This window comes from Lonchura striata, chromosome 5 (genome assembly GCF_046129695.1).
Source record: "Lonchura striata isolate bLonStr1 chromosome 5, bLonStr1.mat, whole genome shotgun sequence".
In the NCBI taxonomy this organism is placed as follows: Eukaryota; Metazoa; Chordata; class Aves; order Passeriformes; family Estrildidae; genus Lonchura; species Lonchura striata.
The window spans coordinates 52,089,630-52,161,415 of NC_134607.1; the positions used below are offsets into that span (position 1 = coordinate 52,089,630).

Genomic DNA, 71,786 nt, shown 5'->3' on the forward strand with positions numbered 1-71,786 from the left:
TACAGTTGGAACAGCACCTCTACAAGCTTGAATTTGTGATCTGTTCTCTCACAAGGGATCCCTGAGTAAAGCAGAAAAGAAATAGAACATCAAAGCTAGAGTCAAATTCAAAGAAGAGAATAGGAAGCTTAAAACAAGAGAGATTTTTAAATATATCTGAAGTAAAAAAATTCAGAGAGAAAGTCAAGCCAAAGAAAAGACCATGTAGATCAATGAAAAGAAATATGAGAACTTCATAGACAGCCAGAATATTATCAGGCAGTGCAGTCCTCCTGGCAGATTCTGAGATTGAGATAGCTTGTCCTTTTCTTAATTAAATTTCCATTAAGGCACTGTCAGGCTCCAGAATTTTATTAAGCATTTCTAAATTTAAGAGAGCAAACTAAGAAATAAACAAAGAAATAACAGCCTCATAACCCCTAGAAATCTAGTGCTTGAGTCCTGAGTCTGGGAGCAGACAGTGTGCTCCTGTTCTAAAGGATGTTTGTGCTACTTGCTTACACCAGATTTCTGTTGCATTTAAAGCCACATTTCAGGGATCTTCCGGTAACTTGGAAGAGAGAGAAGAAATTGCAGTCTTGCACATATTTTGTAACCATGTTGGCAGGTGAAGGAGAAGACAACATTCCTCTGAGCATTCTAGGTTTGCAATAGCTGCAGACAGGATTTGGAAAGGAGTGATGAATCACGTTCATTACAGCATTAAGTTCCTGTTCTACTTATAAGACTATCTACCATGTTCAGGATCTGACCTGTAAACCTATCTGGAACCAGAACGCCATTTTTCCAGGTCAGGCAGGAACCTTGCTTTTCTTTGTAGCATGTCTGCCTTATAAATTATCTAATGGAAGGTTGGGTGGTTGCATCCAGAGGTAGTGGTCAGTGTTTCACAGTCCTGATGGATATCAGTGACAAGTGGTCCTTCAGGGGTCTGTCCTGGGACCAGTGTTATTCAGTATCTTCATTAAGGACATAGACTAAGGGATAGGGTGCACCTTCAGCAAGTCTGTGATGACACCAAGCCAAGTGGTGCCTTTGACACACCTGAGGTATGGGATGCCATCCAGATGAACCTAGACAAGCTCAAGAAGTGGATCCATGGGAATCTCATGAGGCCTAACAAAACCAAGTGGAAGATTCTGCACCTGAGTCAGGGAAACCCCCGGTATCAATCCCGGCTGGGGAATGAGCAGATGGAGAGCAACCCTTCTGAGGACTTGGGGCTGCAGGTGGGTGAGAGGCTGGACCTGACCCACCCATGGCACTCACAGCCCAGAAAGCCAAACGTGTCCTGGGCTGCATCCAAAGCAGTGTGGCCAGCAGGGAGGGAATTCTGCCCCTCTGCTCTGCTCCTGTGAGACCCCACATGAAACCCTGCATCCAGCTCTGGGGTCCCTGAGAGAGAGTCCTGAGGTGGGACACTGAGTTGATCAGAGGGATGGAAAACCTCTCTTACGAGGAAAGGCTGAGAGAATTAGGCTGAACATTAGAATGTTCAACCTGAAAAAGAGAAGGCTTCAGATTGACCTAAGACCCCTTCAGTGCCTTAAGGGAGCCTAGAATAAAGATGGAGAGGGACTATTTACAAGGGTATGTAGTGACAGGGCAAGGGGGAATGACTTCAAACTGAAAGAGAGTAATTTTAGATTAACTGTTAGAAATAAATTCTTTAGTGTGAGGGTGGTGAGGCACTGGAACAGCTCGTCCAGAGAAGTTGTGAATGTCCAGTCCTTGGAAGTGCTCAAGATCAGGCTGAATGGAGGTCTGAGCAGCATAGTCTAGGCAAAAGGTGTCCCTGTCTGTGGCAGCGTAGTTGGAATTATGTTATCTTTAAGGTCCCTTGCTACCCAAATCATTCTATAATTCTCTGATTCCTAAAATGTTATTTAACCCTATCAACCAGACAAAGTGATCTGAGAGGAAACATATTTCCTGGTCATGCATATTGCTCTAAATACCTGAAACTTGTGCATCTACATTTGAGGCACCAACCACTTTTTCTTGTCTCTACTCCTTTCCATTGCTCTTTTAACACTGGCTTGGATTTTAAATAATGTGGCAAAACAGTGGAAAATTCAACTTTGTGGCAGCTCTTTTTCCCAAATTTGGCTGCATTTTAAAACTGACCAAATCCATTTGAGATATTGCCAGAAGATTTACCTAGTAGTTTAGAAAAAAAAAGTAGCAATATTATGAACAAACTCCAGGTTTGCATACCCAAGCTATGTGTAATCCATCCCCCATAAAGTTAATAAAACAAAAAATATCATTTCTGTAGTCACTGCTCCCAAGAAGGAAGGAGAAGCTGAGAGTAAACAGATGCTGCTCCCATTGACCTCATTTTTGGCACAGCAGAAGCACACATCAGGAAGCCTCCTCAACAGGGAGTAAAAGAAACGTGAGCTTTTAACTTTAGTGTTCCTGTCTTACCAAATATTCACAGAAGCTGCTGGTAAAATCTATGCTTCCTCCTGTTTCAATGATGGTCCACAGAGAATGAAGCAATCTTCTTCAAGAGCTCATGTTGTGCACCTTTGTACAGCACAGGACCATTTAGGATTTACTTGCCACAATCATCCAGAGCAACAAAGCCTTCCAGTGTATGAGGCACGAGGGAAAATAGGAAGGAGATAAGAAGAGACAAGCCATGAAGTCCCTTCCACTTCTGCATTCTCCAAAGGAAAAAAACTGACAGCACCTAGATAAAATTGCCAGTTTAATTTCTGCATGTTTTCTTGGCATAGGCTCAGTGAAGAAAGGCAGAACCTTAAATTTGCCCTCCTTTCACAAACATAGGGTTCCAGTTTTATCTCCAACAAGATTGTAATGCATTTTGGATTGGGTTGACATTGCTCACCAAGGAACTTGTCACCACCAAACAACACAGCTAATTGGATTAAACTGAAATTAAAATGTGAAGCATACCAGATTCTTTCAAGTACCACCACTACTTAATAATCCCAAGAATTAAGGACATTTTTTCAGTTTGCATTAAGTCAACGAGATTGTCACTTATTTTTAGGTCACTTTATAACTGGTTTTATATAATGTTGCTGTAAAACACACCCTGCTAGGACACTTCAGAATTAAAAGCACAAGGTTCTGTGTCCATAACTCAAGGAAAATTTGACTACAGGCCAGTAACAAAGGCTATTTTTACTCATACCTATTCTGACTGGCTGCCAAATCCAATTACGTGGCAGCGGCTTATATTTTCAGGTTATGCACACACTATTAAAATGTATGAATGACTCCTTAAAAGCAGGGCACAGCATTTCTTATTCCTAATTTATTTTCATTACTGTCTGAAATGTCACTATTTTTTATAACATAACTGTATATTTTGGTTGTAGGAAAGTCCACCAGAGATATCATTCCTGGAGAACACATTACTGCTGCAAGTAGTCATATTTATAGGATTTCTCAATGGTCTACATTTCAGAGCATGGATTTTGGTATTGAATGGCCTCTGTAAGCACCCAACACTGACTCTTAACCTTCTTAACCTTCACCACCAGTTCAGCTTAATTTGTCTTGTAGATGGGACATCCTCAGCATAGATGGGCTGTGTAGTTCATGTCAGACACAGACCCCTGAGGTAGTGGTGGTAAAGCCAATTAGTGCACATGATGCAGCATAGCACAGAGCAGGTTGATGTAGCCACTTTCTTAAGGTGAAACAGCCTGTGGATCCAAACTGCCTTCATTGGACAGGTAAACTCTGTCATCCTCCATGTTCTCCCTCTGGCGTTCAAAATCAATTCAGGATCTGTTATTAGATACTATCATAGGGATGGGTACATTACACATAATATAACAGTGATGGCAACAAATCCACATCTCTTTTTAAAAAAAAAAAAGTTTAATCTGTTCAAAAAGCAAAGCAAACCATTTAGCCCACATAAGCAGATGATTAACCAGCAGTATTTGTTGTTCAATACTACAAAAACCTTCACATCTTCCAATCTATTTTCCCAGAATCTCCAACTGAAATTGCTTCTTATCCCCTATTTCACTAACACACTGCTGGCCAGGGGTAGATGTGATAAAGTACAGATTTCAGTGTCTTCTGCAAAGACCAATGTCTTCATACCCTGTCCTTTACTGCCACGTGTAATATTCAAGATGAACAAATCTTTCTTGTGGAAAACAGCATGTCTTCCATGTGGCAAGCCAAGTGGTGTTACTTTTTTCAAGTATAAAAGGACTTTAAACAAAGTCCTTTTTAAAGAAAATGTTCCCTGCATGGATGTTTGTCCCACAATGAACACTTCTCCATACCTTCTCCAAAGAGCATTGTCATCCAATTTGTTATGTCTTACACTTCCCTGACTGCTCTTTGGGAGAAGCCAGAGGCACAGCTGTGCGACAGCCTGGAGATGGACCACTGCTGAAGTGAGACTGATCAGAAAGGAAAAGATTAAGGTAAATAAAACCAACCATGATGTTTTGTAGGAAATAAGATTTCCTAATGCCGATTGGACTGTGATGTAACTTCAGCTTAATTAACAGCTATGTCTCCCTGAGAAGAGCATTTATGGTCTCTGTGTTGTGTAGATAGTCACGGGTTAATATTGAAGGGAGGGGGTTAATTTTTTAAGTGAGTGATTCAGACTTACCCCTGTGCTTACAGAACAACTGACTATGCAGTTAGGTTAGAGTCTGTTCAGTTTGTCATCCTTTGTTACTGTTTTTGTTGTTCCGGGGAAAGCATCACGGACGTGGGCGAGCTTTGCTGTGCAGTGGGATGAGAACTCTCTTCAAAGAGAGGAACTTGGTAGGAGACAAATTTGAGGTGGTGTGGAGAAATTAGTCACTCTGTTGTCTGGAACACTTCTGTTAACTGAGATTTTACAGATCCTGCTGTAGACAGCATGGAAAATTTCTTGGTCTTTCTCAAGAGGTGATATAGCAGGAGACCAGTGTTGTTTGAGATAGTTTTCATGCAAACACCAAGAACTGGCCCTTTCCTCTTACTTGTTTGCACATTGCCCAACTTTTCTCCATTCTATTAATTCCACCACAAATCCGAAATTACTGCCTCTACTAAAAAGTCTTACCTGTGATGATCTATTCTTATCTTTATGTTTCCAATTCTGCTTCTGTATTTCTCTTTCCAGTCCCTCTAAATTTTGACTTCCAGCAAGGATGCTGGATGGGTAGGCTGTCAGACTACTCACAACCCACAGAGCTGAAACACTGGATAGGGCAAAGTACAAGGAGTATCTGGACCAAGTCTGAAACATTAAAGGAAGAAGAAAGGGATCCCCCAAGCCATCAAGTCCCCACCCACACACCTCAAGAAGATCTGCAGTTATGCGCAGGAGGCAGTGCTAAAGGTATTTTTTCTGGTCAGTTCAGAAAAACAAGGCTTTTAATTATCCAGTTCCACAGATACATATTGAAAAACAAAGCCCTGATATCCATTTCTTACATTACTCAGGAGATTCTTACCACTCATTTGGCATCTTACTCCCTCTTTTGCCTTGAACATGCAGTTGCATTATTCAGGCTAGTACAGTACTACATGTTTTTATGTGCTATGTGGGACTCAGCTAGTAAAAAATCTGGAAGCACACAACTGTGTAGCATGAGTCTCTACTAAGAGAAGATCACGGAACATCCCACAGACACAGCATTACTGCCAAATTCCTCAGTTACCCTCATGCTGGCTTGCTTTTGCCTAATGTTTATGCCATTCTTAAGCAGACATTTATTGTGAAATACATCACTACCACATCTGAGCACTATCTCTCTTCTGGTAAAAGAGGAGATAACTGGAGGTTTTTTAAGTCAACCATTCTTGTCTGTTATAATAATACCCTTTAGATCAGTTCTATGACCTGAGAAAGCTCAGAAATACTGTCAAAAAGTCATCTGTGTCTCTTTCACTTCAGGTACTTTAACCTGATGCTGCATCCTGATTTTATTTGATTTCAATTATTGTTCTCGCTACCTGTCACCAGTGTTTACATATGTAGTCCCTTTTCTGCTTCTACTGTTGACTGACAAGCTTACAAAGCTTACAAGAAAAGAAATTAATATCAGTCACTGAAGTCCAGTCCCCCACATTTTTCCTTTTGGCTTTTTCTTTTACTTTTTACTTTTGGGTTTGGTTTGGTGTTTTGGTTGGTTGGTTGGTTTTGTGTTTGTTGCTTTGGGTTTTTTGGTTTTGTTTGTTTGTTTTGTTTTGGGGTTTTTTTGTGGGATTTTTGGTATTATATTTTTGTTTTGTTTTGTTCTGTTTTGTTTTTTGTTGCTGTCTTTAATTTTTTTTCATTCAATGCTTAGGTTAGAAATGTGAAGAAAAAGTGCTTTAAAGAGTAGCAATAGATTAATTACTTTCTGTGTTCCTATTTGTTTTTTATCTTGCATTATCTGTGAGGATTGCTTTTTTTCTCTTTGGTCAGCTTTGATCCCTATGTCCTTAATATGTCCTTAACATGACTTGGATAAAACCTGTTCATGTAAGTATCATCCAATTACAGAAGAACTGGTTATAATACAGACCTTATGTTCAGCTTCTGAAAGTTCCTTAAGGGTCTTTTTCTTCTAGTCTGTTTTTTTAGATCATCACCCCATGTATTAGCCATACTGCTACTTTGTAAATTTTTGTTGTAGTTACTTGTGTTTGATTTTAGTTAAATCAAATCCATTTTTCATTCAGGAGTTAATAGCTTCAGTAGCTCACCTTAAACAACACTTCTAATTTCTCAAGGTACTTGTTATGACTTCAGTATAAATCAGCTGTTTATTACAGTAAAGTGAGATGATTCAATTTCCTTGTGATATACTGAATTCTTGTTATAGCAGGAAACAAACATTTTCTTGGTAAGCTAAATTCATTTTTTACAGTGATTAATGACTCACTGAGCAATCGTTCTTGAAAATGGCTGCAGCCATTTTTTAATATTATTTTCTAAGAGAGGAAGACAGTGTTGTTTTGGTTTATGGTACAGGTGAACTTATCTATGAGTATTATTAACATTTATATCCTCTAGAAGAGAACTATGACATCCATACTAATATCACAGGATCTTATTTTATTTCTCATAACGACTAGCAGGACATTGTGATCCCTTACTAGGCAGAGAAAGCATATTTGTTCCAAAGTGAATTTACCAGTTCACAAAAGAAAGAGTAATACCCCTTAATTAAGTCTTAATTACCTTGTACATACAACAGGTCCTTTCCCTCTAATGGGATGTAAGCAAATCCTTTTTGCTAGCAATTGTAGAGTGAATGACAAGAACTGTCTTGGACTGAAACTTCTCTACAGTGTCTTCAGTATCAATATTTTTCCTCAGAGGCCAAACATTTGGAGAAGTGCTTATATTTACATTTTTTATGGAGCAGATTTACATTCTGACATTTTCTGTGCTAAGACTTTGCTCTCAGAGGAGTCATCCATGCCCTTAAAATGTAAAGCTAATAGCAAAGATGCTGACAGATCCTGATTTGTCCCACTACTCTTTCTTATGCATGTGCCAACATATGCTAAGCCTGAACAGAGGGGGATAAAGATTCTGCAGCCTAAAAAGATATACTTGAAAGGTTCTCTTCATGCAAACACATGCATCACTATATGATCTACACCATGAGTGTTTCCACACCTATTTGTAGGATCGGAGCTATAGAATCTGGCCATGATGTTTCAGGAGAACATGTTAATTTGAAATTACTCAGTTTTAGATTGTTCCTCTCCAGATCTCTTGCATAGGGCTGAGAGGTGCACAGTCAGACATGACTTCAAGCAGCTGGGCTGAAATAACCCAGAGGTGAAGCTTCAAAACTCTCCAGTTGGCACTGTGTATCTAACACAAATATGACTTAGGTGGAACGTGCCATGTCTCCAAATTTGAAGAATGATGAGCACTTTCTATTTTAATAGACAGTTTTCAAAACACCAAATATGATTCACTGAAAGAAGTGGCACGAGGATAGTGGCCATGACATCAGGACAGGAGAAAGGGGAATTTGGACTGTTTGAACCCAGGACAGAATAACAAGAGTGAAGTCTGAGACTGAATGAGGAGGAAGTTAAAAAAGGAACCTAGAAGTAAGAAGATTGAGTTATATGCAGCATGGAGAGAGAAAGAGCAGAAAAGGGCAGCAGAAGCAGGATTTAGGCTAGAAATCAGAGGACAAGAAGGATTTTGTCAACAGGCTTGTCCTCTGCTCCAAAGCCTAAAAGGGCATATTTCCCCTCTTGTCACAGAAACCTAGTTCTTAAGCAAAAGTTTTATCCCTATCAAAGCTAATTTTCAGAGAAAACTACATGCTTCATACACTGACAGCCTAGTACCATTTATTCAATTAATTCTAGAGGCTCCAGTTCCACATCTATTTGCATCAAGTTCCATGGGATAATGGTATCTGCAGGGACACTGAGCAGCTTTGCAATGGGCATTATAGATGCTATCTCTCATCATGGCCCAGTAGACTTTCGCATCATTGACTTGTGCAGTAAACACTTCTGTGTATATGTGACTTGCTTGTGCAATTACAGTACATGTGGAAGTGTCTTTATAATTTTACCAGTTTATTCAAACCTTCTTCTCTGTATCCTGCTCAAGCCTGTCACCTCTGAAACAGTTTCCAAATCTGAGAATGGGCAAATTCCTATTGTTGAGCTAAAGGAATGACACAAGCACACTGCAAGAGAAAGCCAACATGCAACTGTTGTAGCAATATCAGACATCTCAAAAATAGCCAACAACTCCATTCTAAAAACAGTATGCAAGTCTTTGCCTTATTCAGAGTTTTATCTTGTGTGATTTTATGTCAAAACTGGCAAGGATAATCTTTGTGTGGGAGTCTTGTGGGGGTTTTGAGTTAAATCATATGAATTCCTTTTTTTTTTCACATTATTTTTATTTTCCAGAAGAGTAAGTGGAAAGACAGTCAGGCTGGATGGAAAAGGTGTTACTGACTCATAAGGATGAGAAACAGCCAGCCTTAAGAAGGCATTTTGGATTTATGCTTGCTGATTCATAACTTCCTACATACATGTGGGGAAAAAAGTGTGGATTTTGCCCTGAGCTATATTCTGCAGGAAACCCGCCTTCCCTTCACTTCACTAAGTGAGAAAGTAGTTTCCAAACTGTAGGACTTAACTTAAACTCCAAGAAGATGTTCCCTTGAAAAATGTTTAGAAAAAAGAACTGAAAACATTATCTCCAATCACCAGGTCCTAATTTCTCTGCCTTCACAGAGAACTTCAAAATTAGTTAAAGCTCAAATCTCCCAGTAAAATTATCAGGTAAACCAAGTGTACTAATCAAACAAACAACAGAAGAGAGTTGCATAAGGAATGAATTAAAAGGTTTGTGGAGAAATGCTTTTCCTTTTCCATGCAAATGATACTAGGTCAATGTGTCCCAGGCAATTAAATAATATAAGAATAAAAACAAAATCAAGAACAATAAGAAGCAATAAAATAGCAATTAAATAAGTTGTTGCAAATATTGTTTCATTTCAAATGGACTTAAAACTACTTATATCCAAACAGTTTATTGATTATCTGTGTTTTGTAAAAGGACCCAATTCACAGAGAGTCCAGGTTAAAGTTTTGATTGTAACAACTTTTTATGTCATTGTTCTACGAAGGAGCCCAAAAGAATCTGCCTGTCTCCATAGAATTGGGTGACAGAATTAATTGGCACAGTGAAGAGGGTCCTTGGCTTAGAATGTTGACTGATTCCCCTGCTAAATGGTATCTATTGCAAAAGGGTTTCATAGAAAATGGTTGGCAAGATCTTAAGTGAGATAAGGAGTGACTAAGGGCAATAAGCCACAATCTGAAAGCCTTAGTGAATGAATTCAGTAATTGGAATGATATGTGTAAAATAAAAACAGAAGAGAGGAAGGGATGTGCTGCCTGTTAGCTGCAATATGGAAAATTGAAAACTAAGGGGCTGAAAGGTTAAAAGAAGAAATTCAAAAAGGAAAAAGTAAATTTTCAACAAAGGATTGAGAACTAAAGGTAAATGAAAGGCTAGCAGCAATTCTGGGAAAAGGGTATATTTAAAAAAGAAAACTCCACCAAATAAAATTAATGCTGCAGGATATAAAGAAAGCAAGAAAACACCAAGAAACTGAATTACTGAAGATAGCAATCTAGACCTCATAAAAATCTGCACAGATATGTATGATACCAACTGAGATGGAGATATTTGGCTAGATGGGGCTAATGAGGAAGCCAGTAAAGTCAATGACTCTGTACCAAACCTGATTAAACAAGAAATCATTACTGATGACACACTTGGAAATGAACCAAAGAGATGGAATATCACTACAGTTCATTATTTTAATACAGATGCTCTGTGAAAAATACAAATAACCTGGGAATCAATCAATGGTTGTACCAACTGTGATGTGATAGGGCAGAAAGAGCATCTATTTGTGACAGAGGCAGAAGATTTAGACCTAGGTCTTGCAAATTTCCTCAGTCTCCAAAAAGATGCTTTTCAAACGTTATCAACTCTGCTCATTAGATGGGCAAGAAAGGTCCAAGAGCAAGACTGGGGTGAGGAATCCATGTTACCTAGGCAGGGTCCAGACAAATTGCAGGGAGAATATTACAAGTCTCTGTCCTAACACTGCACTGAGCCAAAGGTGAACGTAGTGAGCCTAGTCCTTGGGACATTTCTGCTACCTCCCCCAAACTTGGAAAAGACAACATGAGGGTAGGAAAATTAGTTTTCATACATCTATATCATGCAATACCTGTGTAAATCCCCTTTCTGCAAGTGCTTCCACAAACTATTTTGCAAATGCAAGAACTAAGCCCTGACACTTAATATTCTGAGCAGTGCCAGGTCTTAATAATTTTGGCCTAACCCAGAAGTAGTGTTCCATGAGACCAATGAAGTAATATAATCAAACAAAACAAAACTGTTAGAGTTACCAACCTAACTGAGAAAAAGCACTTGTCTAGATGAGAGATGCCCTAACAATTTACTTCATGTTTATAAATGGCGGGACAATAGAAAAAGGCCTCAAGGTGCCTCAAGAATCCTTCAGATTTGATATTAAGAAAAATTTCTTCACTGAAAGCATTGTTAAGAACTGGAACAGGCTGCTCAAAGAAGTAACTATCTCTGGAGGTCTCTAAAAAACGGGTAGTCATGGTGCTTATGGATATGGTTTTGTGGTAGACATGTCAGCTTGTCAGTGTTAGGTTAGTGGTTGGACCTCATAATCCAAATGGTTGGACTTCATGATTTTCCAGCCTATATGATTATATGAATACAAGTACAGAAGAGTTTTTTGTCAAATTCTGGTTTTAATTGCATCTGTGTAAATCTGTTATTCACAATCTCTGCCTGCAAGCTAACTGAATCAGGTCATGATCGGCCTGTGGGAATTTATTATTTATTGCTGTGAAGCCTGCTACAAGTTCTGCTGGTGCCTTTGAAGTCCCCAGGGGACTGCATTTTTTTTCATGGAGTCTGATAGAGGCTTGGCTCCTATCACCATTTTAATGAGTAATCTTTTCCCATAGGTGGTTACTCTTGGAGCAGCTAGAACAGAAACTATGTTAACTGCATTGGATGGGGCTTTTGAATGAAGACAGTGAAAAGGATCTGTGATACAATTTCTGCCCCACAGTTTTTCAGAACAGCATTGTCCTTTATAAAGGAAGAAGGTCGGAGGCAAAAGGCAAGTTACAGATCAGGTTTGCAAGTTGTCACAATATCTAGGATTGTTCAAAGACAAGGTTTTCTTTCTGGCACATTTTAGCTAAGGAATTATCTTGTTTACTTTCAATACTCCAGATGTCACCAAAGTAATTTTGATGTTTAGTGGCTAACTTGAAAGATGTACAGTGTGCCAACAAAATATTTGAAGTGAACAAAGTCTGCTTCAAAAATAGACATGGATCAATAGCACCAGATTTCATTAAGAAAACAATTTCTTTATTATGTTACGAAAAGCATGGTAGTTTCATTAGTAATAAAAGAAAGAGTCCCTTAGAGTTTAAAGCTTAATGTATTAGTGTTTATATTACTCCTAAGGAATTGATATTTAGGTCTTTTCTTTGACTTTATCATAGTTGCTAGGTAACAGATATGCCTGTGACATGATAATCTTTAGGGATGAAGATGGAAGAAAATTTTATCCAACAAAGTATGTGCGAATTATTGCCTTTTTCTCAGCCCCACTCTAGGAAAAAGAGGAGCTGGAAAAACACACTTTTAACAGTTCTTGGAAGAATGCTGTCAAGGTTATGAAGAATTCTTCCTGGTCCCCTCTACTAAAGTTTTAACATCAATTGAAGTCATTGGAAGAATCAAATTCTTTTCTCATATTCCTTGGAAGTGACTGAAGGCAGCACAAAGGCAAATAACCACCCCATTTGTCCATCTGCACTAAGCTCACAGCTATGCTCACAGTCCCCTGTTGTTCTTTCAGCTGTCTTTCCAACCTCAAGGGCCTTGTCCCACTTGCCTGCAGCAATTTTTGAAGTTCCTCCTCTCCTTTGACCATGGAGAAGAGAGCACCAAGGTCAGAGGTCAGGTGGCATGGTTGCATTTTTGCTCCCTGGTATCCAGCTGACAGTTTAGCTTTCAGATTTACAGGTGAGGCAGGCAGTGGGGGGGGTGTTCTTTTTCCACTGTGCTCTGGTGACCTGTCAGTCACCCATCTAAGCTGATGAAACAGTGCTAGAAGCAGGTTCTGATATTGTCAAGCACAAGCCATTAGCCTTAACTAGACAAAAGGAACAGCCTTCAGGGACCCATTGTTATCTCTAAAGGAGAAAGAGGAAATTAAAATGTAACATGTCTCTGTGGGGCCTGTAGAGATCTGAGTTCATTTCTTTTAGTGCCTTAGGAAAGGAAAACAAAGATGGATTTCAGCTTTTAGTGCTTTGCTACTAAGACTAATGGCTTCTAGCGCTTATAACAACTATATTATTCTTGTAACAAAAAGAATTATTATCTAATAGTTTTTGCATTGTTCTCCCCTTGTGCTTGAAGCTCTGGTGTATCTGTCACATGCTTGGTTGGAACAAAGATAATGTATGGTTTACTTGACAAATTTCAAATTTCAGCCGGCAAAGAGCAAATGCCTTTCTCAGGTAAAGGGGTAAACACAGCATTTGGAGGGCTATCTCTACTTGTGTTGATTTTTTAATTATGTTGTTTCTGCCTCTTGTTCCCATAGTTTTCAAAGGTTTTCACAAAGTAAGGCAAACTGATTTCAGCAGATATTTCATCACTTAATTTGCAAAGAGACATCAGCAAAATTATCAGACTGAGGCCATCTCTGAACAGTTTCTTGAAAATACTGAAATGTGGATTCCATCATGTCCTTATAACAGATTACAAAAGTCTTGTTCCACAGAAATAGCAGTGTAACTCCTAGAATTACACTACAGTAACAAAGTTATCCTAATTCAGGTAAAAATTTTATCATTATTCTTTTATAACATCCTGTATGTGAGGATTCACACCCATTTACGAGAGAAACAAAAGAAATGGGGCAGTGGGGACTGAAGCTAAATCTTTTTATATTTATACAAATTTTGCAAAGAACCTTGGCTAAATATAGAGGGTCCAGTTCATAAAGTGCCAAGGCACATTAAGTCAGCTATTGCAATGCTTGTGCTGGATTTCATATGTCTTGTTCCCAGAGGGAAATCCCAAAACCAGGATTAGTTATTTACCTCTCCTAAGCAATTGACATCCATTAAGATGAATCCCAGCTCTTATTAGGGAGTGTCATAAATCCAACCAATTAGAAACTGCACAGAAAACTATCTCAACTCCTGTTTTCAGAAGCTGAGATACTACTTCAGACCTAACAGCAAACAGTTAGAATCTGGAGCCCCCATTTTTCGCCTACAGATCTCTTTTCAAAAACTGTCCTGGTTCTGGCCAGGAGAGAGTTAATTTTTGCAATAGCCAGGAAGGGGAATGGAGAGGACCTGGATGTTATTCTATACCACCTTACATCTTTTCTGGGGATGATGAAAGGGCTCTTTTCCAGGTCTGGTATTGTCTACCATTAGGGAGGTTCCATGTGATCGCCTCTTTGTCATACCCTCTCTATCATTAGTAGTGTGGCTCTTACTGTTCATTTTCTTATCTCATTGCTGTTTCCAGTAAATTGGTCTTATCTCAACCCATGATCTTTACCTTTTCAGCCTCCAATTCTCCTCTCCATCCAGGGCAGGGGCGGGAGAGAGTGATTTGAAGAGTCTCAGTGGGAGAACCAAATTGGGGAATTCCTAAACCAAACCAAGAGCTGGGGAAAAAATAACTCTTTTTGTCAATGTCTCTGCAGGAATGTGCAATGCAGATCACTTATGCTGCAGGCTCTAACCTAGGAAGTAGGGAGTTGGGATACCATTCTCTTGTACTCTGCCACAGCTGAAACCTCACTACTCTTCTCACCTCCTTATTCTCCTCTAAACCCCCAAATGTTTTGCTGAAAACACAAAAACAGCTCTGCACATGTGGTTTACAGGAAGTCCAGTCAAGGCACTGCTGGATGGTCCAAGTGCCTAGGAAATTAAGTGGATGTAGGGTTGTCTCTGCCAAGGTTGCTGGAGGCAGAACTGTGGTTTCCAAAATACCTTGAGAGTTCAAAATCCATGAGCTTTGCCCTGTAATTTTAAATGCTAATCCAAGTCACTTGGCCTTCTGACAGCAGGATGGCAATTTGGGGTTTAATAAACTTTTGTCTACATTCTAACTAGCCACAGGGTAACCACTGAATCTGGATCTTTGCTTTGCAGCTAATAAGTACTACTGGGGTCTTGGGAAGATTTGAATAAATTTAAGTAGGTTCTCAAAAAATTTGAAGTCAAACAACTAGGAATATATCTTTATTGTTTCCAAATAAGACTAAAAACACACAAAATTATTCCAGATTATAAAATATTATTCCAATGTTTTCATTTCTTTCTAGATTAACATAAAAGGAGACTCAGTTTAAAACTTCCTATATTTTACCATTAGAAAAGATGGAGCTGATTTATAGTATATTTGATTTATATAGTATATTTGATTTATATAGTATATTTTTATGCATGTATGACCCAAACAGATAGATTAATAAACATACAGAGTGAATCACATGTGCACAAGCCACTACTTTTTTCCAGTCATAAATGTATACTCCCTTTGGGACTACTATTTACTGTCCCCCAACAAAATTTGTTTTGCATTTGAAAATGCAAATTTTCTATATGTAATCAGAATGACAAGGAGTGAAATCCTGAATGATTTAATGAACTGCGTAGAACCATTCAATCTTATCCTCCAGTGTACAACACAAATGTTATCAAATGAAGGTGACTGAAATCATAACTTGAGTTCATTATGCTTGGCTTGTGGAGAATGATCGTTCAAAGTGGAAAGTCAAAGGCATTTGGTTTTTGGCAGAATCATGAGCATGGAAAGGATTTTGCTTGTTATGCTCATTATAATATTGGGAAACATACACTATCTCCACGACTGCATCTGGTGATTCAACAAGAGCTGAAATGAACAATAAGGATGTCATTTTGCATTATCTAGGTCTGCAAGAAATTTCACATTTAAGGGTAGAGGTGTTTTTTAAGTATGGAGTAGGAGAAGGTTTTTTACAGGTATGTATTTGACATCAGTTTTAACCAGCAAGTTCAGAACTTGGAATAGTCAAAAGTTTCTGCTTTTGGAGTGGTGGCTTTTGGAGTTTGACTTGCTCAATTTCTAAAACTTGCATATTAAGTCTGTTTAATACATTGTTCTAGTTACCATGACTGCATCTAATAAATGTTTGTATACCTCAGCAGTGTCTACATCCAGTTAAAACTCCTTTGCTGACATTTGCTTCCTGCTGCATTTGGCACAATAAACTGAAGTCAGGAACAATTATGATTTTAAAGGAAACAGATATTCCATGTTCACACTTTTCAGCCGGCTTTTTCAAAATCCCAGGTGGTTAGAGCAGCACATACACAGTTAGAGCATCCACAATTATTTCAGTCATTTATGGAGCAGCTGGTAGGAGGGCTGGTACCTGATTTGTGCCCACAAATGCATGCTTGGGTGAGATTCAGTATCCAGCTTGGTAGTGATAATTGTGTTAAAGTACAGATTCCTATCGACCTGGAGCACAAAATGTTTTATAAATTCTACTTCACATCTAATTTTTTTTCCTGGAAATATCACAGGTAATGGATACAAATTGAGACTGCCTCTAAAGAAAATCTTTGCAAGAAGGACAGTGAAAAACTAGAGAAAGGCTGCCCACAGGAATGTGGGCTCTTCATCCCTGTGGTTTTCATGAATTAGCTAAATAGTCATGGCTTACCTGATCTGGTGGTGTAAACACACAACCACAATGGGAAGGAATACACATGCACCATCAAATCCTCTTCTAAGAAACATTTCAATTACTTCTTTTTTGGTTTTAAACTTAAGACACTCTATTGTATGCATTGGATACTGTAAGTTTAATATTCCAGTACATTCACATATGCCTGTATCTGTGCACATACATATGTGTACACATATTAAAATAGCCTGTAGAAATACAACCTGTACTTTTAAGAACACTAGCTATGCATGCATTTTCATTCAAACCTCTGCAGACAAGTAGGTCCCAAAACAGGACTTCTAAATATCCGCCTGACGTATGTGGGTGTATTAATTTTGCTCAGCTTGTGTCTGTGGCCTCCTCTGGGGTTTGCAAGATGACTCAGGGAAGGGAGGATTGCAAAACACAGAGCGCAGCTGTCAGCAGCAGTTCGGGTCCTCCAGGGTGGAGGCATGAGCATAACCAGCTGCTGCACACATTTTATCTGGGTCTTCCTCTCCTGCCTAGAAGGAACTAAACATCTGCTAGCTCAGGTGATGGCACAAAATTAAGATAAAAGTGTGTCACATTTTCTAGGGTTTTGAGAGGTACTAATGCTATCTGTCTCTTGAAATGCAAAACCTTTAAGTTTTAATGTTAGATGCATTGGATATATTTTTTAGCACTGGATTCCAAGCCTCCCTCCATGAGGGTAGGATAATTTTGACAACAAGACTAGATTGTGAGTAAGGAATGCCCAAAAAGGAGCAGCTCATTTGAGCAACATCAATAAATCTCTGGGTATCTGGAATGGCATGAGAAGGGGAGTAAGCCTCTGTGGAACATGACAAATCTTCCATTAAGTGTATTTTGCTGAGCTGAGTTGATGCCAATTAGTAGTGCACATTTTGATAGGAAGAAATCAACATTTTAAATGAAGAGTTGGTTTTGCTCAAAGTTTTCAGGTACTGCAATGCCACTTGCAGATAAATTAACCTTTGGACCATTACTTTTTGTTCTTTAGTCTAAACCAAATACTTCTGAAAGTTTGATAAAGTCTACTTTAGGAAGCACAAAGAACACGTAGAGTTCTGCTTGCAGAATTTCTACTTTCAGAAATATTTACTAGTCTAAAATGATACTTTTGGTAAAATTTGCAATAAAAGAAACAATAACATTTAGCACACTCACTAGCCACCATATTTGTGGCCAGTGTGTCTGTTTTAGGATAAGTTTTGAAATTCCCTTATGTACAACTCTCCTGCATAAGGGAATTCTGTATAAAAATGGCAATTCAAAAGTGGCAATTCAGCATAAAAATTTTTCAAACAATGCCTAGCATTTATTCTTGTAACTGAACTGTAGCACTGGACAGAAATATATTGTAAATATATTTGTAAAATTCAAATTTTACTTTGAGTCATTGTTGTTCTAAATACTATTTGTTCCCATCTCTAATTCCTTCCTCACAAATCCTTCTGTTTCCTGTGCTCTACTCTGAGCCAAGACACCCCTTGCAAACATGAAGCTTGGCCTCTCTGATGCACACCAAATCACACACCTTTTCATTCACCTCTCCCTGATCCCTGTTATGTCTGGCTCACTGCCCAGAGCCTGCTCTTTCCCAGAGCTCGGTTTCCCAATACATCTCACCTACCTCAGCTGGATTTTGGCAGAAGGGGGACAGTGGGAACAGACAGCTGGCAAATAGCAGCTCCCAGCAGATGCACGGCACAGGGAAGGAAGGAAATTCTGTAGCAAATGGTGCAGATGGAGCCTGACCTTATTGTGTTCACATGGCCCTGCCATTCAATGAAAAAATCCTTTCCTTAGTCATAAGCAGCCTTTTCTGTGGCTGCTGCAGACCCAAGGCTAGTCAACATCTAACTGCGCTACTGAACACTAAAATTTGCTTTCTTAAATGTAAAACTTGCCACAGGTTTAGTCTGTCATGAGAAAAAATAACTTCTGCATGTGTGAAGAAGTCACCCTTAGAAACAGTAAAATAATGTGAAATTGCTAAGATTTACTTTAACAAGTTAGGCAGGAAAGCATTTCAGATGAAAATGCCTGAACATCTCTTTTTTTGTTTGTTTTTTCGATTAACACTAATTGTTAATTTTTTAATTAGCACTAATTTTTTAATTGAACTTATTTTTTAATTAACCTTATTGCCACAGATATAAGACAAGATACAAGCAAGACACAGAAGAGTATATGCAACAAACTATGCTAGCAAGCAAAAAAACATCCAAAATCTATCTTTAAAAAACATGTTGCATCTTCACAAAATTCCCTAGGACAATTTTTTAAATTATATTTTCTATCCAGTCTCAGCCTATAACTTCCTGTTTACTTAGAATTGTAGTTTGTGATTTAGTTCCAGTCTTGGGTTTGTTTTATTTTCTTTTCTATTTCTTTTTTTCGAAATGATTTCAATGACTTGTAAAAGCTGATAGAGAAGTTCATTCCAAGATTGAAGTTAATGAAAGCAGCAGATCTTGATTCCTCACAAATTTAGAAAGCTGTGTCCATGGAAACAAAAGATAAGTAAAATCTGAGATTCTGTTTTTCTTCTCTGCTGTATGATATGATGAGAAATAATCAGTTTAGTGATATCTGAGGACAAATATTTTGTTGTAGCAATTCCAAGACATGAGGTGCCAGGAAACTAACATCAGAGAAGCTCCAAATAATGACACACTCTGAAAAGTAACACCTGCCATTTCCCCAACTTATATGTCTTGGAGTGCAGCCTTCCAGCAAATAACCCTAAGCCTTCTATCTGTATGTTTGTAGCTATTGCTTCAGCATAAAACCCAAAATTGGTTTTGGTACTGGCTCATGGAAATATGTCATGATAGCTCTTTATGCCTCAAGTGAATGCATTTCTACAACTTTCTAATGTTGCTGTTGTCCCAAGCTTGGTTTGGGACTTTATCTCCCTCACACAGCTACTTACATGTTATTTATTATTGAAATCTAGAAGGTGGCAGCACATTTTGTGATGATATGTCAACAAGCCTGATCTGGGGTGGCTTTTTTCACCAACTGCATTTTTATGTTCACAGATTCTTTCATTTTCTGTTGAGAACTATGGGCACATACTAGTTTCCTCTCTCCAGAGAACATTATATTTATAGTACCTATTTAAAAAAAAAATTTTAAAGAAACATCATCTTAACAAGATAACTCATCTCGCTCACTTCCCTCCAACATGAGCCTCAAAGCCTTGTATTGTCTTTCTTACTCTTTATTTGGAAACATGGGCCTCCCATCCTTTTACTTTTCTTTAGAGAACACAGACCTGCTTTCCCTACTCTTTTTTAATAGGTTGGTTTTTCTGTATTGCTTTTGGAGCAGTTTACTGAATCTTCTCTGTTGCCACAGATAGAAGCCAGCCTCTTCATCTTTAAAGCCATGAAGGTTTCTATCTATTTGGTAAAGTTGGAGGAACAATCTAACAGATGAAGTCACAGCTATAAAAGATGAGTCACATGGAGCCCCCACCACCCCCACATATAGCATGCATACTGGTCACGAACAGAGCAGTTACTAAAAATTGAGCCTCATCACCTACTCCAGGTACAGCTTTGCTTTCCAAACTTTCAGTTCTTCTGAGCTGAGACGGCAGAAACAAATAACCCAAATATGATTTTGATCAGTAACTCAGACGCCACAAGACAACTACACAGCTGCTGGTTGTCTCTCTATTTTTTCAGCTAGTCCACCTAGTCCCACCATTCCTTCCCTCCTTCCTTCTGTCAAATGTCTCGGCGCCTCCTACAAAAGCAACTCTGCCTGTTTCAAATACAGAGCCCATTTATCCAGCTCTACTCTATGAATGTCACTCCAGCAATTTTCTGAAGCCTTACTGACTCTACCTTACAATAATCTGAACAACTTGATGATGAAGTAGAAGTCCAGCAAATGGCCAGCACAAGAACAGCAATAAGGTCTTCTCTGGTTTAAAAATCAATTTTTTATCTCAAGCTAACTTAGCTGGAGAAATGCCTGTACTTCATCCTGGTCTAAAAAAGTCCCTAAAGATGAATCTAGAACTGGCAAGACAACAGAAATGTCTAAGAACACAAAAAAATTCTGGCCATGCCATGTCAGTGATTAATTTCCTTTGCATAGACTTCAAGATAAATCTTCCCCCGCAAAAAAAGAGACAAATACTTGTCTTGCAGTAAGAACATATTCTGCTAAAAATGGCCCATAACCATACCTTTTCCACTCTTAAAGAGTTCACCTTTTAGATATTTTTGGGATATCTTCTTCATGAAGTCCTTTAATAGAAATTACTCAAACACTTCTTCACACTATTTGAATATATTTCATTTCTATCCTTAGAGGGTCATTACCTTAATTGCAGTGTCAGAGATGTTTGGAGGGGGCTAACAGCACACCTCCCAAACTGGAAGAAGCACTGTATGTTAGGGTACTGCAAGGCTCCCCTTGGGCTAATTAACCCTGATTCAGGAGCACAACAGTGTGCTAATAGCTGTGCTGCTGCTGGAGTCCCCAGGTAAGTCATACAGAACTAGGTTATGTACCTGTGCTCTCTAGACAAACCTGTAACATAATTTTTCACTCACACGCCAAAGAAAACTTTTTAGAAGTCTAGGATTATGAAGTCCTCGGCTTTCCCTTAAAATTCTTTTTGACAATTCCTACAGTTAGGCATGTATCTTCATATTTAATAGCTACAATTAATTCATAATTTTTCCTGTGCTTTAACTGTGATCTATAGGATCAGTTTAGCTTTTCCTGGATAGTATTGTTACTCCTGTCAATACTTTTCTCATTATTCCATAAAAGCAACTCACATGGTAAAAGAAAAATTAACTTCTGGAGACTGTTGAAACATCTCTCTTTTGAAAGTGTGGTTAAAGTATTTAAACTTGTTCCTTTGCCTGGGGACAAGAAGTCTTTCTGGTACAAGAGCTTTATCTCTGCTACTTTGTGGGGTTTTTTTCAGCTTGCTTCTGGTAACATCACAATTGTTTTCTTGTCTTTTCTTCTTCCTATGGATAGAAAAAAAAAAATCCTATATCTACCCCTTTATTTTCCCTTATATAGTGAAAATCACTGTAATGTTTTAGCAGTGTCTTTACAAACAAAGACATTGCCACCTTTTGGAACCTTGATAGTCTCTTTCAGATGTTTCCTGTTTTCCTATAATAAAAATGACTTGACGTGTTTTTTATTCCTGTGCAGTCTTGTTTTCTGTTAGCACCACCTGGTTTACAGCTACACCACCATGTCACTCCTGAAGTGACAGTCTGCTTGGGTTGCCTGGTGGTCCTGAAGTACAAGCAGACCACACACACAGAGCACCAAAGTCTAAATACACTACAAACTTAACTGTGACTACTTGGGAAGGTCCACTCAAAGTACATCCACTACCTTAATCCATAGATCATGCTTTCATTGTTTTTTAATTTTTCTATCTTTAAGGTCATTCCAGAAAAGTTTCAGTGCCTTCCTTTATACTGTAATATTTGGTTCCTGAGTTGTGATTACAACAATCTGAAAATTAACTTTCAAATTTAGCATTGTTAATAATTTTCAGCAAAGGTACTAAGAACATAGAATGTGGAGTAAAAACAGGGAAGACAAGTATTCTTTTGCTTATTTTTTGCCTTATTTCTTCTTTAAAATCTTGTTAGCTTTTTTAAATTCATCGCAGATTATTAATCCTTTTCTCCCCCAGTTGCTTGAAATGGGTATTCTCTAACGTCTTTTCTTGTCCTGGCCAATTTTCACTGCTTTTAGAATTTTCTTTCATCTATATTTCCCCAGCCTTGAACAAAATGGTTAACAGTATTAAGTTAGAGATTTGCTTAGCCATGATTATCTGCTACAGTCTTGGTTTATTGGGATACTCTTGATCAAAGTCCGTATTTTAGCTTTCCTGATGACTTCACTAATATCCCATTATCTATCTAACTGTTTAGCAACAAGTCATGATATTAGCAGCTTGAATGACAGTTATTTCCTAGTTTCATAAGTTTTTATGGTGGGACTCCCTGTCTTTCAGCTTTCAGTCTGCTGTTTTTTCTACATTTTCTTTGCCACTTATAAAAACATTGTCTGGATGAAACTGTTTCTTTGCAGACAAAGAACAGAACATTACAGTATAAGAAGTGATGTGCTTTGGTTGTTCAAAAGTCAACCAAGCCAAATTTACCAATCATCATAATGCATAGCAAAAGTTGTTTAAGAATAGCAGAAGCATATGCAATTTATTCAATGATCTTTACCAATCATCATAATGCATAGCAAAAGTTGTTTAAGAATAGCAGAAGCATATGCAATTTATTCAATGATCTTTCCTAAGGTATTCAGCCTGCTTCTGACAGTCAGCTTATGGATTTCCTGAGCCAGAGGTTCCATCTAATAGACAAGTGTCTTCCTGCAAGGATTTGTATGATTCTTTTTAGAATGCTTGCAAGCATTTGGCTTTCAGAATATCCTGTGGCAATGAGTTCCACTATGCATGCATGTGTTGTCTAGAAACAACATGTTGTGGGAAAAATTCCTTTTTGTGTGTGTTTTAACTTAACTTTGTGTGTTGTCACTTTACTGGGTATGCTGTCATTTCCAAATTGCTACACATATTGAATTAAAGTTCCAAGTCTTTTCTTCCCTTTGCCATATATATTTGAACTTTGTCCCTAAGCACCAGCTCCTTTTTAAACTCAAGCCCTCATCCATCTTCCTTTACCTGGGAGGAGGTGAAAAACCATTTCTAAAAAGCATCTAGGAACACTTCAAGTGACCCTACAGAGTATTTGATTTGGGAACCAATGCTCAAGTTCCAAATACTACCTCTCAACACTACCTCTCAGCTGTAAGACATGTAGTGATACCCTGCATCACTCTCCAGCCACCTGTGTGGCTCACTTTTAGATTTCTATAAAGCTCAAAAGAGTGGGGCTGCTTTTCCGCTTACCCTGTCAAAGGAGACTTGCAGCTTTAAGCTGTGAATCAGAACCTTTAGCAAAATTTTACACAGCACAACAAGGCAAGGTCCTTCAGATACGGGACACTGGAGCATAACTGAGCTTTTGGGACACACGAGTAAGCAGCCAAACAAGCACTTACATAGTACTCAGCCATCTCTCTACTGCCATATTGCTAAAGAAAAACGTGCAATTACTCCAGCAAGCAGTTTTACATGATATGTAGGCAGACTGTCTGTGCTAAGCTTTAACAGCCACTAGCTATAAATAACATTATTAGGAAAGCACATTGCCTTAGAAGGAGAGAATAATCACCTTTCTGTCTGTCTAGAAACATATTTAGATTTCATGTTTAAAGATTAAAAATAGACTCAACAAATGTATTCAGTTTTTGATACTGGGTTAAGCTTCTTACCCAAATGATACAATTGACACAATAATGCCAAGAGTATATTACAAGTTTTAAAACATATTTAATACTAGTCAAAAATCTGAAGCCTGAAAGGGCTTTTAAATTAAAAGGTGAAAATTAGGGCCATGACATATTTGTCCCAAGATATAAAACACAGGTGGCTGACACGGCTACTCCCCTGCTGTGTGCACATACCACCCTCTCAATGGACACCACAGCCCTGAGCCTCAGACAGCCAAACTGCCACAGATTTCAGCCTGGACTTCCATCTGATATTGAGAATGGTTTATGTAAAATGTCTGCCTGCAAATTCTGTCTTATTTTAAGGGGGACATTCTGCACAAGTCCCTGCCACATCAGGGATATTATTGGCTGAAGTAATTTCCCTGCTGTGTCCAAGTATCAGATGGTGGGGATACTTGGTATGTACTACACTGTCTTCATTCTGAAACAAAATAGAAAAGTAGTGGCTGCAGCCTAACTCTCACATCTTTCTTGCTCTCACACCTTCAATTCTTCCTTCTTAACTCGGTAGAAAGAAAAACCCTGAGCACTGTGGCTTTGCTTTTGCTTTTGTGCCATTGTGTCCCTTCACCCCGTTCAAGCACCATTGGCCCATGGACATGCTGGCCTGCTGGAAAGGCCAAGTGTCTCCCCTGGCAGAGCCTAACCTGGAAAGCCTGACAGCCATTTCGTCATCAAGCATTTCCCCAGGAAGCCATGTAACCACAGAGCATTCAGCTGCCTATGCATAGCCACTGTAGCATACATTCTGACCCAAGAAACTGGATATAGCTTTGTGGTAAGATAAATGAGCAAGTGTTCCTGATTAACCCAACCACTCTCCCCTCTTGCAGTGTGTGGATGTTGATGCCACAGGCTTTATCAGTATTGTTAGGATGCACAGAAAGTTTCTGGCACATGCCATTGAGGCCATTACAGCCCTTTATGCCATTTCCTTTTGTTTGGTCCATCAAAGCTCCACCTAGTCTCAGAAACAGCAGCATTGCTTCAAAGCCTGCCAGCCGAAACCAGTGGAATTTGCTGATATGCATACCTCTTTGGAAAAACTTAATTGGCCAGAGTTATTGAACTAGTGAGCTACCTATAAAACTAGGTCAACTAGGTTGGACTTCCACTTTCTGTTTGTAGAAATAAAAAATAAACAAATGCACACACTGAACACTATCACCTTAGGAAATTACAAGCCAAGGACATAACTAACCTCCAGCCCACACAGGGTATTCATTCACACAGGATACCTGTATTGAATACTCCTTGCTATAAGTTTTGGTTTGGTCATTTTCTTGACAGAAGGTTAATCCCACACCCAGGCACTCCCAATATGTTCTCAGCAAAGTTGTAAAACAAGCTCTCTGAGTCAGGAGTTACACACTGAGGGTAAATACACCAAAGCAATATGTCCAACAAGGATATCTGATGTGGGACCTCATTGGAATTCATGCTTTTGTGTAAGTGCTAAATCCAGGTGAAATCTCCAATGTGGGATAAATAACTTTCATAATTTATAAGGAGTATAAACAAGATAAAACAAACTTTATTTTTGTCTTCATAATTTGATTCCTCTGAAATCAAATATTTACACTTTCTATTGATTATCACATACTTGCCTTTGCCAGTTCACCTATTCAGAACAACTGATTATTGCTCTTCGTGCTTTTCCAAACTCTATAGTAGCTGACTTATTATGGTATTTTTTCTCAATTATTTCATGGAGAGAATGGCCCCAAATAGAGATGTGTCTAAAGAGAAACACTGAAGACATAAAGCATCACCTTTATGTTAATGACTATGTCACGTATCTACAATACTGAGTAGCTGAAACTACAAGTAACATCCAAGTTAAAACAAACAGCTTCATTACAAGTTGGGCAGTAAACAGACAGCTGGCTTTTAAAGGATATTCTACTTCCTGCTCCTTTCCACATACGTAATGTTTATTTTAAATTTCTGTGGGCTTATGCAAACTGGACAGCTCTACAAACTTCTGATTAGATTGTTTAACTTTCTGGTGAGTGAGTAGTACAAATCTCTCTTTGTGACAAAACCCAGAAGTTAAACATATTGCAGACTCCTGCCATAGAGATTTGGCAACTTAATTTGTACTGTAGGGTCCTGGTGTGATGGTGAAGAAAGAATCATCATCCTTACTTAGACACAACATTCAGCCAATAGATAATCTGCTTTGTTGAATTTTTGCTCATTTGATTCTCAATTACTAAATTGCAATTACTAAACAAGGAAACTAGAAGCTTCATAGTCGTTTCTTTAGTTAAACCAATTTCTCTCCAGATTATGAGATAATTTTGACAAAACACAGTACCACTAAAGTGAGGTGGGACACACAGTGGTTTTTAGCATGAGCATTTCTAATAGTATTTTAAAATTAGTTTTAGTTGTTATTCAATTCTATGAATATTTCTGATCTAATCTCCTTTCTTACTTGGGGCATGATCCAACACTCACCAAAATAGATGGGGACCTTTATATACACTTCAGTGGATACTAAAGTAGTGCCTAAAGATCAATTAGAAGATCTTTATTTAGTTATGTGTGAAGTTCTTCTGGGATGGGATCTATTTTGTTGAAGCCATCCAGAAACTGGAGATTTGTTTCCTGTAATTCATAACCCCATTGGGCAATGCAATGGAATGCATTATGAGTGCTAATGTGAGCACCAATATCTAGAAAAATATCTTTTTTATACAATTCCATCAGGGCTCATGAAAATAACACCCCTTAAATTCTTAATGATAAGTACCTAAAATAAGTGTCACTGAGACACACTGGATCAGAGCAGAAAGCAAACATGGTATCGTATTCTGAGATCTTTAGAACAGTGTTTAATTATTATACTTGAAGACAGTACTTCCCTTTAAAGGTGACATTTACATAGATCATGAAATAAAGTCACCCAAATAGAGTAGATGTGTGGAAGCCAGTGCAGGGAAAGATTGTCTCATTTTTTTGTACTGCTGCCCTGCACAGGGAGATAAACGGATTCCAACATCTGGAAAATCCACCTTTGTTTAGAACCAAATACCAACACTTCTCCTGTTTTTCATTGAATCAGCAATAGTAAGTAAGGCACAGCATGTTTACCATGCCAATCTACTCAGATATCTTGATAACTGTCTTTCAGGACGAATAAAAGGTGAGTAAATTATTAGAGGTGGGTCACGGGGGAACCATTAATTCAACAAGTAGATAATGGGTAGTGCTGAAAAGGGAACTTCTGGCTAGAGGACAGCTAACAAAGGAGTTTCTAAAAGATCAGTCAAGCCCTTCTAAAGGGCCTATCTTCTTCAATACTGTCATCAGACAATTTGTCACAGAAATAGAAATGAGCTATTGAAAGCTAGTGTCAATACTTATTTGAATGTATTTGTCATTACAGTGAGGGAACAGGCTATTGTAGAGGATGAGCTGGACAAATTTGAGGGCAAGAGTATTCGAAATGGCATAAAATGCAATATTATTATTGCAAAGCATTTCAATTACTAGTGAGAGTTTTTTTCTTAAACAAACTACTTGAAAATAAATGAGACAGAGAAATAACTCTGAGCATCAGTTGCTCACAGGCTGATTATGATCCATAAATGTGATCGAACTATGAAGAAGGCAATCCCCATAAATCTTTTCTTCCAAGAGCGATAAGAAACCATTGATGTCTTTGTACTTGTGGAACCTCCTCTGTATATAGTTCTGACTGCTTGTGTTCAAGAAAGTTGAATGCAAACTAAAAGAAATAGTGAACAAAGTAATGACAAGCAATTGAAAACACTTAACTTTTCTAACAAAACAAGAACTGAGGTTTGCTGAACCTCAGGTGTTAAACAGAGGAAGGAGAGGAAAGTATTAGAGCTAGACAATGTTGGGATAATTAAGATCAAGTATAAACCAGCCATGGGTGAACATTGCCTAGAAATTAGGAAAATTTTGTAACCATGAGAATGCTAGGACCTGGAACAGCTTCCTTCCTATAAGTATGGAGTCATACTTTTGCAGCGGATCTTCAAGAGTCTACAAAGAAGAGAATATAATGTAGCCACTTGAGGAAACAGAGTTTGCACTTCCTTGCTAAAGTTTCACATACATTGATTTTGCTCTTCCTGTCACTTAATATTTGGAGTGATTTTGATGAGTAGTTAGGTGAATCTGAGTCATTCATGGGCCCAGCTGTAGTCTTGCCACCAGCCTTTGAGGCTGATGACTGGTTATAGAAGTTCAAGAACAGATTAGCAATCAGACTATGAGCCAGAGGTGGGATAGATGAATGTTTGCTGCAATCTTTTCATTTGCTGCAGCACCATACAGAATGAACTGTGTTGAACAGATGGAACAAATTCTTTTTTCATATTTACCTTCATAAACATAGTGCATTACATGGACTAATGCACAAGTATTTTCAAAGGAGAGAAACTGGATAATACATACTCTCAATTTATTCCTGCTAACAGATAAACCTACAATTATTTTCTGTGAATATTAAAAAAGATTTACAAATGTAGAAACTGTAGTGATAATGGTGTTTTTTCAATAAACTCTTCTTGGTATCACCAATATTTCAAATCTATAGTTTTGCTGGCATTCTGTGTGGTTCACCTGTAAAAGCAAAAGATCTCACAGGTTGTTGGAAGGATTCAGATACCAGCAGTGATTTTTGTACAGTTTACATTCATTAGCAGTCTTCTCTTATGCTGACTTTTATGTCATGTGCCATTCATGGTGTCGTGTGAAGTACTGTTACCTTTGTTTTACTCAGAGATGATATGGGTTACTTCAAAAAAAAAAAAAAAGTACAGAAATACTGTGAAGAGATCACAAGCAAGATCTCCCAAGTCCTGGAATATCATTTCAGCCATTGAATAAACCTTCATTTTCATCCTAGAAAATGTCAGCTGAGGCTACCAGGGGTTCCTGTATGTAAATGCCATGAGATTCATGCCTGGAATAGAAAGTACACCATGAAGCCACATATATCTCTCGCCTGTGCAGCTGAAATGACAAACAAAAAGCCATCAATACTTCCTACAACATAGAAAAGATGTAGAGAAGGACTCTTGGCACTGAAGCCTGTTAATTTTGGCTTTCTGAATAAAGGCTTGTTCTGTTGTACATAATAAGGTGTTCTGTTTCTGTTGTAACAGGGGCCATATAACAAAGGACCCAGGAAAATACACAAAAGAGTTTAAAGAAGGAAACCTCTGAGGCACTATGTGTTTCAGATCTTTATCAACAATTTAACTTGTCTGTGGCAGGGAGCTGTTGTTTATAGACGTCATGTTCCTCTCTGATTGATTTGGGCTGCATTGATTTATAGAGTGAATGGTCTGAATATATTTTTGAGTTACCTGCTTTGCTTACTTGCCCTGTAGAAATCACCAATAAGTATTTCCACTGAGATACTCTCTGTCACCTCTCAAGCTTTGGCTTAAGTCCTCGGGCTTAAGCACCCATTAGAAATACAGGATAAAGTTACTCTCAAGCTCTTTTTAGGGACATGAGTCTGTAAGATGTCTGAATGTCCAGGACCAGCTGCTAGAGTTACACACCTCTAACAGGGAATCTAAACAACCCACTTACTGAGCCAGACATTTAAAGTTAATTATTAGGAAACAATAAAATTATTGTTGTATTTGCAATCACTTCTTCATTGAGCTGTGATTGTGAAATATCTGCAGGGAAAATTCTTGCAATATCCTTGAGATCCAGATTCTTGCCTGTGGACAGGGTGAATATGTACTTGATCCAGATTCTCGCCTGTGGACAGGGTGAATATGTACTTCTTCCTTACATGAAGAAGGAAACTATCTTTTTATTTACTGTCTAGGGGATCTAGTGTCTTTTGTATTTTTCTTTTTATTTACCTGAAGAGGATTAGAGCCATATCTCTCCTGCAAAGTGGTATTTCATGGGTAAGCAAGTTACCTATTAAGCTAGACCTGAGAAGACTCTTCTCCATCTCTACTAACTATGAATCAAGAAGTAAAGACTGGTGAGAAAGGGAAGGAATGGCTCTATGGCCCTAGTAGTCAGCCTGTCCCTTATAGGAGAGCTTTGCAAAGTGGCCATCATGAAGTCATTGCAGTCCTGGTCCCTTGCCGAACAGTGGCATCATTGACAGAACTGAAGGATCTTCTTGTGAGTGGGATTTAAAATCTCTAATTTTAAAGGCTCCAGATCTTCTAGAGAGGAAATGTAAACCATTACATAAAAGCTGGATTCCTATATCTCTAGACTTTTAGAAGAAAGCAGCCAACACTGTTTCCTGAGAGCCTTTATGCTACCAGAGTAATTTTATGAATATGAGAATCTCACAGGGAATTTCGATTGTAGAACAGCTACTGCTGGTCTTAGATGAGGCTTCTGAGGCCATTTTCTCAAATGAGATATCTATGAATCATCAGTTAACTCAGTTAACATCAGTTAACTAAGTATTGAAGGTATAAGTGGAGCTAAAGTAGTAAATAACTTTTGGCTACACAAAAAGCTTCTTGGCTTAACTGTTTGAACTGGAGCCATTGGTACTGGGGATGTCACAGTATTGGTTTCTCCTGCACACTGTGGTGACATTCATTGTGAATACACAAACCTCATAAGAAGGCATAAAGAAATCACACTTAGAGGAATTTCCACTTCACCCTGGTCACACTACACTTTTGAGAAAAACTGATAGAGACCATCTTTGCCATTCTTGACACTTGTGTTATCTGCCAGCTGCCAGTAGAGATCCAAGGCAATTTCACCATCATCTTCTTTATAGCCTAATTTCCTGAGGAACCTGAGCTTCTCTGTCATCTTGTCTTTCCATTTATATTTCAGTTTGCTTGTTATTTGCCTCCTACACTAGTAGCTTTTAAATCTGACAACTGCTTACAATCACATTGGGCAAAAAGGGAGAATTTCCAATGAAATATGAGTTCCTACAAGTCTCGTGAAAGACAACAGGTGGGTAGAGGAAAGCAACTAATACAAATTGGAGAAAGGAGATCCAGAGAAAAGTTTCAATATGAGAGCCCCAAGACCTCCTGGCTGGACAATCACCTTGCATGTATCTGCTTTCTGATCAGCATGCAGGTGGGTCACAGCCCCTGCAGCACTGTGCTACCTCAGCCCATAGTTAAGGGACAGGGGCCTGAAATGTGGTGAAGAAAAAATAGGGAGATGGAGGAAATTGATTAATGTGAGGATGTGTAGCAGACATGAGGGAATTGGGGAAGTCTTACAGACTTTTGACAGAAACTGTGATTATCATGAGAAGGTCAGATGAAACTCCATAGGAAGTTGGGTTTCCTTGTTCTGCTTTCCATGAAACAGGATGTGGGACATATTCAGAACTGAACCAGCTCAAAGTACAGCAGCAAAAATGCAGACTTTCAAAGCACAGCCTAGGTATACTTTCATTACTATCTTCATTCCAGATTAGGCCAAATTTGACAACAGATGTAGGTGCACCTGTGGAGTAACCATACTCAAAATGAAAAGGACGTGCAGCTAAGCTTCCAATAAAGGCCCTCGCTGAGTAGCTCCACTGCTGAAAACTGAGTATCTGAGTTCAGATAAGGAAATGCTGGCTGCATCAAGCACTGAATGTGGGTTACTTTCAAGCATAAATTATACCCTTGCCATAGTTGAAACAGACTCCTGTCAAAGATCAACAGATGTCCCAAGAGTCACATACTTCAGCTCCCTATTTGCTGCCAGCATTTAATCCACTAATCATTCGTGCTGCATATATGCCTACTCCCAGGCTCCCTTCTGAAGCAAAATGACTAGTTTCTTGGAGAGGAAGTCTGGACCGAGTTAACAGAATAGCTTGCTCCAGGCTCCACTCCAGACAGACAAAATGGACTTGCCCTGCAGCAAGTTTAACTCCCTCAGTCCATGACAGTTGTCTGATCTTACTCCAATAGACCTTGTGTCCTCAAATTCCCTACATACTGTCCTGGGAAGGACAGGCAGTCAATACATGCTTTGAATTAGTAAATCACAACTGTTTAATAATTAGCTTGCATAGTAATATGGAGCCAGCAAAGACCTGGGCCAAATACTACCCCAAATCTGGCCATTCAGACCTAAAGAGAGCAGTTTCTTCTGAGCCATGTGGACAGGAGCTGTCTTGCACCACCTGGTCTGGGTCAGAGATCAGCCTTGGGGCAGCTGCTCTGGTAGCACAGTCACGGGGCCCTTGAGAAACCTGGAGCTCTCAACAGAAGGACTTTGCTTCCAGGCTTACAGCTGGAATTTGAACTATTCACACTGATAGGTGCCACCCCTCACCATCAGCTCTCACCCAGGAGACTAGTGTGGCCCCTCCAGCCTTTTTCCTCAGAGGCCAGTTAAAATATTCTCTCAAAATAGATAATGAGGTAACAATTTTATTTTCCTAGTTGCTTAAGGAGAGTGTCAGAAGAGTTAATCCAGGGATCAAAGATCTTTGTTAGCAGAGAGGCTTTTGAATCCCATATGTGCCAGTCACAGAAATAACAGTGAAAGTGTACAGACCTGGAAATGACAGCCAGGACAAAAACCAAATCTGCCACAACCATCTAATGTCATTTAATGTCTTTTAAGTGTTTGGTTCAAGTATGATTTTGCTGGTTTATGTAGTCTGTTGTGAGATTTAGCCAGCTGTTGTATCTTTACATGCAAGTAAAACTTTCCAAAAGGGCCTTAAACTACAGTGACGGAATACAGTTATTTGTATGTCAACTGCAACTTCTATTTATAGGATGATGAAAATATCCCCCAATCAGTAACTCTCTAAGAGATAGGCATTTCATAAAAATAGATTATAGAATACAAACAAAGATGAAGGCATGTTTTAGGTTAATCAAAACACTCATATTCCAAACTCTCCTCATAACCCATATATTTAAGACACTGGTAAATTCAGATAGTAAACCCGTTCAGACACAAACACACCTTTACATAGGATGAGGAATTTGGCTATTCAGGGAAAAGGAATATTAATATATCCTACCATGAATAAGCACAATAATAAATTGAGGGTTTTAATGACTCAAAATTGTGTTAACTGTTTTCTGTGATACCCAGTAGAGCTTGCATGAAGGCACTTACCAGAAGTGAATTTTAAAGGGTGTTAATTTAAGACCCGAATTGTTTGAAGATTGACTTGAAAGAATTTCAAAGGATGTAGTTTAATTAAAAATATTCCAAACTTTGCATTCCTGGCAAAACCTTTTGACCTCACACGATATTTAATGCTCGAATGTGAGGAGTTGACTGACTGCTACTCACTTCACTAAAGGCACTCAGGCTCCTTGCCCCCTGCCATGCCACAGCCATCATTAATTGTTGATAGGTGCTCATTACATTGACCTAAAGCCAGTACCCAGAGAAGCAGCAGAGCAGGAAGTGGCAGGCACCCAGCTGCAGCACCGGGGGTACTTTCTTCTGCTTATGCATCAAACACAGCTCATCTTTTCAAAAAGACCCAAAAATAGAGTGTACACTGAAGGTCTTCTCCCTGCAGCCATCGCAGAGCCTGGCATTCCCAGCAGCAGAAGGATCAAATGGAGCTATCCACAGAGGCCGGGGAGGAAGCCCTGGAGAGGCTCCTTGGCCGCCCACTGCCTCCCGTGACGAATGGCTGCTGTCACCCGCTCTGAGGGGCCTCTGCCATGCAGGCTGCTTGCATTCAGTCAACACTCTGCTTTTATAGGCCTGTGGAGCCAAAGATTGCTAGACTTTTGAACCCCAGGCTAACTTCTGTCTGGCTACAGCCTCATTTTCTGGAGCCAAAATCTTTTTTAACAACTACACAATAACAAGTAATTAGGGTAAAGTCTGCTAATCTTCTCCTTTGGGCCTGGAGGTTGTGTATTCAAAACCCGCTGAAGGTAGAATTACTGCCATCAAAGCCTGAGGTTACTTTGTGAAAGGGGTTGAACTCTAGGTCAAGGAAATGTTAACTGGACAAAGAGAGATCAGGCAGATAGTGTTAAAATTAAAACTGTCCTACTGAGATAATGCAGAATTGACTGCTTTTGCTCTGAAAACTAGCTGAATGAACAACATGAAGGGAAGGCTAGAGCAGTTCTTTCAAAAGGTGAAAACATAGCAAATAAAGGATTTATTGACTTTCATTTTGGAATTTATTTCTAGTCTCTTTATTCAGTAAGACAAAGTAAAATACCTTTTTTTATTTTATGTCACATTGCATTTGGCCCACCCTGTTTCCTGAATCTGTTTGATTTACTAAATTGAATAAGTTTCTTATTATTAAACTGAATATTTCTTATACACCTTCTCTCTCTCCCCTAAAAGCCCCCATGCAAAAAATCATTAGAAATTGGAAGGCTTCTGCTCTTGACTTAAGAGCCCTGGGTACAAATGGAACTTGCTGGGCAATAGGACAGATAAACAAGCACAAACTCACATATATGAGGAGGAAACATGCTCCAGAAGAGGTTGGTGTCCATGAAGTGCCCTGGATGTGGCACAAGGGTGGATTTTGTGTCTCTGATAATTGCATATAACATAGGTCAGGGAGAGACTCCAGTTTTTCAAGGGATTAGAACCCAACAACTTAAAATCTTCAGACGTTCAAAATAAAATCATAGATTTTGTCTGGAAATTCATCACAGAGCACGACAGCCCTCATTCCACGGCATGGAGTTATTCCAAAATTAAATCCACTCCCTGCTGTCAAGGGTAACAAATACACTGCTGGTCCCCTCACCAGTATCAAAGCTGATAGCTCCAACAGGATGGGCAGCACTTTGTTCTCCCCTGGGGCTGTGAGGAGGCTTTTCCCTGCTGCTGCCAGTGGATTTTAAGTCCGTATATGGGAGGGGAAGAGCAGAAATGTTGAAGCCAGCTATTTCTCATGCCAGGTTCTACTGGGCTCTGTGACAGCACCACTGCTATCTGCCTAACTTTTGAGAAATGGATGGAAATACTTCAGCTGACACAGGCAAGGGGCATCTTTGAAAATGTGATGGCAATTACCACAGCAGTGGAATTGCCTCATAGGTCAATTCTCAGGACAAGATGTATTTAATGGTGTTGCAATTGCCAGCTGGATTAAGCCAAGCATAGTAAAGGGAACACAGCTTTTTCCTTCTAAGCAGAGCTATCAGAAGAATTCTCTTGTGGGACTGCTTCAAACCTGAAGGCTACCAGAGTAGCTGGTACAGCTGCTGTCATGGGGAAAAAATTGTTTTGCAGAAGACCAGTGGTAGCAGAAATAATCCTCAGCTCTGAGGTGGGACACTTCAATGCATGGGGAAAGATAGCTCCAGCCCCACATTTTCTTCCAAAGGAAGTAGCATCCTAGAACTCTCCCCTGGGCTGTGGGCAGAAGGAGAGTTTCCAGCTTCTCCAGGAAAAAGGCAATAGCCAGTGTTATTTAATGCCCATTTTATTGACATTTCCCAGGGGTCTTAGAAACACCAGGTTGCCATTACCTTCATGAAAATATAAACTTTTTCTATACATGAGCTATAAGACACAGGCTCATCAATATTAGCTTTCTTTCATGATGTGTAGGTTTTGCATGTATTTTCCTTTAATTAGATCAGAACAAAATAAATTCGTGGTACCGACTAGTCGTGGCACAAAGTTTTGGTTTTTTTTTTATTTTTTGAAGCATTCTTGTACTTTCTGAAAAGTGAAAACAAGTGCATTTTTATGTTAATTATGGCCATGTGAATTACCCCAGATAGATGGCACAACATCAATGCTAAAATGCACCAAAGTGAAGCCTGACTTTTTTTAAAAACTTAACACAGGAACAGTGTCCTTGGTACAAGAGGCATTGGAATATATTTCTTCAAGTTTCAGATTAGAAATAACTATTCTCTGCTGCACAAGCAGAGCACCAAAACTAGTTAAATGTTTAAATGCTTCACAGATTAAACTAACCAGGGTAGCTGTACCATGAAGCTGTACCTGTACCTCTATTTGTACAAATATAAAACATTGGTCTTTAGTCAGACTAAATTTCTCAGACTAAAATGCAAATCTGTCCCATAATTCACATACCTCCATCCACACTCTTTTCTGTTTCAACTCCGCAAAATGAAATTTTGTGACCACTATTGAAAGCTGCCCATCAAAATACCACATAATAGTGCTTCAATTAGGACAGCTTTTGGTTTTAGGATAAGATATATAGGAACATTGTGATCCTTTCACAAAATTCTGTTCAAAATGGGAAGAAAAAGTAGACGGAAAATTATGCTGCAGAAAAAAAACCTGGCCATCTTCTGTGAGGAAGATTGGCACATGGATGTTACCCTTTTGGACAGCTGGCAAGCTGATTTGGGGAACTTGCTGGCTTGTTTCCTTTAGGAAAAAAAATCAAATGTGTGAGTCAGGTGTGCACTCTGGTACTATTCTTTTTTAATTCTTAAAGATTTTTTCCACAGACCCAGCAGAAGCAGACACCAGGAAGCCCTTTCCTAGCCCAGACACTCCCCAGATACTCTCCAGTCTGTCTTTCCAATTCTATGCTCAGACACTGGGGCCACAGTTGGATTTTATAGCTAAGCCAATCACAGCTCAAGCTAATGCCAAAAGATTCAGTTCTGTCCATTATTGCCATTAACTGCATCCTCCCCTTCCCAATATTGCACTGTGCCTGATGCTTTTCTGACCTCGTGGTTTGCTGCATCAGGGCTAGATCACCAGAAGAAATACTGATGCAATTCACAGAGCTTTGCAGCAAGAAAGTGCTTATAGCAAAGAAGTGCTTATAGCAAAGGAAGAAACAAGAATATACATATGAAAACAAAAGAGGAGAAAGGGAATAGACTATCTTTTCAGAGGCAGCTGGTCATCTGATTGTCTGGCCTAGCCTCACACTGTGAACTTCACCCTGACTGTCTGCTCCATCTCAGTGTGATGACCATGACTCTTTCCCTTCTAGGCTGGTGAGCTTTTTTTCTTTTCTGTACAAACAACAGCTTGCCCATCATACTCTTGTTTTTGCATGCATAGACCAAGTATTTTAGTACTGGTCAAGCTTTGTCATGCACTCCTTGCCTTGGGCCATAACCCACATCTGCTTCCTACCATTGCTGTATGAAAGTGCATTTATTAAATTCTCTGGTACTGAGCCTGAAAGAAACAAACCCATTGTCTTTATCCAGATCTGCAATTATCAACAGTTTAAAGATTTGCCTGACAAAAACTGAGACTTCTAGGTGGACACACAAGACACCAAACAAACTAGAAGCTTCTTCAGAGAATGAATCAATCTTCATCCTCACTGTAGGTAGACAGCGCAAGGAACAGAATTACCTGACATTCACTTTAGAATAAAATACAGGTTCATTTCTATGTTTCTTGATTAACAGTAACTCACATTTACAGGAATACATTAGAAAGTCTATTTTACTTTTTTCCCCTAAAGTAATGGCACTCACATGCACAGCTCCTGGGCCTGATTCATCACTGCATTATTCCAGCTTTATTTCAGGAACTCCATTTATAGAGCAGTAACTACATGAACCATGAGTCCTGTCTGTGATGCTCTCAAAAGCAAAAGTGTAGGGTGGTCTTTTAAGTAGCTCCGATATAGGACTCAATTGCCCCAGTTCCCGGTTTGATTCTCCTCTGTGGAACCAGTTTACTACATTGTGAGGGCTGTGCATCTCCCAAAAAACCTGCTTCTTTTTCCCTTATACTGAGCAGCCAGAACAAAAGAGCATTTAGCTCCTCAAGTTAATTCAGAAATCTCTAGTAATGTGAGAAATTGCCCTGTACAAGAATCCCCAGCTTCTTCAATCATTAGTGGATATTATCAATTATTATGCAGCCAGTGGTGTGCAATGTGTTTTCACAGCTAAAAGAATGACCCAGCATCTAATTTGGCCAATGGTTAAACATTTGAGTAACTTTGTTAACTAGAATTAGCTCACTGAACTCTGCTGTAAGATTCAGCAATCCAAGGATGTAGACCAGTAATTATGGAATACAGCAACATGCACTTTGTTTAAGTCAACTTGCACACTGTACCTGGCTGTGCAGGACTCAGGGAAAAAGGAAATTTTCTTTTGACCTCAGATAATAATTATGTTTATTATTAACATCACAATAATATCCCATAGCTGTAACCAGATCACATTAGCCAAGGCACTGTATAAAGATACAGATTGATTAAATCCCTGCCAAAGGAAGCTAACATACACTTTGAAACAGACACACACAAACACACACACACACACAAAAAAAAAAAAGAAAACAAACCAAAAAAACTGTTAATTTTATTTCACCATAATTAGCAGAGTCTTTTAAACCTTAATACTGTAATAACAAACACTGCTTCACTGCTTGAGTGTGATCTCTGCTACTCTTGTGTAATGGCATAAGAATGTAATTCATTTAAAACTCAACAGAGAAGATGAAATATTATTGCTGGCATAAAACAAAAACACTATTAAAAGAATATTATTAAGGTCGCAATGTCAAGCACTTTGAATCTTACAGAAGAATTTATAGACCTAGCTGCCACTTGAGACACCTCAACACATACAAAATTTAATTGACAAATGAACCCCAGCAACTACATTTTCTCATCTCTTGCCTTTCCAGCAACATCACCAAGGTTCTCTGCTTTCTGCTGGCTGATGTGTTTTCTTCTCTGCCTAACACCAAAATTGTTCTTAGTGGCTGGCCCCATTAATATTTTGTCCAGGGAAAACAGGGATGTAAAGAGTATTTATACTGCAAAGTACAGGGGTGCTTGAGGCAATGTGATTGCTACTGCAGTACGGTCATCAGGTACAGAAGTACAGTATAGGTCTCCAATCAATCCTACCACTTTTGGGGCAGACTTACTGCACAATCCTCCACCTCACAGACACAGCATCACAAATCCTGTCCCTCCTCAGAGTGTGCTATGCTGTCCCTGCTTGACAGGCCTGGTAACTCAACACCCAGGGCAGGCCCAGCTAAATTTTATCACCATTAACTTATAAAGAAAGTTGCTCATGAAGATGCAGTTTCTTGGCATGTTCAAACCACTATCTTCCAACAGCTCAAACCTTGGGCAAGAGGAGCTATTCAGGGGAGCAACACCAGGCACAGCTCAACACACCCTGCCAGATTTTGAGTTCCTTCCTTCAGGCATAGAAAGCGGAGGATGTTTAAGGAAACAGTAACAGATTTTGTTACATAGACAAAAAACAAGGGATTTTCTTCAGAAAAAAAGGGCCAAGTCTTTTAGGATGACATACTCAGAGGGATATTAATTTCTTTTCATCTTTTTAGACTAGCCTGAGGCATTTATATTCAAGTCCAAACAAAGTCTACAAAGCTGTAAACCTCTGAGAAGTTTCTTTCAAGAAGAATTGGTCCACATTAATAATGGGTATTTTCTACTCTCTCGTCTGAGAGTAATTTGCAAATATAAAAACCATTTTCTTCACATACAGTAGCCTACAAAATTTCACTGACTCAAAAAAACTTGAGTGAAGGATTGTAAAGGTATGTGAAAGCCTAATTTGTTGTTTCTGATTTGTATTCAAGAAATCAGACACATTTAGTCTTTATTTATAACAAAAACATCCTGTACAGAATCCAAGTGTTACTCAATTCCTAATGCTTAAATAAAATATCAGCTCAGTGCTAGGCTGAATTTCAGACTAGATGAGAGGTGCTGCACTACGTTTCTTCACAAAGAGCCAGGCTGGCCTAGAAACCTCTCAAACTAATTCATTTGGTAGAAATATTGACACAGAAAATGCAATTTAGACCATTGATAACACAGGAAATCCTAATCAATCAAGCAATAGTTGAAGTCTCAGTGGTCATTTTTTAATGTGAGTAGGTCCCCAGGACACTAAAATTCTCTTCTTTTATAAATAAGAAAAAAAGCTCTCTCACACCACGTTGAGACGTCCTGACTTTCTAGCTCTCTATCTAGCTCAGAATACTATAACATTACTGTATGCAGGGGAAAAAGGAATCTAAAACCCCACTTACAACCTTGATGGTCTCCAAACAGAGACAGATAATGTCTTCAAGGGGCTCAAGACTGTTACGAACACCAGTCTGTGGCAAAGCCTAACTGGTAGTCTCTACTGTTAAACTGACTCCTGTCATTTGAGTGTCCAATGTACCTACTGAACAACTAATATGTTTTCACAAATACTGAATACTAGTGCTTTCAGTCTGATTTTGGTAAGATGTCATTTCTCAGCAAAGGCAAAACACCTTCAAACTATAAAAGAATTTTTGCCTTGCTTAAACCGCTAGCCAGCAATGTTTTTCAGAAGGCTTAACTTGCAGATGGGAATATATCTCCTACAGGGTTGAGGTCAGCAAGAAAAAAAAAAAAAAAAGAAAAAACAGACATCTATAATACCCAGAAAAGTTCATTAAAATAAAAGTCTGGAAGTTAAGCAAGGACATTGTCCTTTTGGGAAGATGGAAGGTCTTGAGAGAACTTTGCAGAACTCTTGTGTCTCTGGCAAAATGAGCAAAGTGGTTCACAATGGTCTCTACATTATGGTAAACAGACCTCCCATGTATCATCATTTTGTGTTCTGGTATCTACAGTAATAAAATAGCTTAGGGATGGGAGAGTGCCAGCATTTTCGTACGCTTCCTGCGTCCTGGGGATCACAGCTGTGAAAGAGAGCACTTTCTGTTGTATCTCTCAAATATAGTCCTGAATGCAACATCTGTCATTAAGAAATATTTCTTAAGCAGACTCCATACCCCCCTTTTCCATCTGATAATCATCTCCTTGTGTTTGTGGTAAGTCAACATCCTTCATCTTTGCCTTATGAGGAAAAGCTATGGCTGTGAGCACTTCAAAATTCCCTCAGCGCTTGCAGATCCCTACGATAACAGACAACAGAAAGCATCTAGCACTGTTTTTTCCTTTCCTTACAGAGACAAGCACATCGCTCAAAAGAGGGCAGCTCCCATACCAGCCTTCTGTCTGTACTATCTGCTAAGTTACAGCACATGCTTATCTCTCAAATTTGGCAATGAAGAAAGGAGACGTACGATGCTGCACTCTCCATCTCTGGCTGTTGCAGGGGCAGGAAAGGGCAGAGTTTGTATAACCCAAGTCATCACACACCATGAGAAAACACCAATGGGTAGTCCTTATTTCCTTTTGGCTACAAGGTGTTTGGAGCAAACTCAGAGACCTTTCTTGAATGCAGCATCTCACTGAAGTCCCAGAGTACCCCATATGTGCTTCCAGGGGGACAATGGAGGGGGGTGGCCCCATACTTGTGTTCTTGGGGTAACTGAGCAATGCTGAGCATGCATACCCAGGTCTAGGGGGGCATGGAATTGAGCTTAACAATTTGTTCCACCAGTTTCACTCAGGCAAAGCTTTCAGTGATTTATAGCAGTGTGGAGAGAGGGCTTAAGCTGTAGTTTTGTTTAAACGTTCACATACAATTGTTTTTCCTGGAGCTCTGAATAAAGTGTCATCATGCTTCTCAACAGGGAAAAATTTTTGGATAAGCTTTTCAGAGAAGCTGAAGAAATGTTATCCAGACACGATTGTTAAACCTGGCTTCAGTTTTGACAGCAGAGCTGCCTTTGTTGGACACATTTTCCATCTCGCCACTTTCCTCACCACTCCCCTCCCTTCAAATAGGGAATCAGTGCCCTCTGACATTGGATAGGCCCAAAGGAAACACTGCTTCCTCATGCCTGCCTTCTCTGTTAGCAGCAACTACAGAGAGAACCCAGGGAAGCCATGTGGGGCCAAGTCTACACAGAGAGGGTGCAGAGCCATGGCATCTGCTAGGAAGTGGCAAGAGGACAGCAGTAGTGTTTTCTTACTTTTTCCTCTAAAATATACCATTCCTGTAGCTCACTATAAATGACTGAGCCCATAAGACTCATTCTGTTTTTTCACTGTGAAAACAAAGAGGAGCAGGCAGGTTTAAAGCTGGCAGAAAGACGAGTTTGTTTAGGAAATACGAGGAAAACAGCAAGAGAATAACAGAGAAAAGAGAGAGGGTAAGAATACAAAGGAAAAGTTGGAACTCTGGAGCTTAGAAAAAGACCTGTGGAAAATTAGATGGCATGGGAGGAAAAGCAGCATTCAAAAAAAAAAAAAAAAAAAAAAACAAGAAAGAATATGGGGGAAATTATGGCTATTACATCAAAAAACTGAGAGAGTTAAGACATTTTGAAAGGAGGTATGGAGCAGTTTGGAAAGGGTGTGAATGGAAAAGAGGAAATCAAGAAGCAGAACCAACACAATGAGTTGCATATTGCTATTGCACAGAAAATGAAAAGTAAAATGTGCACACAAACATAAATGGAAACCTTGACCTTACCAGAGCAAACGGGACAGGATGCCACAGGACACAATTTCATCCTTTGTATTTAAAGGTAGATGGGTCATGTGAGAGAGCTCTGATCACTCCTAAGAGTGCATTTTTCCTTCCTAGAATCTCCACAACTTTGGAAGCACTTCCTTACCTCGCATTACTACGCTATAATATGAAGAGGCAGGTTGTGATTTTGTTAGCTGCAAAGGGCAGACATTTCTCCTCCTTCCTTCTATAGACACCAGGCCTGTCCCTACATGCACAAAGGATTTATTCTCCCCTTCACAAATTACTTTACCAGCTGAGGAACTGTAATAGCTGCCAAATCCCTCAGAAGTCTGAGACCTCTGCCCCATCCCAGCATGGACTGAAATGAAGCAGGGGACAGAGGAAGTGAATTATTTTGAAACGAGTGCTGGAGAGGGGACAGATGGAGTAACCAGGACACACACTTCAGAAGTAAGCAGAACCCAGGCTGAGAAAAGCTGGCAAGTGCTGATGTAGGATGAGCCATTCCCTGCACCATGCTCGGACAGTTATTTGGGAATGTCTGTGGGGAGGGTGAACATTGTGGGTTAGAGCTCGCATCACTTTTCCTCCAAACCTCTTATAATTCGGAGCTAGCCTATGACTGAACACTCCCAGCAAAATCAGACCTTGAACCAGGTTTGGGGTTGGCTCTACTTGTAATTTGGGGCTGTCTGTGACCAAAGTTGCTTCATGCAGTCTGGTTCAAGTTCAGCCAAGGGTCTGAAACAGCCCTGCTTCAGGCGTTGCTCAAGGAAAAATCTGGAACAAGTTTTCAGCCTGACTCTGCTGTGTGTGTGTCTGTCTGTGAGCAAAGCTCTTCTGTGCTTGCTTGTCACAAAAAATGATGAATTGCAGAAGTACCCATTTGGTGTTAGTCATTTGGTGCAGCAGGAAGGAAGCAGGAAGCCCTTGTGAGCATTAACTTTTCAAAGCAGTTTGCAAAAAAAGCCAAAGCTCTTCTCCCCTGGGCTACACAGCCACATAGTGATCTTTACCTCCTCACCTTAAGGGGCACCTAGTCACAACTAACATTCACAGCTCCTTCAGCCGGAAGTATTCACCCGGTGCAAACAGCTGAGGCATTTGGTGTCAGCCCTTTCCCTGTGCAAGGCTGTAACAAGGGGGAGGGAAGAGGAGCCTTACACTTGCCAAACGGGAGAGGTCTGATTGCACTCAACAGGTTCAGTTCACGCTGTGACCCTGCCCGGCTTCCTGCTATTCAGATGTGTTACTTCCCCTTTGTGGTAATGGCCTGTGGCAGCCGGCCAGAAAACACTATTAATTTCAGAAGTGGCCTGACAACAAACCCATAGCGAAACGAGAGGAAGTGGCGGGGAGGCCATCTGTTAACTTCAGCAGAACAGTAGGGACACAACTATGTAGGTTCTACAAGGGAAGCAGATTAATAATCCACAGAGGAAACTGGCTAAAATTATCCACAGACCATATTAAAAAAAAAAAAAAAACAACAAAAAAAAAAAACCAAAAAAACCAAACAAGGGAGTCACTTGAGCTGCAGCTGGACAGGAAATTGCTAGAGCTGCTTGCAAATCTCCACTTTGAACAGAACAGCACAGGGAATGCCAAGAGCGGAAACCGTTCAAAACTGGATTAGCACAAGCCAAGTTTAACTGCAACCCACTTCTACTTTCACAGTTTATGCACTCAATCTAGGCCACTGCATGAGACACTGACTCACTTTTTTCCCATGTTTTGTTTGCATTTCATTTCACACACTTGCAGTTTCTAAAATTACTTCAAATGTGCTTTGGCTGCCAGGAGTTCTGCAGTACCTCAGCCGACAGCCCCAGCCCCTCACTGTGGTACTGCACACAGATTTTGGCACCACCCTGCCTTGGGCCAGTTATCATCAGGAAGGATGCTAATGAATATAAGTTGCAGCAGGAAGTTTTGCAATTGCTATAATCCCCCTTTTTCCTTCTGCAGAGACTGAACTGCTTGAAGGGTCCAAAGAGGAAATGAGGTGACTAAGAGTATATATAGACTTTTTCTCCTATCCTTCATTAAGTTGCAAGGTGGCCGACCGAATGGCAGCAGAAAAATCATTTACAGGCAGACTATTGATGAATCTCTGTGAAATGAGATCCTGCCAGACAGCTAAGCAGAGCATGAACCTATCTCCTGGCATCTGTAATAGTGACCAAAATTCCTAAACAAAGCCAGAAAACAGCAGCTCCTTACTTTTAATAATAAAATAAAAAATAATAATGAGAAGAAAAATTATGGCCCAGAGTCAGGTGCATCCCTAGTATAGCAAAGAGATGCTGGAATATTTTGTAATTAACCTAAAGGCTTTCAAAAGCATTCCCTTCACCAAAGCAAGATGAGAATCTAGCACATTCACTGTTTATTCATTTAGGCACCAGTGGACCAAAGGGGAAATCAAGGTTTTATTGTCTTAGGGGGATGTACAAAAGCTATTGAGAGCAATTATTGCCTTTAAACATAACCATATGGGTATGTGCAATTAACCACAACTACACAGACAGGAAACGAGGAATAAACCAGTCAGCTTCTCCATAGCCAAAAATAGTTATTTATTTATTAATAATTTAAGGTTTTACATTCTTATAATAAATTCCATCTTAAAACTTTTACACTGTGGATTACTCTCCCTTATTGGCAACCATGTGCAGGTTCACTGTGCGTACACACAGGTACAAATGCTCGCACATACTTCCAGTTTTATACAAAAAAAGATGCAAAATATTGCATTTGAGGTGAAGCTCCCTGAAGAATTTGTACAGAGGTAATGCACTGTTTAGCACATCTGTAAGTTTTAAAAAGTGATCAGAAATCTTTCGCATCCAAAGACAAATCTCCTCCAGATGATCTATTTACAAAAGGTAAGGCAAAAAATTAATTTAATATAAATATATATATATATGTATATATATATATATCATAGGGAACCTACATCAAAAGAATGTGGAAAAAAATCACCACAAGGAAAAGAAAGATATATGAAAGAAGAGACTCTACTTGCTCACAAAACCTGATCTGCAAACTTCTCACCATTGCCATTTCTCCCTCATGGAAAGCTTGCTTCAATAAAATTCAGCATGCTGCAAATATACTCTTTGCAATCAAAATAAACAAACAAACAAAGCAAAATTTATGAAAATAACAAAAACACAGGTGTCCCTTGGATTGATTTCTTGAGTACATGTGAATTAAGAAAAAAAAAAAGCAAATAAATTTAAGGTTAAATATTTACATTTATCAAGTAGAATACTACCAAGCTCCTAGCAAACAAGTACTCCAAATACACTAAGCTGAAATCTTTCTTTGGCTCCTCTAAATTAAAACAAACAAACAAACAAAAATAACCAGTCTTCACTGAAGACAAAGATGTGTGTCACAGATCTGAGAGCAGAGGGCAGAAGGACAGTTCCAGCCTCTAGAGAACACGTGCCCAGCCTGTCCAGCCTCACCCTACCCACGGGAAGTCCTCGGACCCTGGCTACTGCCCAAGCAGGGACGACCACGCTGCCCACCTGCTGCCTGGTCACCACGGTCCTGCCCAGAGAGCTTGCCACATCCCCTCCCTTTGCAATAGCCGATTCCGCACTGTGTAACCTTTCGTTGCCTGCACTGGCAGCTGCTTTTTAACAGCAGAGGCCAGAAAGAGAAAGCTGCATTTCTTTATCACTGCCAAAGAGAAACCATTGAGGAGTGATCCCATGAAATGGACAGGAGAAGGGAGGCGGTGGGAGCTCACGTGGACTGCAAGGAATCCACCTGGAAGACGTTCTGGTTGGAAGGGGTGGTGAAGTACAGCTGCTGGTTCGGCACTCGATTGTCACAGGGGCTGCTCAGTCCCAGAGTCCGCTCAAAGTCCAGCAGCTGACCCATGAAGTTGAAGTTGGGTGAAATGTTGGACTTCTTCATCTTGACAATATCATAGGCATCATTCATGGACAAGTTCAGCTTCTGCATGAGGTAAGCCACCGTCACTGTGACCGAGCGGCTGATCCCTGCTAAACAATGCACCAGGACGCCGCAGTTCTTCCCCCGTGCTTCATCTGTACAAAGAGGCAGAGAAGGACACGTAAGACAGAGAGTTGGTAACTGATCTCCTAACACAAATGAGATTAGTATCAAGGAGGAAGAAAGTACAATTCTGATCCCAGTGGCCAGCAGTGCAACTCAAGAGTTAACTTTAGCGGCTTAAAACCAGGACAAGAGAAAATCCATTCCCCCTACTACCCAAGTCCAAGAGCTGAGAAAACTAAGAATGAGACAAAGGGAGCAGCACACGCTGTTTTAAAAGTCAGTTTTAAAATACAAGGTTTTGCCTGGAGATTTGCCTTTAAATTCTCACAGTCCCCTTGCCCCAGCATGGAAATCCTGCAATATGTCACTGAAAGGCTTTATACAGACCAGCAGACTGCAAAGGTCTATTAAATTATTCTCCAACTGTTGTGCAGCTAACAATGGAGGTATTCAGGCATTTTAAAAGAATGAGGGAAGTCACAGGGGACAGCCCATTAGGAGGAACAGGATGTCAACATTGGTTGAAAATGGGTTCCTTTGTAATAGGAAATGCATTACAATGCCTGGAGATTAGTTTCTTTGTGGCTTCTAGCCCACATTTCTTCCTGCTAGGCTCAGATTACCTACATTCTCCACTATTACCGGTATCATTCAACCGGATTACAGCACAGCTTCCCAACAGATAATGCAATGCCCACCCCACCGCACACCCCGATGGGGCAATTTGAGTCCTCCCCAAAACGAAGGAGAGTGCAGATTTTAACCAGAACTCCTTGGGCCCGAGGGTACAGATTTCCGTCTGACGGCCGGCTGACCGAGGCACTGAGCCCGAGATGTATATCATTATTACCACGAGTTTTAATTTAAACTCCGGCTATATATTTGCCAGGGACACCGCTTATTCATAACTTCAAAGCTATTCATAATTGAAAAGTTAAAGTTAGATTCCCAGATAGCTCCTTTTTCTTATACTACTCTTCAGTAACTTCAAGGAAAAAAAAAAAAAAACAAAAGCAAACAACCCCAAAAACCAACATCAACAAAGAGAACAGTCAAATAAGCCATCAACCCCAGGCTCATTTGCCCCCCCGCCCTCCAGGAAACAGTTTAAGAATATACCCCAACATGCACGGGGCTCAGTCCCCAGCTCCAACACAAATGACTCAAGGAGGAATTCCACAGCCAGACAATTCAGGTATGCCTGTGCTACCCTGCAAAGGTCGCTTGCAATTCACCAGGACTTCTCAATAACACCCCCAAACAGTCCCCAACAACCCCTCAACTTAAGCCGGCTTTACAATCAGAGAACAGGCATGCCCCAGAGACGGCCATAAATGCTGCTACCGCTTCTCGCCCGAAATTCACGAATTCTGCAAAATATAACGAATTCTGCCGCTTGACATGTAGATGTTAGCAAGTAATCGGGTCTTACCTATAAAGGAGATGGCCTCAGGAAAGAACTGAGACAGATTTTGGCTCCAGTGGTCAGAGATCGGGATCTGTTTGTACTTGAATTCACCGGCGTTTTCGAAGAGATTAGGCAGGTTAGGAGTAACATTCAAGATATATTTAATGCCGAACTCTTCTAAAACATCCAAATTAGTGGAGTCCTTGGCACAGCCTAAGTAGAGGTAGGGTAAAATCTCCACCGGAAAAGAAGGCTGGTTGTTGGAAAGAGGGCTGCCATCGGAGTCGGTGGCACTATTGGGGTCTCTGTCAATGTCAGATTCAATGTCGGATGAGGAATCGGAGCTGATTCGGAGGCCTCCCAAGCCCAGCACTGGCAAAGGAGGAGAGCTGCTGCTACACGAACTGTCTAGGTTAGTTTCACAGTGCAAGGCGAACTCGGCCTGGAACTTGCTAAAACCACCTGGAGAGAAATGCAAAGAGGAGAAAATGCAACCTGATATAAGACGATATGTCGACTTACTTCCCTAGTACAGTCCTGTCTGCAAAGAAGCATCTGTTTTGCACCCTCTCAAGCTCCGGAAAAAAGACGAAAGAAAAAAATGTTACACTCACAACGCAGACAGACTAACTTAAAGGAAGGGTTAAGAAAATCGTCCGCTGAGGTGCAGGGCTCAGCACATTCAAGATTAAAGCTCTGTACCGCTTTGCCCTGCGGAGACCGCTGGAGAGGTGTCTCGGCAGCAATTCCTTCTGCCCAGGCTCATGCCGGAATCCCGTTAGCCCTGTCCTCCCCACGCTGCCACAGCGATTTCAGACATCAAGGCTTCTTTAAACAATGCGAAGATAAGGGGGGGAGAAGGGGAGAGAGGTGTGGAGTAGGAGGAAAAGCCCCCTACCCAGGTACTCTCCTGGCGCATCAATCCACTACCCGGGGAACGCTGCAGACCGCATCCCCCCCTCCCTCTTACCCGGGCAGAGATTTCTCCCCCAACCCTAGACGACCCTTCTTACCTTCCAGATAAAATGCCTTGCAGCCTTCATCTTTGAGGCGCTTCAGGAGCAGCCCCAGCACGGATTCGCCGCCAGTGTTCTCGTTCCAGTCGCGGCTGTGCTCGTCGTACAGCACTACGGTGTCGGTGCCGCACCGGCGGGCGAAGCGCTCCCTGTCCTCCTCGCTGCTGGCGACGAGGGACCGCAGGGGCAGGTTGCCCTTCTGCAGCCGCCGCAGCATGATGCCGGGGATGGCCACATTGATGGCCGACTCGATGTGGGACGACTCGTACAACTCCTGCGGTCGACAGTCCATCAGCAGTAGCCGGTCGTTGCCCATCTCCAGCTGCTCGTTCAGCCACGCCACGGATTTACTAATCGCCATTTCCGACGCGAAAGGGACGGGTCTGAACGTATCTAGCATGAGGAAGGACGGGGGGAGCGGAGCGTGCTCTGGAAGCGCCCCTCTGTCTCACAGAGGCATGCGGCTGGCTCGGCGGGCGGGCTGCACCCCTCTAACTCCGCACAACTTATCTCCCTCCGCCCCAGGAAAATGAATCACGCAGGCCCCCCCGCGTCGCTTCCCCCGCGCCGGGCGGCGGTGGAATCACGGGGAGGGAGAAGCAGCCCCGGCCCCGGCGTGTGTGTGAGTGTGAGCGCGCGTGTGTGTGCCTGCGTGCGCGCAGCCAGCCTGCCCTGTCTCCTCTTTTTTCTGTCAATGAATCCCTGAATGAACCTGCCTAATCGCCGCTGCAGCCCGAGCCCTTGGGCTTTTCCTCCGCCGCGAGTGAATGAAATCCAATTAACGTGCCGCCGAGCGGGGCTCCCCGGCTCAGCATGGAAGCGCGGCGGCGGCGGCGGCGGCGCCCCTTGCCTTGCGCTCCCCTCCTGCGCCGTGCCGCGCTGCCCTCGCCGCCCGCAGCGGCCCGCGGCCCGCGCAGCCCGGCGGCTCTCAATGGGCAGCGGCGCGGCTCCGCTCAATGGATACATTCTCCGCCGCAGCCAATGGGGGCGCGCGGAAGGGGCTGTTGCCGCGGCGACGGGCCGGCTGGAACAGGTTGTGTTGATGAATCGTTAATGAGTTTGTCATTCACAAAAACGGAAAGGAATTTCCGCTCCGGATAAGCCGAGTGCAAACAAGCGGCAGCCGCGGCGCGGCGGGCGGGGGCGGCGGGGGCAGGTGAGGGGGCGCGGCCCGGCGCTCCCCCCTTCCCTCCGCCAGCACCAGCCGCGGGGCGGCCGTAGCAGCCGGCGGAACTAATGGCGCTTTTTCTTTTCTCTCTCTCCCCCCGTCCATATTTTTGCTCCCTAAATGATACCCCGCGGGGGCCGGCCGCGTTCCCCCCAGTTCCCCCGAGCTGATCGTGGCCCGGCTTTTCATTAGGGCGTTCCGGGAATCCCATTTTTAGGGAGGCGGGTAGGCTCTGTCCTCGTCTGATCTCTACGGGGGTGAAGAGTAAACCCCGAGCTAATCTCTTCCTACGCGGCGCGGCTTTATTCGCTGCACGCAGCGCAGCTGGGGAGCCGGCCCCGCCGCAGGGGCAGCCCGCAGGCGCTCCTGCTGCAGCCCGGGCGGCCACCCCACAAACGTGAGCAGGGAAAGTGGCCCGGCCGGCTCCTCCGGGTAGCCTGTGATTGAACCGCGCTCGCCCGGCCGCAGCTGAGTCCACGAGCCCGCAGCCAGTGCCGGGGCTCGGGAGCGCCGGGGCCGCCGGCAGCACGGCGGGGTTCGGTGCGGCCCCTCGCACCTGGCAGCGCCCGCGCTGGCGGCCCCGGCTGCCGCTCCGGCTCCTCCTGCGGGTGGGGCACCGCCGCCGCCGCCGTGCTGCGCTTCCCCCCGTACCGCCGGGCGGAAGGGCGCTGCTGTCCCCGCCGCACCGGGAGGCGGAGGGGAGCGCCGGGCTGCGGTGCCCGTCGGAGCGGCGCCGGGGTAGCGGGGGCCGGGGGCAACCTGGGGCCGGTGCGCTGGGGGCGCCGCGGGGCCGGAGGCTGAGCCGGGAGCGGTGGTTCCAAGGTGCGGGTTAGCAAATGGGTAAGAGGAAAGCGAGGAGCGACAATAAATCAGGAGAAGCCTGGCCTAAATGCTAATCCTACCACCAACATCTGCTTTGAAGTAAAATTGTTCAGGAGAGGCTAATCTCTCTTCCACTGCTACTGCCCTTCAGGGCTCACTGCTTTTAACCCCAGCTGAAGGAGGTTCTTTAGGTAGTGAGTGACTCGAGAGTGTGACCCTGGGAACAGATCGTTGCATGGGCAGTCCTGTGTCTTCCACAAAGAAAATACCCGTGATGTTAAAGTTGGCACATCAGTCGCTGCAGTTTCAAGCAAGACTGACACCCAGATGGCATTAACGACATCCTCCCCAGCAGGGATTTTGAGAGGATCCCTTCTTGCTACCTTTTTCAGGGGGTTGAAAGTAGGACTGAAGTGTTACACAAACCTTGCCTCACCCCTTAGTCATGAAATTTCCTTGACCTGATGTTCAACTCACTGGGCACACCACACACTCTGTCCCACAGCTCAGTGTGGGCAATTTGTCCAGCTCATATTGCCCACTATGGACCTGTCCTCTCTCATTAAAGACTTTTCAGTCTGTTCTTACCGGGTGCTTAATTTGCTGTTCTGATATGTTCGCAGTATACTGTTTAAATGTCCAGAATAGTGGCAGATCAAATTAGAAAGCAGAAGCCTTTGGTTTTATTTATTTAAGCATTTATTGGGTTGGGATACCTACCTAGTAGTATAAAACTATTATTACAATTAAGTAATGATAACATTTAAAGATATTTTTTTACTATTAGTACTCTCAGCTTTGATGGAAATAGTATGAATGTTCAAGGGTAAGTGTATGAAGGCATTAAGATGTTAGATGAAGCATACTCCAGAGAGTTGTATTTCTGAAGTAGAGCTGGAGACAGGCTTGTAATGGTGGTAGCTATAGCCTACTCATTGCATGGTAGCAGCATGGCATTTGGTGATCTGGGACCCAGGCAGGAGATTTTGCACTGCAGCAGAGTTAAACCAGTCAAATACAAATAGCACTCTTTGAATTTGTAGTAGTACCTTCCTCAGCACGCACCAGCTGAAGAACTCTAAAGGGGAGTGAGAGCTATGTGCCATCTTGTTGTCTTTCTGTTTGTATGCATGTATGCACTCCCTTTTCCTCTTTCTGTGTGAACCACTCTGGCCTGTCAGTCACTGAAGGATGCTGGAGCAGATTCAGTTAACTATGCTACCATCTGATGCTTTGCCAGAGACTAGATGTACAACCCAAGCTTCACCAGGAGGCCATTTATCCTTCAGAAGTTTTTGTAGTACCTGAGCAGTAATAAGAGCCTATTCCTGTCAGCCATGATCCCTTCATTCACCCAGCCTCTAGCAGTTAGGTTTTCAACTCTGAAATGTTTATTTTTGGATGGGGAGGGACATGTGTTCTTTTTTTTTTTTTGTTTGGTTTGGTTTGTTTTTTTTTTTTTTTCACTTTCTTGCCTGCAAATAAGACTTCTTCAGTCCAGTTCAAAGCTTATTAGTAACAAATAGCCTATTTTGCTGGTCTTTGGACCATTTTGCTCATTCGTAGCATGTGTAGAGGGCCCAGTAGATCTCCATGAGTGCTTATGACCTGAGCTTGTCTTGGCCAGATATGTAGGACAAGAGCATTGCATGGATGACAACTATTAAAATTTAGTTTTGTTTTGCCCAATTCCTTCATATCTCTCCCTGTAATAGAAGCCCTGAGCCTGAATTAGACAGAAGGCTATCTACATAGTGTAATGGGAGAGAGAAGTACCAAAAAGACAGGTATCTATGACAGTTTGAAACCAGGCCAACTGGGTCACTCTAAGACATCACTCTAAGACACTTCACAGTTGGGAATACTCAGGCAGCGATGTAGAGGCATCCTCAGAAGGCTAAGTACTGATGAAGTTTCTTCTTGCATTAGGCATCAGGGATGAGAATTTCTTTATACAAGTGTTTTCTTCCTCTAAAGATTGGTTTCATGCATCTCTTCTGCTTAACTGAAGCAGAATTTGATGGGAGTCTGTCTTTCTGTGAGAAGATGGAGCACAAAATATATAGGAAAGGGTTTTCTGCTTTTTTGTTCACTCCTTTCCCATGTTGTGTCAAATCAATATTTACGAGAGCAGGGACTCCAGCCTTCATTTTCCATGTCCCACTTATGATCTTAATCAAAATGGCAGAGACACCTTTTGTATCTGCAGTGTTTAACTTCAGGCAAGTAAAGAACACTCTGAAACTGCCTATTGGAGAAGACCAAGGAGTATAACACATACTGGCATCAGGATTTTGGGTGAGATGCCAATTCAACTCAACTCTGTAAATGCAAGAGTTTGGAAAATGTAGTGAAGACAGGTTTCTCCACTGGAAGGTCATACTTAGGCAAGAATTTTGAGTATCATAACTATCAGCTTTGACTGAACCAGCAAATGCCTGTAATTCAGCTAAGAAGTCATTCAACTTTATATGCTGAAAGTTAGAGGTTCACATTTTAGCCTGCTTATTTCCTCTCATTTATCACTTTCAGAAGGTCTTCAGAAAGGGCAAACTGCAGTCTGGAACTGCCCAGTTCCCTTTGCTGTCTCTAAATTGTGCCTGGTAGAACCTGTAATTGTTTTAAGTGGAACCCAAAAGCCTGTACTTTTACATGCAGACTGTGATTCTCACCTTCAAGTTTATGTCTAAGTCCTTTATATAATTCCTTTTAGTTTCAGTAAAAGTGAAAAATCAATATGTGTCTACAGTGGTTTCTATGAATGATCTATTTGAAAATAGAAAATGCAAATCATCCTAGTCCAAACTGTCCATAAAGTAGAGTACCATTTGGTGTAAGAGTAGTTAGTGCAAAGTGTCTCAAAGGGAGAACAAAAGTGTCCTATAAAACATTTTATTTATGTAAAGTACAAACAATTTATGGAAATGACATTTAACTGGTTATTCAATGTCCAGTTATTCATATCTAAAATAATTCCTGAAGTTGGAGAAATAAAACACTTGAATGACTCCATTTAGGAAATCCTTTTGACTCAAGTGCTTTCCTTGAAACAGCAAATAGCAGGATGACTTCAAGCACATGTTTAATTGTGCCTTATAATAAAGTAATGTAATTAGCAATTACTTAGGAATGATGCTTTAAAATACTTAACAGCTACCACAGACATGCATTTTTTTAGGAGGACTCCTTGTGGTATAAACAAGCTTCCCTTCTTAATGCAGCTCGTGAATTCTCCAAATTGTTCCTTAGGGTGTGCAAAGGTGAGCAGTTTTGTTTGACAGTAGATCACTACAGGCTGTTGGATTCTCTTCTTTGAGGATAAAACTAAGCCTGGAGGAGGGCAGTGCAAGGCACACATTTAGCAAGACTCACAGTATATTGGCCAAGCACAGAGGCAAGTGCTGTAATATTTTTTTTTCTTCTTTTTTCTCTTCCCACCACATGCTGCCATTGCTAGTGACACTTTTGGTGGCACTGACCTGTGTATCACTTCACAGTGATTTACAATCTTCTGGCAACAGAAACATAGCACAGGTGGGCAGCTGTCTGTTAAAAATAATAAACATGACCAGAACAGAAGGCTATGTGTCTGCACACCTTTTTTTTATAATTACATGTTAATTGTTAATTTGATAGCTTTCAGATTAAAAATGGACTGTATAGTAGCAGCAAAAACCAGAAGAATAAATAATAAAAGCAGACTAAATTAGAAAAGTTGTACTGTGTGTGTGATTGCATGAAAATACAGATACACTATTGTATTTGGTGGCAGTGATTAATAAATTTGCTTATTGGTTGGAATGTAGATTTATATGGTCCTGTTACCTTAGCTAAGGAATAGAACAATTCCTATCTAAAACTTCTGATCTGTGGTGCAGAAATATCATGCTATTTTTATACAGACAACATTGTGCTTATATTATCTCTTTGCCAATACCAAAGAGTTCAGTAGTGTCCAGAGAATGTTTACATGTTGTGCAGGCTGGTGTTTCTCTCTGCTGTTGTCTGCTGTTCAGTGGCAACCTGTATCACACTATACTGGGCACGTACATCACACCAGATGAGGTTGCTGAGAAAATGCCATAATCTCTTTACAATGCTGTCCATTTTCATTGAAGGGCTAACTAGGGACTAAACATGCTTACCTGGGGAGGCACTAGTGCTGTCACCAAAGTATGTTCCTTCAATAGCACTGTCCCATTTTTGTCCCGTTCACTCATCCTACAAGGAAGCAAACCTGATAGCATCAAGGAACTGTGGAAAGCAGGTCTCTCTTCCCAATGCTAAAGATTTTTTTTTCCTCTGTGTTTGCAAAATCCCCTGCTACCAAATCTCTCTGTTCTGACCATGGGAATAAACCCTGCCCCTGGGATAACTGAAGGCTTGTTCTAGACCATGAAAAGAGTAAACAAGGGCTGCGTTTGCACAGTGCAGGGTAAATCAGCTGTGCAGAGAGCAAGGCAGGAACAGCAAATTATGTAAGAAAAAGATTTTCATCCTGGGACAGGCATATTCAGGAAAAGAAATGCTATTCAGCTATCTTATATTTTGTTTCCTAAGAGAGGCAATTAGTAGCTCAACCAAAGCATGAACAATTCAATTTCCGCTGTCTGTTTTCTATATGGCCACTGAAATATGTCCTGGGGATCTCATGGAGCTGAGCACACAGTTTGGCTCCAGGATGTCACAGGGGGAGACACATGGACAATTATGCATCCTGACACCTGCAAACTTCCATTTAGCACTTCTGCTTTACTCTTCATAGATGAAAAGTCCCTCACAGGGACTTCTCCTGGGCCAGACAGGACCTGTACCAAACCGGATACATATGCTGACAGAGGTAAGAGTTTTCTTATTACTAAGCCTGGAGCTTTCCCTTGTGACCTGCTGTTGTCAAAAAAGGCTGGTAAAAGCTTGTTGAGGGGGAAGTACCGAACTGATGGCTAGACCCAGGAACTAAAATGTCCTGCTCTGTTCAAAAAAACAAAGGGCTCAAGTCACAGGCTGAATTTGAAGTGCACATGGTGCTGTCTTCCAGGAGGTGGAATGTGATATAAGTCACACAAACCTTTCTGGTTTAGTTTGCTACAATTTGCACTTCCATTCCCCCAAAACAAACAAACAAATAAGCAAACAACCAGAATATAAAAATAAAGTTGCCAAACTACAGTGGTCTAAGAGGTCAGTCACAACAACTCCTAAGTCCCACAGATCAGATAGGTTTTTTCATTTGGAAGCTTGAGAGACTTCTGTTAGTAGGAGAGGGAAAACAGTAGAATGAACTTTTTGTAAATAGAACAAGTGGGGAAAGGTTAATGCCCTAAATGTGGAGCAGTATTACAAATGTTTGGGGCAATATTGGTTTGTTTACATTACTAGAAAATTATATCTTTAGGGAATAGAGTCCTTTTGAAAGGCATACATCTCAAGGTAAGCCATAAATGGGTGTGGTAGCTCTTTGATTTGGTATTTAAGAGCTTTGCAGTATAAAAGATACCTTGAAGGCTGGGTGTGTAGAAGTGTAATCTCTGCAAATATTGGCAAGACAGTGACTGTTGTCAAGTTTATTCTGGCTGTAATATGCTTAGGTATTTATGAGGACTTAATAGCAGAACTGTCATATCCAAACACCAGGTCATAACTGGGTATGACATGATGATCACAGTACTGATTATGGTCACAATTTTTTTCGCTTGTTTGGTACATTGTGGTCACCAACATACCACAAAGGTAAATTATATTAAAATACTGCTTTCTCTGAGTAATTTTGTAGCGGAACTGTAAAGTACAAACCATTTTCACAAAGTTTCCTATTCTGGCTAAACTGTGTGCATTGATCTCTGTTCAGGGGTTTGCAAGACACTGTTGTAGAGACACCTACAGCCCTATGCTTTCCAGTGGTACACTGGAACCTCCCTGCTCTTTCTTTCTGGTAATCATTGTAAATATTGGTTGGTTATTTTCTTTCTGCTTCTAGTCCCAGTTTGGAGCAATCTGCTTCATTTCATGTGGCAGTCCCATCAGATCAGAGGAGTTAAGCATTTCTGGATCACAACAGAATTTGAATGGCTATAAGAAAAGTGCAGGAAGCAGCATTCAGTGGTTCCCTGCTCCCTTTCCAGTCTGCACCACATTGGTGCCTTAGCACAGGGTTATAATGGCCTTCATGGAGGGGAGCAGTTTTCTTTAGATAAGAAGGTTTATGGCTAGCTGTGACAACTGGATTCAGAAAGGTGAATGTTACACAGCAAGGAAGTTAAAACTAAGTGTGTTGCAGGTACAATTGCTTCTGTATTGTGTTTCAACAAGGAGAATCCTGCAGTCCATGGCCAGATACATCTAATCCCAGCCTTGCCCTTGTATGGGGCTCAGGCAAGTCCTTGGAGAGTAGACACTGCCTACAGTGTGGCCATTTTTGGCTGCTTCTTCTGTGATTGGTGGGCAGGATCCTGAAGATATGGAGGGTTTTGGGGTTTTTCCCTGAGTGAAGTGTAACTTTATTTAATCAGGGAAATCACATTAGAATTATGCTATGGATGATGTATCCTGGATGGTTAGGTTTTCAATACGTAGATGAACACTCAGTGAGTCAGCCCTGCAATTTTTGGTGGAGTAGGTCTATTCCGGTGTGTGGGTGTTTGCAGAACAATTACGTAAGTGTCAGGGTAACGAGGAACTTTTGACATTTCTGGCAGCTTAACTGAGTTCTTTTCAGTCAAAAATACACTAATTGTTGTTCTCTTGCATTAAACACACATCATTGCCTTAACTGGATTTGGGAGGCTTCTTTTTAAGCATCAGTTGTCAGGGGAAGAGCAGTTTTATTCTTGAGAAAAGTGGAGATTTTTCACTGTTACAGCAAGACAAACATTTATGAGAACAATTTAAATCATGTAAGAGGGTGCAAAAGTTGATATGCCATATGCCTAGAATTTACTATGGTAAAGCTAATTACTGCCACTGAATGCAAGGGCCCATCAGCATTTTCATGACACCCACCCTCAACACCTTGTCTTTTTTCTTTTTTTTTTTTTTTTTTTAATTTTTGGGTTTTATTTTGCCAGGGTTTTTTTGCCTATATAATTTTTTCCAATGGCAAATGATAATGCAGCCTCCAAACAAACCCTTGAAATAAGTTATGTCCTGTATTCAAGGTGAGTAGGTTCAGTACCCCACTGAAGAATGGTGTATTGCACTGCAAAGGCAACTGCTTTTCTACATGTGTTGCAGAGGGAAAGAGGAACTGGTTTGTCTGCCAAGATCATTACACCAAAGATAGTCAGACCAGGTCAGTGTCCAAAGACACTTTCAGAAAAGATTTCTCTCTGGAGATTAAATATGAAATAAACAAAAACTGGTAACTCTTTTCTTTCTCATTTAATCCAAACTGTGCCTTTGGTACCAAAACCTGAAGTCCAACTAGTGAATGGAATTTTATTTTTTTTAATCTGGATAAGCATGAAATATTTCAAATATCATAACCTTAATACACTGTCTCTTTTTCTACATGGAACAATTAATGAGCCAAATCATAGCTCTGAATGGTGCTGAGCATCCTGCTGACATGCCTGAACATCTAACAAAACAGCATTTGTCAGTAGATTTTGGAGAGCCAACTAATGGCTGCAGGATATCTTTAATCTAAAAAAGCATATTTCCTGAAGTCAGTCAGAGAGAGGGACTCTGTTACATGCTGTGTACAGCATATTCAGAGTGAGAACAGCTTACCAGCTGTGTTGGTGCTAGGCCACAGTCAGTGTATTGGCTGCATTAGCAAGTCCTTACTGAGTCTAGAAGTATGTAAGGTGAGGATTCCACCAGTGACAGTGTGTGGTGAGGAAACACCAAAGAACATGGGTTCTTTGGGCTCAAATCAATACAGTTTTGGCCAGGAATTTTTCTAATTAGTGAGGACAACTTCAGCCTAGACAATCTGTTGGATACATTATGTGAGGGTAATAATTGGATACAGGGGAGCATGTGTGTTCAGAGGGTGTGTTGTTTATTACTGCTCTTTAAAATAGCGGAATCAAAGTTTGAATCTGAAGTTGCTGCAGTCCCATTTGCTTCCCCAAAACTTAGAAAATTCTAGAGGTCTGCAGCATTAACTGATTGCCTTATATTGCTTGCAGTCTGGCAGACTGAAGGGATTCATTGTTCTGATGTGTGCAGGAGGAATTGCTTAAATCCAATGAGCAAAAACAAAGGAACTCTCAGTGCCTCATATTTCTTCCCCAGGATTTATGCAAAGAGGAACCAAGTCTTCTGCATTGAGCTTTCGAGATGAGAGTGCTCTTCACTTTCGCTTAGTGCCTTCAAGTGCCACCCCTGTTGATTCAGAGAAAACTGGAGGCAAATAAGCATAAGTTCTTGCATTCAAAGAGCTCTCTAAACTCAGTGATAAAATTAATCTCTTTTAGATTAAGAAAAAGACTAATTATTTAAAAACAATTGTTCCCACTCCTTGAAATACATCAACAACTTGTGATGATTCTGTTATTACACATGGAAAAGAACTCTTAGAAACAGGTAGGGAGAGGTCACCTACCCATATCATTCAGCTTCAGAGCAACTCAGAAATGTGCCACAGGGATTTTCTTTGAACCATTTTGTTAGCTGGACTTTTTTATTTACTGAAAACCTACAGAGGTAAATGTACAGATACTTCATTATCAGTTGGTAAAGCTAAGAGATATATTTTTATGGGAAAATACTGATTACTACCTGTTAATCATCCTTCTCTATTGAGGACATACCACTTAATTCAGTCACTTAGAAGCTATTTCTCTCATCTGAGTAAGACCAGCAGTGGCATTACTTCAGTTTTTCAAGCTAGGTTTAGCTGACATAGCAAGGCAAAAGCAGTGCCTGGAATAGGACCTATGGTGTGTGTTGATTGTCCTTTTTCCTCTTAAAAGCACAGCCTATATTGATTTTGCAACTGAGTCCCTGAAACAAATATATTGTCTATTACTTTAGAAGGTAAATGAGGCCAAAATGGCAGAGAAATTAACCAACGACTTTTTATTCTCAGGGTTTGGAATTGATCCGTTGTTCTGATCATCCATTAAGCTGGGTTCAGCAATTGCCTTTGGAAAGAAGGGGAAGATGAACTTCTGACCACAGAGACAGTACAGATGAGACAGGAAAAACAAGTCAGAAGGATCAGGTCCAGCTGATTGGCAGGTTGAGGTCCAACCTGCAAGTAGGCATTGCAATACCTGCAGGCATTGCAAGTAAGGCAAAGATGACCTCAAAACCACCCCTATGCCAACAGCTGCCCTGTGGACTTGTTCAGCCCCATGTCCCTTGTCCCCCTGCCTCCCAAATTCCCACCTGACCTTCAAACTCAGGTCTCCAAAAACGTGAAGCTGCTGCTATTCACGATGGATGGAAAAGTTTGCCTGAGAGCAATTCCCAGGCATCTGATGTGTGTCCTACGCGGCCTGTTGTGAGGCACAGTGATGGGAGGGCTACATGAGCAAGGGAGAGGCATTTGCTGAGACTGCTCTTGCCTAAGGCCATCCCTTAGAGGAGGAACATGTTTGGGAGCACTCAGGAGACTTTCTGCTCACTTGGGTGCTATTTTGAATTGTGGCTGAGGACAAGGAGGAAGGAGCAAGGTCTAGACAACATGTAGCTGCCAAACCTGAGAGAGCAGCTCCCCATGAAAAGTGCTGGCTCTGCTCTCTCTGAGAACAGGTCTGAGCTTTTCTTATCAGCTTGGGGAGAAAGTGCCTTAGCTGACATATTCTTAGATAGAGACTGTTTTCTTTAGCTCTGTAATTTGCCCAGCCAGGCCATTTGTTGAAACTCAAGGTGTCTGCTTTTGTTTCTGCTGCTGGGTGAGAGGGCACCCCATGCTTCTCATGGGCATGGTCATTTGGAGGAAGTAAGAAATGCTTCTTGAGAAATGGCAGAGGGGACTTTTTCTCTGACTCCTTTCCTCCCCTCAAGTCAAAATAAGGTTTCCTGGGAAGCAATTTATTGTTGTTGGGTTTGGGTTTTTTAGAAGACGCAGCGCTTCTAGGAGCTTACAGTCACTGTATATTTGGAAGAGAGAAGATGGGTGTGTCAGATAGGTGTTTCAGAAGATAGATATACTATTTCATTTATTTAAAATTAATTTCTAAGATTGGTATACAAAATATTTCCTTCAAGGATTTCCTTAGCACAAGATGCATGTTTTTCTGAAATTTCACATATGTTTCCAGGACTTTCATAAGAACATGTGGGCTATATTTGCCATGAAGTGGCTCTTGGACCACAGTGAATTTTACCTTCCAAAAATCAACTTCAGCTGAAGCAATTCAAAGACCATGTAAAAAAAAAAGAAATTTTGCCCTGCTGTCTGTGACATTTGTGAATGATGGAAAACCATCCATATGGATAAACAGACTATCTGCACTCCCCCACAAGTAGTCACATAGAGGATGAAAGTAATATTCAGCTAGATCATCTGGTTTGTAACAGGATATTTTTCTCAAGCTTTCAAGAGTCATTATTATTGGGGAAGGTGGGGAATGGGCAGTAAGACATAATCTGTAATAGATTATCAATGTTGGGAAGTGAATAAGTTGGAGGGAAGGAAACCTGCCTGAACCCCATAGTTCACCATCCCTGCTTTTGCCCAGATAGAGGGATTGTCATTCCATGATAATACAAGGGGAAGAAGAAGGAGGAAATTTTCCCACTGTGGTCAGTGTAAAGAGTTCAAGGAGACTAAGTGGGGTCTAAAAAATGGTAGGATCCTGAAAGGGAGGGATAACACATTTAGTGTGTCTGAAGAGAGGACTGGTTAAGACAGGGAATAGGGACGGGTCTGTAAAACTGTTTTTGTAAGCACATCCTTGAAAGCTAATCCAGCTGCCCTGCAGGGAAGCTGGCAGTGCCTGAGGCTGAATCTCAGCTCAGGGACTCTGGTCCAGTTAAGAAAATGACACAGTTCTGACTGATACTGGCACAGAGTATGACAGCTTCTGGTTGTGGCTCAGTGGTTATGGCTGCCTAAATACCACCTAATTTAAACTCCATTTCTGAGCTAAGGAGCATGAAAATTTCAAAGCTTTTTGCTTCCAGTGGAGACTTCCAGGGGTAGTATTAATAGCTTTGGTGAACTGTGCTCCATTGATTTAAAGCACCTGTGCTTCTGAAAGTCAGGATTTATCAATTTTTTATCACTTACACAGGAAGCAGTGCTGGGCTTAATGCTATTTATCCAGCTGGACATATTGACTTTGACTTAGGAGATCAAAGCATTTTGGTTAGGGATTGTGTAAATTCTTCCTATAAGAACTGTCAGGGGTAAATTTACCAAAGCCTGAAACTTTGATTGATGATCATTTTGCATGAGTGTTCAGCATCAGGAAGCACACAATAAGCCCTTTCTCTTAATGGAGGTACAGGCTATGGCCTCTTTAAACATACATATTTTGAAACACATTTCATCACCTCCTTGAACATAACAGTACACAAAACCCTGGAGGTGTACTTGAAGGTGAGCTGTCCCTCAGCTCCAAGGAAGTGACCCAAGATCTTTTAAGATGCAGCGTTGTATAGTGCAAACCTGGTTCCAGTAAGGAGGTTAAGTTATTTGTTTTGGCATTTTTTCTTTATTTTCTTGCCTTTTGCCATTGTAATAACAGCATTTTTCAATAGGTAAGAGGTTGGAAAGTGCTCCCTCAGGAGCTCAGAGGTTTCAGTCCTGTGCTCCCATGAGTCCTCCTTGCAGCACTGGCAGATTGATCCAGCCCCTCCTTGAGGATACATGAGAGACTTGACTTCTTGTCTCAGCTCAAGGTGACACATCACCTTCTGTGAACCAACTTCCCCCAACCATTTCTATCTGAGTGGTTACAAATACACTTGTTAAACACTTTGGCATCTTATATCACCAATTACTGAGGTTTTGTTCACATAGTCTAACTTTTAAAGGCAGGACACTGTCCCCCTTCACTAGGGTAATGAGGAGAAACTGCAGAGAGGAGCTCAGCAGGGGATTCTAACTTAGGGGTGCTAGCTGCACCTAACAGAGAATACCTTCTGCTGCTGGCTGTAAAGGGAAGCATGAACAGTAATCTCCCACCTCTGTTTCACATGAAGCCATGGAAAATATCTGTCCCAGTCTAAATGTACATGAAACAACAGTGGTCCCCTCACAACAAGAAGTGTTGTCAGTATGGATGCACTCTTTGAATAGTTGTCCTTAATACAGTACTAGGGGGCATATACAGAATTAAAATAGATGAAATATGACAGATGGTTGCTTGGGTTTTTCTCTCAACACAAAATTAAAGCCCAATAAATAATGTAGCATTACACTGGGCCTATTGCTGTCTCTCAGTGGGTTTCAAAGCCATGCAGAGCTTTGATCAGTCTGAAAATTATTGCTGTCGCACAAGACAGTATTACCCCTTTTTTTTTCTGGGTGCTCAGACTGCAGATTGCCCCAAAAAGATAGGCCAGCCCTACTATGGCCCAGCACATCCTCTGCTGTGCCCTGCAGGTCTGCTCCAGGGCTGTCAGAGCCCTGCTGGCTGGCACTTACCCATGATACAGGCACCTGCAGGAACTTGCTCCTGAGCAGCAAGGCATTTTGAGTGATGATAAAGTTGCTGCTGCCACTGTTTTGTCTGATAGTCACAGCCTTTGTCCTGAGCGTGCCACAGCCTATGCTCAGCTGACCTGTGCCACTGCGGTGCTTAGGGGTCTCCTGTCTTGTAGAAGGTGTTATAAATTAAAATTGATTCAGCCAAATTAAAAGTAAAAATAAAGGTTTTTTTATTTTTGTGATCAAATTCTATCTTAACCAGCCACAAGAAAAGTACAGGGCAGAGCCTGGGGTCAGCACTGGGTGTGCAACAGAGAAGACAGCCTCAGCAGAGGTTCCCTCTATGCCCCACACCATCCTCCTGGTACCAGCAGATTTTATAGGGAAAATTCCACCTGAGGCCAGGGTTTTGGCAATCAGTCTTTTCTTCCCACACATTGATGAAATTTCTTTTCTTGGCGTAGGGGTGGAACAATCCAGTGTCCAGTGTTGATGAATTCCCTGATGTAGTTAAGGGAACCTGGCACTGACGCGATGATCAGCACCTGGGCATCCCTGTATGGCTTCAAGATATGGCCTGTCTCTGGAGCAGCCACATACATTCACTTGTAAATGAAATTTCAACACAGACCGAGTTTCACCTATGTGGGGGTGACTCCTAATACAGATGTGTATTTTCTAAAAATACTAAATATTACATATACCATAATAAAACTGGCACAAATTACATTCACTACACATAACAAAGGAAATGTTCTCTGGGCTTTTCCTTTATTTTCCTTTTTGTTTTTAGTTACAAACAAACACTAAATATTTTGAGTGTGGATGGCTCAAGGACTCAGGATGATTAAAAGCAGGAGACTTACAGAGATATCCAGAAATTATTGTTTTTAACAAGACAGGAACTTGGTCTGAAAACAGGATGACCTGCTGCAAAAGACGCCGACAAATCCCTGAAGAGTTTTAGAAAAAACAAGCAGGCGCCTGAGTGTGCTTTAAAAAAAAAAAAAAATCCTGCCTAGTAATAAAAAGGGATGTGAGGGTAAACAGGAAAAGAGCACTCCACACTGGGAGGAGCCCAGAGGAGGAAAGGCTGGGAAGAGCACTGATCTGAAAACCTGATATGGAAACTAAAGAGAAATATTTCTTACTATTCCTCAGGACAAAATCCCTGTAAAAGCCTTGATGCAGCTTTGCGTGGCAGCTGCCACTAGTTCCTGTGTGCCTTTGTTCTGGTACTACAGAGGGTGTGGTGGGGTAGCACATGCCCCACAGGTTCTGTTGGCTGGATTTCATTACTGTAAAGGGTTAGTTATGACTTTCTTGAAACACAGGCTGAAGAGACAGTTCTACTGCATAACTGTATTTCTTGAGAATGAAGTGACTGCAGTTCTGCACACCTGTGCAGTTATACTGCAGTACAACTCACTTTTCTAATTTTAGTGTGAATCTCATGACATATGTTGTTTTCTACTAAGCCCTAGCTCCTCAAGGTTTGCAGTTTCATGACAGTCCAGCTTTTCATGAATCTGAATCCAGTCTTTCTAGCCTTCATGCCTAAGAAAAAAAATCTTGAAATCAAAGGCAGCACAGCATAAGGCATAAAACAAAACCCCTATTATTGCTATCTTTTGGATGGTGACTTTTTAAATCAAGTACTATGTTGATAAATTAGTATATTGATATTTGAGCTTGATCACATTACCATTTCTACTTTTTGGCAGAATTTTCACACTCAAATACTCAGCAGGTTTTCTTCTGGAACTGGCATACTGTTAGTGGGACACTTATAGCCTTAAAGGGGATGGGATAGGTATGCAGCAGCAGGTATAGGCCCAGGTATACCAGAATCATCGGACGGGTTGAGTTGGAATCGACCTTAAATATAATCTAGTTCAAATATCCCTGCCATGGGCAGAGATGTTACCCACTAGAATAGGTTGCCCAGGGCATCATCCAGCTTAGCCAACTTGCAGGGATGGGACATGCACAATTTCTCTAGGTAACCTGTTCCAGTGCTTTACCACCCATTGAGTAAAGAATTTCTTCCTCATATCTCATTTAAATCTCTCATCTTTTAGTTTAAAGCTGTTTCCCCTGGTCCTCTATCTGTCCATATATTCACTCTCCCTCTTCTTTATAAGCCCCTGTAAGTACTGGATGGCCACAATAAATGCCAAAATTCTTTGCAAAAAGTTTCTGCTCCTCCAAAGTCAAACACTTCCGGAGAGCTGAAATAACACTTTAGTGGCCAAAGGGGGATTCAGGGGGACATAAAATGCACTGAGAATAAAAGATTAATCCTCTCAAACGTAGGCCCCAGTACCTACCAAAATGCAAGTGAGTGGTTTGGTCTGATGCCCCTGTTTTGGCTTCACACTGCGGCTATTAGGATGGAAGTCACTCCTCTCTGAGCACCAGAGAGTTGACATGGTCAGCTCTGCCACAGCAGCCGTGCTCCTACCACCGCTGAAAGAGCACAGCCTTTCTCTTTCATTGGGTCCTGTGGAAAGTACAGCAGTTCAGACAAATGCTGTGACCTTACAGGCACTGATGGGAACCACAGAGAGGCTTTTGGATCACCTTCCTGGATGCAGCCCTAAATTCCCAGTGATGAATATCGGATCCTCTGGCGCTCCTTAGTCTCCCCGTGGGTGTTTACCAGCCCTGGCCTGGGAGTGCCTCCGTGTTCCTGTGTACAAGGCTGTTTTCCAGAGAGTGGCAGGGAGCAGGGAAGCAACACTTGTTTGTGAGTTTTTCTGATAATGGAAAATACATTAGTCTCCACCCTTTTCTGGGTATTGCTTGAAGGCAGAAAAAGAACAGCTTCTCCTTGCCCTGGAGGAGGACAGGTGCTGGAAATGCAAAGCACAGGGGCTGCCCTGAAGCTGGGCATCTCGGGCTGGGGGCCACTGCAGCCAGTCACAGGGGTGACAGCTACCCCTGCACACTTCCTCATCCCTGTGGCTGATGCCAAACACCTCCTGCTCTGGAGCTGTTTGGTTTCAAGTTGCACTTGGTTCACTGGCGGCGCTTGGTTTTGCACCGGCTTTCTCAGGCAGCACAGTACCTTGGGCTGGGGTTTTTATCCACTCACTTTTTTTATTACATAATGGACTTGGGTTTTTTTATTTTACTTTAGTAAAAATGAAAGGTGGTTTTCTACTCTTAATGTATGTAGCTGCCCATAGATCAAACACTTATCTGTAACCTGCACCCCCCAGCACTGCACTGCTCGAGACTGAGTTACATAGTAGAAATTATGATCAGAGAAATTTCCAAGAAATGAAATTAAAGCCAAACAAATTTTTATCTCCTCAAAATGATTAGAAATACCAGCTGCTTTGTCCACTGATTACCTCATTATTTGATATTCATATGCATGCTCACAGGAGCACAACTATAGCAGCATGCTTCAGTTTTCCTCTCTAACTTCCAAATTCATAATAAATACAGAGTACAAAAACCTACTTGCAGGGTGTAGATAAGCATGTCTATGTAAGGATTTTGAGAATTTTATTTTTACAAGATATTCTTGTCCTCCTCAGACAAGGAAAGACATGATATCATTTGTATTGGCCTAAGAGAAAATAATTCTAAGTAGACATGCCAACATGGTGACAGCTTGATTCACAAATACCTGTAAAATTAGTGTGCAAGATACTGAACTACATCATTAGGGGGGAAAAAGAAGTTAATTCCTTCTCCACAAGCAAGAGGTAGTTAAACTCTGCCCTAAAATGAATCCAAACTTAGTATGTTGTCCCAGGTTCCTCATTCAACTCACAAATTGCCAAAAGAGCACAGCAGAAGCAGCATCACTGAAGATCTAACATAACAAAAGATTTCTCATTCCTGTTAAAAAATAGTGAGTTCAGGGCAGCTACTCAGCTTTCTGTATTTTTTTTCACAGCTCTGTCCTAATTAAGATCTACTGACTTCTGTTTGTCACTTTTTATTTGAAAAGTGGATGCTACGAGCATTTTTTTTTCCTGGTGTTTGCATCTGAGGACATATTAACTCTTGCAAATGAGTGGTTCATGTCAGCCTCTTGGAAGGGAGTCCTAGAAGACTAATGCCATTAGTGAAGGATAATTTTTAGGCTATTCACTCTTTAATGGGCTATGAAGTAATTGGCTATTTTCGTGTTGCCCAGCAGGGTTTCTGGCTTGGCCCAGTGTTGCTCCCTCCCATGCCTGTGCCCCACAAATGCTTGGAAGCACAGACTTTCTTCACTGACAAAAAAAAAAAAAGCCATTCAAACCAGCCATTTTTCTGTAAAGAAAGCTCACTGTTTTGGGTAGAGAAAACACAGCCTCACTGCAGGACCACCCTCTCCCCAGGGGGACAAAGCCATTGCCAGAGCCAGCCAGGCAGCAGGAAGGTCGTGCTGGTCACAGAGAGGAGCAGCCCAGCACAGGCTCCGTGGCAGGGGACAGTGGTGGCCCCCTCAGACCTGAGCTGTCTGTGGGAAGGCACATTCTGGGAAGACAGTGAGGAAGAGAGCAGTGGGGAGGCAGTCTGTGATTAAGGTGTGGAGAAAAAGGGGCTATTTGAGCCTATTGGACAAGGCTAGCAGGATAATTTGAGCCTATTGTCCCTGTTGGACAAGGCTGGCAGGGACCTCTGGAGACCATCCAGTCCAAGTCCCCTGCTCAGAGCAGGGTCAGCCAGAGCAGGATGCCCAGAGCCAGATTCTGCGCCTTTAGCTCTCAGTCTGAAGCTGGAAACCCTGAAGGGGAAGTTTGGCATAGCACAGTTTATGCCAGACTCGTGCTGAGAGGTTCTGAGCTATGTGGGATGGTGCTCTAAAAAGATTATTTCAACAAAGTTCTTTTTCTTTGTATTCTGATCAGTCGCATTATTTTTTTCTTCTTGCTCCAGATATTGTTTTGCATCATCCTTGCCATATGGAAGAAAGGAATGGTGCTGTTCTGATCTGCTTCCATAAAAATGTGAAATGCTTCATAAAAATGTGAAATGTGTGATCTTCATGGTAGATTAAAACTGGGAATTCCGACTTTAAGGGGATTTTCAACATGTTGAATTTTATTTTCCTTTTCATCTAGCAAGATATAGTAGTGTCAAGTTTTTCTAAAAATTAGAACTCTTGTCAGAAGTGGATTTATATATGTTTTACGAGTCTTTATAAAAACTTCTTCAAATTAAAATGTTAACTGATAATTTCCTTTCATTATTTTAGATATTTCAATTTAAAAAAGTAAAATTTGATATTTTTGGCCATCTAGATGCTGAAAATATTCAGTGAAAAAGAATCTCAGAGACCGCATCACTGCTCTCTCTGAAGTCCTCCTGGACTTCTGGCAACAGAACATGACAAGAATATGAGTGCCTTCAGGAAATCCAACACTGAAGGATGCTATTTAGTACAAGGAATTAAAAAAGAAATACTGTGCAGATGGGAGCTGTGGGTAAGCATCTCTCCAGTGACACGTATCATCTATGCTATGGTTTAGCAGTGATCAGTGGTTTTGGTTTAATGGTTGGACTTGATATCTTAGAGGTCTTTTCCTACCTCAGTGATTCGCAGCTGCACCTGAGCTGCGAGGGTGATGGAGGAGCTGCTGCAAGGGCTACTATGCTGTCTGTTTGCCTAACATTATAAAATGGCATGTGGATTTCCTTTGCTACTCCTGGTATTGGGAATAATGCAGGTTATACCTAATTCCCACAGAGGGTTTATGTATCCTGTCCTACCCTCCCAGTACTCTGGTTTCTGAAGAAATGGGATGGCTGTGGCGGCAGTGAGCCAGTGGTCCCCAGGCAGGTTCTCTGCTCCATGTAATAAATCCTTTGGGAACTTGGCCGGTAGCAGAACCTAGTGAGCTGGCACTTCAGTGGCTTGAAGAAGAGGTGGCCTGGGTGTATGGTTCATACTCCAATGGAGGCACACTGGACACATCCTGAGTCTCTCAGGGAGGTGATACTCTCATGTCTCAGCCAGCTGTGTGTGAGCTAATGGGTTTGGGCTTAGCCTCATGGGGACACAGCCATCCTACTTCTTGCCTCATCTCTGGCAGCAGTACAGGCACTGCTGTGTTGTGCTTCCTACAAGCCAGGAATCCTGGCTGCTTTACACCATCATCCTAATGGCACTGTTTGTCCCCCAGACAGCTCAGCAGCCTGGACACTGGGATGGAAACAGATTTGAGACTAGCTGTCATCATTATACCCCTGCAAGAATTAGACAAATTCATTATTCTTACAGGGACACTTAGAATACAGGGGAGATTGGACTTTGCATCACTGTGTTGACATACTGTGGCCTGTCCTGTGGCAGCCAGCTCCCATATGGGGGTGGATTCTTACCCTTCCCATCTTCATTTCTTAATCAGAGAGAAGCAAAGATGCAAAGCAAAATATAAAATTATTTATGATGGTATGTTATACCAGCAGTTAAAAAAAAAAGCAGCAAAAACCACAAATAGCATAAAATTTTGTCCCCATGTATTTTGGATAAGATTTTATGGCAGCACAGGAACAGTTTCTAAGGGATTTGACATAGAAAGTATATCTTATGGCCTTTCCAGGTATGAAATTCAGAATATTTTCAAGGTTTGTTGGCAGTGCAAATGGCAAGTTACTGTGGACTAGATTAAATGATGCCACCACAAGTGGGAAGCAACAGATGAGGAGGCAATGACAGCTCTCAGGGTGCAGACAGAGGCACTCCACTGCAGCACAGGACAGTTGTATTTTGTTCAGTCCAAAATCCCTGGTAAGTCATCCAGAGTCACTGCTGAATGAAATAAACCTGAACTGATATTGAGTGTCTAGTCCTTTCTTCATAGTCTGCATCTGTACCTCATAGCTCCAGGTTAAATCATATGCGTTAGGAATGAACATAAATTAGGTACAGAGCTCAGAAGTGCAGATAACTGGGGAATCATATATTAATGACATAAAAATTGTATTTTTCCTCCCAAATGCAAGTAGATTATTTAAAGAGGAGAATTTTCCTTGGGGGAAAGATCATTTCTGAGAGTTTTTTCCATTCATTTTCAGCCCAGTCAAGAAAGCCAAGCCACCAGGAACAGGGCAACATCACCTGTGAGTGATGCAAAAGCAGCTGGAGAAGAAGACAATCTTCAGAAGACAAAAGGGATTAGTTGCTGTGGCATTTTGGCAGGGTATTGAGCTAGCTCCTGAAGACAACCAGGCAATGTTCAACTGGAGTTGAGAGCATTGAGGAAACTGGGGTGAATTCTCTTTTCCAAAAATGATCCTCTGGTAAAAGAGGACCAATAACTGTGAGGATAAAACAAATATAAGGACAAGTGAATAAAATTCTTAGTAAGGGACAGAAAATGCCAGGCCTTTTTATGGTCCACTGACTCCCTTACCAAACAGCTGTGTCCTGCAACAGAAGGATAATCCTGGACAGAGAACAGCCAGCCACAGAAGGCATTTCAAGAGCAGGGTATATGATGCCAGTACTTCATCTCCAGGCCTTGGTGGAGGAAAAGAAGCAGAGACAGTGTCCTGATGGGTAGAAGCAGGTAGATGGGATGTTCTTTCATCATACTTTTTTATGGTATGGCACCCGGGCTGAGCACATTCATTTGTATTGCACTGCATGGTATGTGAGTGCTTAGCAGACATAGACAGGTATCTGAAATCAAGGTATTAATCGAGATCAGGAGCAGAATGACCTAAATGTGATCACAAATAAGCTTTAGTATTGCACTGCAGGACAGTAACTCCCACACTGAAGCAAAGAAGGAGTTTGAACATGTGGGCTGCTGGCTTCATGCACTGTGGCAAGGACCTACAGACTGATGTTTTATAAAACACCCTAAAGAGTGCCTGTGAATAGCACTGGGGTTCAGTAAGGTCTGACTAGCTCTCCAACACATTGCATTTGAATTTAGGGAGTGAGGGACCTGAACTGGGCTTGGGCCAACCAGCAGCAGTTCAAACCTTGTCAATCATGCCAGGCTACACACCTGTGCAGACTTAGCTTCAGCAAAGTACTGCACTGGGGCTACCACAGCCTGGGCAGCCTTTGCTGGTGGGACTTTCTGAGGAAAGTGGAAAAATACTGAGTTGGACAAGCAGGGCAAGCAAGGAGGAGACATTGAAGACTCTTCTGTAAAGAACCCAACTATGGCAAAGTGCCTGGAAACAGGCATCCTGAGAGCAAACTGTTGCATGTGAAATGCTGTGCTATGATAGCGAGTCGATGATTATTCACTTTGCAGGTGAATGACCGAAGTGCCAGCATGAGAAAATTAGCTCTTGGTTTGCCATAGAGGTATTTGTTGAGCTTTCATGTGTTGAGCAACAGGAATGCAAAACCTCTTTCAGTGTGCTGACAAGAAGCATCAGAGAAGTAGGAGTACCCATCTGAATTAAAAATCAACTTTTGCTATACTGGTGTTCCTGGCAGGTTACACCTGCTTCCCACCCCATGCCTTGCTGCCACTCTGTCTGGAGCAACGTGCTCTTAACAATAGCTGGTGGCTGGAAGGTACAGTGTGTGCTGCATGCTCATTTCCCCTTCCTCCCACCCTGATTGTTATTGCAGCAGTCGGGAGCAAGAAGGGCTCTTTAACACCATTAAGCTGTGACAAACTGTGACAGTGAGGACCTGGCTTCATGCAATATCAAGTTGAAGAAAAATATTTAAATAGAGAAGATGCCTTCCTGTAAGTACTTTGTACTGTAAAGTGTATGTATACACAAAAATACTCACACGCGTATGTATCTGGGGGGAGGTGTGTGTCCGTGGGGGGAAATCCTGCCTGCACCACTCAGTGAACAAATTCCCACTGCCC

At 41.3% G+C, this 71,786-nt stretch overlaps 1 protein-coding gene across 1 annotated transcript; it reads right to left on the reverse strand.

Annotated features, from left to right (window-relative positions):
- Positions 1 to 44,541: 44,541 nt before the first annotated feature.
- Positions 44,542 to 49,349, reverse strand: DUSP6 (dual specificity phosphatase 6). The gene is made up of 3 exons (XM_021528017.3): positions 48,446 to 49,349; positions 47,457 to 47,894; positions 44,542 to 46,053 (listed from the first exon to the last, which is right to left on the reverse strand). Exons 1-3 carry the CDS (start codon positions 48,846 to 48,848, stop codon positions 45,746 to 45,748), a joined length of 1,149 nt encoding a protein of 382 aa, XP_021383692.1. The 5' UTR covers positions 48,849 to 49,349; the 3' UTR covers positions 44,542 to 45,745.
- Positions 49,350 to 71,786: the final 22,437 nt, after the last annotated feature.

Bases quoted from the DNA above. Each gene is read 5' to 3' on its own strand.
- DUSP6 (XM_021528017.3), bottom strand. From the start codon at position 48,848: ATGCTAGATACGTTCAGACCCGTCCCTTTCGCGTCGGAAATGGCGATT. The intron at 47,895-48,445 runs GTAAGAAGGGTC...ATTTCTCTCCAG, and splicing joins CAAGGCATTTTATCTGGAAG to GTGGTTTTAGCAAGTTCCAG. The intron at 46,054-47,456 runs GTAAGACCCGAT...CTCTTTGTACAG, and splicing joins TGAGGCCATCTCCTTTATAG to ATGAAGCACGGGGGAAGAAC.